The sequence below is a fragment of the Lindgomyces ingoldianus genome (genome assembly GCF_010093535.1).
Source record: "Lindgomyces ingoldianus strain ATCC 200398 unplaced genomic scaffold BDR25scaffold_18, whole genome shotgun sequence".
NCBI lineage: Eukaryota > Fungi > Ascomycota > Dothideomycetes > Pleosporales > Lindgomycetaceae > Lindgomyces > Lindgomyces ingoldianus.
The window spans coordinates 314,899-381,362 of record NW_022985179.1 but is presented as its reverse complement, the minus strand read 5'-3'; the positions used below and the strand labels follow the sequence as shown (position 1 = coordinate 381,362).

General features: G+C 41.4%; 20 protein-coding genes and 1 non-coding gene across 21 annotated transcripts; 8 read left to right on the top strand and 13 right to left on the bottom strand.

Annotated features, from left to right (window-relative positions):
* The first annotated feature begins 8,647 nt into the window (after positions 1-8,647).
* On the top strand, positions 8,648-10,129 carry BDR25DRAFT_343256 (uncharacterized protein). The gene has a single exon (XM_033693813.1). The coding sequence runs from the start codon at positions 8,691-8,693 to the stop codon at positions 9,942-9,944; it is 1,254 nt and encodes a 417-aa protein (XP_033546855.1). The 5' UTR covers positions 8,648-8,690; the 3' UTR covers positions 9,945-10,129.
* A 903-nt stretch (positions 10,130-11,032) lies between these two features.
* Positions 11,033-11,936, top strand: BDR25DRAFT_36011 (uncharacterized protein). The gene is made up of 2 exons (XM_033696196.1): positions 11,033-11,553; positions 11,609-11,936. Exons 1-2 carry the CDS (start codon positions 11,250-11,252, stop codon positions 11,764-11,766), a joined length of 462 nt encoding a protein of 153 aa, XP_033546854.1. The 5' UTR covers positions 11,033-11,249; the 3' UTR covers positions 11,767-11,936.
* Positions 11,937-12,841: 905 nt separating this feature from the next.
* On the top strand, positions 12,842-13,563 carry BDR25DRAFT_355740 (uncharacterized protein; the record flags this gene model as incomplete). The annotated part of the gene is made up of 5 exons (XM_033695512.1): positions 12,842-12,872; positions 12,926-12,995; positions 13,034-13,109; positions 13,157-13,311; positions 13,371-13,563. 5 exons carry the CDS (start codon positions 12,842-12,844, stop codon positions 13,561-13,563), a joined length of 525 nt encoding a protein of 174 aa, XP_033546853.1.
* A 19-nt stretch (positions 13,564-13,582) lies between these two features.
* BDR25DRAFT_36005 (uncharacterized protein) lies at positions 13,583-15,150 on the bottom strand. Its single transcript, XM_033696188.1, has 4 exons — positions 14,717-15,150; positions 14,635-14,667; positions 14,015-14,583; positions 13,583-13,963 (listed from the first exon to the last, which is right to left on the bottom strand). The coding sequence occupies exons 1-4, from the start codon at positions 15,115-15,117 to the stop codon at positions 13,698-13,700; spliced, it is 1,269 nt and encodes a 422-aa protein (XP_033546852.1). The 5' UTR covers positions 15,118-15,150; the 3' UTR covers positions 13,583-13,697.
* A 382-nt stretch (positions 15,151-15,532) lies between these two features.
* Positions 15,533-16,504, top strand: BDR25DRAFT_226673 (uncharacterized protein; the record flags this gene model as incomplete). Its single annotated transcript, XM_033685218.1, has 2 exons — positions 15,533-15,824; positions 15,954-16,504. 2 exons carry the CDS (start codon positions 15,533-15,535, stop codon positions 16,502-16,504), a joined length of 843 nt encoding a protein of 280 aa, XP_033546851.1.
* A 416-nt stretch (positions 16,505-16,920) lies between these two features.
* Positions 16,921-17,610, bottom strand: BDR25DRAFT_355737 (uncharacterized protein; the record flags this gene model as incomplete). Its single annotated transcript, XM_033695511.1, has 4 exons — positions 16,921-17,041; positions 17,073-17,221; positions 17,270-17,418; positions 17,508-17,610. 4 exons carry the CDS (start codon positions 17,608-17,610, stop codon positions 16,921-16,923), a joined length of 522 nt encoding a protein of 173 aa, XP_033546850.1.
* A 249-nt stretch (positions 17,611-17,859) lies between these two features.
* Positions 17,860-19,856, bottom strand: BDR25DRAFT_355736 (uncharacterized protein; the record flags this gene model as incomplete). Its single annotated transcript, XM_033695510.1, has 12 exons — positions 17,860-17,934; positions 17,999-18,179; positions 18,223-18,391; positions 18,458-18,505; positions 18,561-18,574; positions 18,610-18,808; positions 18,834-18,853; positions 18,894-18,988; positions 19,069-19,185; positions 19,223-19,250; positions 19,281-19,806; positions 19,841-19,856. 12 exons carry the CDS (start codon positions 19,854-19,856, stop codon positions 17,860-17,862), a joined length of 1,488 nt encoding a protein of 495 aa, XP_033546849.1.
* Positions 19,857-21,490: 1,634 nt separating this feature from the next.
* Positions 21,491-22,073, top strand: BDR25DRAFT_226505 (ankyrin; the record flags this gene model as incomplete). Its single annotated transcript, XM_033685209.1, has 2 exons — positions 21,491-21,721; positions 21,816-22,073. Coding segments are annotated over 2 exons (489 nt in total), but the record flags the coding sequence as incomplete, so codon positions are not given.
* A 531-nt stretch (positions 22,074-22,604) lies between these two features.
* On the bottom strand, positions 22,605-22,696 carry BDR25DRAFT_t28. Its single transcript has one exon. It is a non-coding gene; the product is annotated as a tRNA-Val (tRNA).
* A 940-nt stretch (positions 22,697-23,636) lies between these two features.
* BDR25DRAFT_35993 (uncharacterized protein) lies at positions 23,637-27,182 on the bottom strand. The gene is made up of 2 exons (XM_033696172.1): positions 26,543-27,182; positions 23,637-26,478 (listed from the first exon to the last, which is right to left on the bottom strand). Exons 1-2 carry the CDS (start codon positions 26,971-26,973, stop codon positions 23,886-23,888), a joined length of 3,024 nt encoding a protein of 1,007 aa, XP_033546847.1. The 5' UTR covers positions 26,974-27,182; the 3' UTR covers positions 23,637-23,885.
* Positions 27,183-38,884: 11,702 nt separating this feature from the next.
* On the top strand, positions 38,885-39,404 carry BDR25DRAFT_369934 (uncharacterized protein; the record flags this gene model as incomplete). Its single annotated transcript, XM_033697124.1, has 2 exons — positions 38,885-39,102; positions 39,153-39,404. Exons 1-2 carry the CDS (start codon positions 38,902-38,904, stop codon positions 39,402-39,404), a joined length of 453 nt encoding a protein of 150 aa, XP_033546846.1. The 5' UTR covers positions 38,885-38,901.
* Positions 39,405-39,479: 75 nt separating this feature from the next.
* BDR25DRAFT_355732 (uncharacterized protein) lies at positions 39,480-40,636 on the bottom strand (the record flags this gene model as incomplete). Its single annotated transcript, XM_033695509.1, has 7 exons — positions 39,480-39,537; positions 39,583-39,671; positions 39,738-39,930; positions 39,986-40,078; positions 40,120-40,256; positions 40,308-40,430; positions 40,490-40,636. 7 exons carry the CDS (start codon positions 40,634-40,636, stop codon positions 39,480-39,482), a joined length of 840 nt encoding a protein of 279 aa, XP_033546845.1.
* Positions 40,637-41,329: 693 nt separating this feature from the next.
* BDR25DRAFT_35981 (uncharacterized protein) lies at positions 41,330-42,177 on the top strand. The gene is made up of 2 exons (XM_033696152.1): positions 41,330-41,666; positions 41,745-42,177. Exons 1-2 carry the CDS (start codon positions 41,465-41,467, stop codon positions 42,119-42,121), a joined length of 579 nt encoding a protein of 192 aa, XP_033546844.1. The 5' UTR covers positions 41,330-41,464; the 3' UTR covers positions 42,122-42,177.
* Positions 42,178-43,129: 952 nt separating this feature from the next.
* On the bottom strand, positions 43,130-44,095 carry BDR25DRAFT_369933 (uncharacterized protein; the record flags this gene model as incomplete). Its single annotated transcript, XM_033697123.1, has 2 exons — positions 43,130-43,364; positions 43,410-44,095. The coding sequence occupies 2 exons, from the start codon at positions 44,093-44,095 to the stop codon at positions 43,130-43,132; spliced, it is 921 nt and encodes a 306-aa protein (XP_033546843.1).
* Positions 44,096-45,147: 1,052 nt separating this feature from the next.
* BDR25DRAFT_262552 (arad-like aldolase/epimerase) lies at positions 45,148-46,333 on the bottom strand (the record flags this gene model as incomplete). The annotated part of the gene is made up of 3 exons (XM_033686772.1): positions 45,946-46,333; positions 45,512-45,838; positions 45,148-45,422 (listed from the first exon to the last, which is right to left on the bottom strand). Coding segments are annotated over exons 1-3 (984 nt in total), but the record flags the coding sequence as incomplete, so codon positions are not given.
* Positions 46,334-46,902: 569 nt separating this feature from the next.
* BDR25DRAFT_262551 (uncharacterized protein) lies at positions 46,903-48,427 on the bottom strand. Its single transcript, XM_033686771.1, has 2 exons — positions 48,388-48,427; positions 46,903-48,312 (listed from the first exon to the last, which is right to left on the bottom strand). Exon 2 carries the CDS (start codon positions 48,240-48,242, stop codon positions 47,058-47,060), a length of 1,185 nt encoding a protein of 394 aa, XP_033546841.1. The 5' UTR covers positions 48,243-48,312; positions 48,388-48,427; the 3' UTR covers positions 46,903-47,057.
* A 493-nt stretch (positions 48,428-48,920) lies between these two features.
* Positions 48,921-50,620, bottom strand: BDR25DRAFT_287584 (MFS general substrate transporter; the record flags this gene model as incomplete). The annotated part of the gene is made up of 6 exons (XM_033688338.1): positions 50,437-50,620; positions 50,109-50,384; positions 49,965-50,065; positions 49,858-49,916; positions 49,625-49,805; positions 48,921-49,364 (listed from the first exon to the last, which is right to left on the bottom strand). The coding sequence occupies exons 1-6, from the start codon at positions 50,609-50,611 to the stop codon at positions 48,921-48,923; spliced, it is 1,236 nt and encodes a 411-aa protein (XP_033546840.1). The 5' UTR covers positions 50,612-50,620.
* Positions 50,621-51,474: 854 nt separating this feature from the next.
* BDR25DRAFT_262547 (uncharacterized protein) lies at positions 51,475-53,206 on the top strand. The gene is made up of 2 exons (XM_033686770.1): positions 51,475-52,263; positions 52,314-53,206. Exons 1-2 carry the CDS (start codon positions 51,782-51,784, stop codon positions 52,993-52,995), a joined length of 1,164 nt encoding a protein of 387 aa, XP_033546839.1. The 5' UTR covers positions 51,475-51,781; the 3' UTR covers positions 52,996-53,206.
* A 108-nt stretch (positions 53,207-53,314) lies between these two features.
* Positions 53,315-54,371, bottom strand: BDR25DRAFT_343246 (uncharacterized protein; the record flags this gene model as incomplete). Its single annotated transcript, XM_033693812.1, has 4 exons — positions 54,109-54,371; positions 54,008-54,077; positions 53,431-53,963; positions 53,315-53,350 (listed from the first exon to the last, which is right to left on the bottom strand). Exons 1-4 carry the CDS (start codon positions 54,331-54,333, stop codon positions 53,315-53,317), a joined length of 864 nt encoding a protein of 287 aa, XP_033546838.1. The 5' UTR covers positions 54,334-54,371.
* A 277-nt stretch (positions 54,372-54,648) lies between these two features.
* BDR25DRAFT_369920 (NAD(P)-binding protein) lies at positions 54,649-55,727 on the bottom strand (the record flags this gene model as incomplete). The annotated part of the gene is made up of 2 exons (XM_033697122.1): positions 55,458-55,727; positions 54,649-55,410 (listed from the first exon to the last, which is right to left on the bottom strand). Exons 1-2 carry the CDS (start codon positions 55,671-55,673, stop codon positions 54,649-54,651), a joined length of 978 nt encoding a protein of 325 aa, XP_033546837.1. The 5' UTR covers positions 55,674-55,727.
* An 822-nt stretch (positions 55,728-56,549) lies between these two features.
* On the bottom strand, positions 56,550-59,008 carry BDR25DRAFT_325741 (FAD-binding domain-containing protein; the record flags this gene model as incomplete). The annotated part of the gene is made up of 6 exons (XM_033692230.1): positions 56,550-57,427; positions 57,488-57,562; positions 57,614-58,034; positions 58,611-58,632; positions 58,786-58,813; positions 59,005-59,008. 6 exons carry the CDS (start codon positions 59,006-59,008, stop codon positions 56,550-56,552), a joined length of 1,428 nt encoding a protein of 475 aa, XP_033546836.1.
* Between the last annotated feature and the right edge of the window lie 7,456 nt (positions 59,009-66,464).

The window sequence follows — 66,464 nt, the reverse complement described above, 5'->3', positions numbered from 1 at the left end:
TTTTAACAGAATGCCACCTAGCAAAGCAAATAGATAACAGTATAATACCTACTAATAATAATATTTAGCCTTAACAAATGCAATAGATATAAAGCTAATAGCAGCTTAAGTTTGTTAGTAAATAGAAGGACTTTAGACAAATAAGTACAAAGTAACTTACAAACTCTAGCAGATTAACACTAATAAAGGATAAAATTAAGTAAAATAATAATTATACAAACTATCCCTACGCGTAACTATAAGATGCTAGATATTAGTCTAAGTTAAGCAGGTTATCTAATCTATAAATTAACATTTCTGCTGCTGTAAACATTATATCTCCTGTTTTTCCTCTCTTTTCTACTAAATAGTATTATTATTAACTTAGGTAATAACCTAATATTCTTCCTACGCTATCTAACAATTATTGTTAGTCTCTAAATTAAAATATTTACTTAGAGACATAGGGCACATGTTATTAAATTTAGAGTGTATCTTAGGTAAGATACTCTTATAGTCTAGATTATTATCTGTAGGCAAGAGGGAGAGTAAGCAAGCTAATAAACTAGAATACTAGTTAGCTACAGAAGGACAACATAGATTATAACTAGAGAGCGTACAGGCCTAGAATTTCTAGTAAGCAAACAGCTAAACTCTAGCAGATATAATCACTAACCTAATGTGCATAAGGCTAAGTCTAAACATTTAAAGGTTTAGAACTATAGAATTCCTCTAACTGCGCCTAATAATAATAGGGCACAACCTTGTCTATATAAACATGCTAAGGGAAATTAATACTATTAGCCTTAAATATTAGCCTTAGTAGACGCTAATTATAAACAAATTTAAACAGAGGAACGTTAGATCTAGTACTAGATAAAGTTAGAACGCAAAGCAGACCATCCCAGAGAGGCCACTCCTAGACTATGTTGTTCTGACCCTAGAAAGATGTCTACAAAGTAAGCAGATATTAGGGGTTAATATCCTAATAATAACTCTACTACATCTAATTTATAAAACTACTAGAAACATTAAATAGCTAATTAAGTAGACAACCCTAATGTTCTAGTATATACAGCAGGGGACAGGTGGATAACAGAGGGACGTTATATGCCTAACACTATTAGCTTAGTAACTAAAGGAGTAACAGTACATATGTTTATATAAAAATAGTCTGCTAACTGCACTCTCTTACTAGTAAGACTAAAGTAGAGCGCAACTAATTAATAAGTAGCCTACTAATACTAACCTTATAGATCCCTTCTAAGGTCAGACTATAGCTTGCTAGTAGCACAACACTTGCAGGCAGAAATATAGCAAAAAGTAGACGCATTAGACAGCTTATAAGTAATACTTATAGCAAAACAAACATTAAAAACAAAAGACAAAGGCTATAAAAAGAAAAAAGCAGAGGAAGTAAGACAAAAAAAAAAAAAAAAAAAGCAAAAAAAAGCCCTTTTTAAATTACGCCTAGCTAAATTAGCTAGATTACGCCTTAAGTGCAGCAGATTATAACCTAGGCATTACTAATACATGCACAAAACACAGCACATAACTAAGTAGATTACAACAACACCTCCTTATACATAACATTAACAACACGCCCTATTAAATCAGCCTAGTTTAAAATACATATGCTAGATACAGTTGTAACCCTAGAAAGCGCAACATAAAGCTGTCTATGTGTAAAGACTAGATGCCTTAAGTCCACACCTACAATCTCTATAGATTAGCCCTGTGATTTGTTAATAGACATTACAAAACACAACTAGATAGGTATCTAATAGCGTACAATAAGAAAGGGTAAGATGTTATAATCCTTTAATACTAATTTAATCTAAGCAATAGTTCTTGTCTGTCTGTTAAATTTACCCCCTAAGATCCTCCTAGTTACAAACGCGCCTTATTAACTTAGGGCAGTAACTAATAATTAAGTCTTATTACATAAACCTTCCCTAGGATCTAGATTTTAAAGTAAAATAACTAAAACCCTAACCTTTAAACAGAGTCTAGTAAGAGGTAAACTAGGCAGATTAAACATCTATAATAAATCCTCTAGAAGATAATTAACACTATCTAATTTTGTCTAATATACCTTATCTGCAGACATAAATTCCTAGACGTTACTCTTAAAATGCCTAAGAAAGATATTATTAATCTCTATAACTGCCTTGTTATAGACTGTAAGGATATAGCGCTGTTAAAAGAAGCGCGCAGCAATAGTAGGGTTTAGAAATACACGCAGCATATTTAATAGATACACATAGGAATAAAAGCAACTTATAGAGACAAACTTCTAGACACTAGAGAGCAGATTAACATGCGTTTACTTATTCTTAAATACAGAGAGTATCTAGTCTACATAAGCCTAATTTATAGCCCTAGCGTGCATTCTTATGTTCTTAGTTAAAGTTAGAACTGTAAAACAACACTAGAGGGGGGACTGTTAAAGGCATACCTACACTGTTTAACCCTGGCCACTCTTAGGTACAACTAGCAGAATCTGCAAAAAATTGCTGCTAAATACTAATAAAATGCCACTAAAAAGTAGTTTACTCTATAGTACGTTACAAAAACTTTAATTAACAGCCTTAAAACACAACTAGTGCTGCATAGGAACTTTATCCTAGATAATAAGGCTAGTTTTATAAAGTAGCTTAGAAGTAGGGGAGTTTACAGTAAACATGTAAAAGGAATCCTCTGTAATCTTAATAGGTATCTTAAACCTTAAGTGCGCAGTTCTGCCACCTAGAAGAAGTAGCGCTGCAATACTAGACAAAGCCACACAGAGAACAATCTTATGCTAAGACTAAAATTAAGAACATAACGTTTAATAAAAGAAGGTTTTACTAGTACTACTAGGGCCCTAAATAAAAAACTAAGTGTTGTTTAGATCTAAACACATAGCAGACTTAATAGTATTAAACGCTAATTTCTAACCACAATTTAATTAGTTATAGGACTTAGTAAAAGCAGTATACTTAGTAATATTATTATATAACATCTACTTATGTACTAAGAAAGGAATAGTAATAGGGATCTAATTATGTAAGGGCATTAGCATTCTAAATTAAGATAGCGTTTTACTATGTAACTCTAGGAGCATCTAGTTTAGGATTTATAAGCTGTAATCTTACAACAGCTTAGATTTAGTAAGAAGAGGATTAATAAAGGCTATTTGCAAAGGTAGATTATCTAAGAAGTTAGCATAAAACGTTGTCTAAATAGCTACTAGATTAAGTATGTTACTAAATACTAGCGCCTACATAAATATTTATTATAATAAGGAGCTAGTAGCTATAAGTTAAAGTTCTTAGAAGATATAATTCTAAGATTAGTTCTTCTGTAATAAACTATAAGCTAAACAGGCGTCTTTAAACATTAAATAAAGCTTACCCTGCACAGTACACAGGTTACTAAAGCTAGTTGCCCTAGGGATACAAGTTAACAACATTCGCAAATAAAAGCGCTCCCCTGCAGACAGACTATAAAAATACATACACCTAATAGACATTGCAGTTTTGCAATACTAAGTCTAAGCATGTGTGGCTAAATTCTACTAGTAATCTATAGGAAAGTCCTAGTATAGTAGATGCAGCCTGTTAGTGTGCTGGGAATTGTACTAAAACTACGCTATTAGAGTTGACTAAGCGCCTTCTATACAACTGCGTACTGCATCTGTGTTGTTATTATCTTGGAAGGATACCACATGTCCTCCTGGCAGATGAATTGCCAGACGAACTACTAGAGGCTACTCCCTGTGTACAGGAAAACCAAACAGTCGCCATGCTGCCTTAGTAGGGCTAATATACTAACGCTGTAGGTAGGATGTAACCTTGTCTTAATTCTAAATACAAACAGTAACCTAGTTAGTGCCCTTATATATATACTTATAAATATATTTAATAGCCTTAACAGATGCGCAGACTTCTACATTAACATGCGCATTATATTACCTAGATAGGAACAGACTGTAAGGAACAATCTACTAATTATTAACTATAACTTTATGTTGTCTACACTTAACTATCTAGACTTAGCTATTATTTTACTAATAATAAATTAGATAACTATCCTCCTTTACTATAGTTTTTATAGTAAAATCCTTTAGAAATCTTTTTTAGCAAGAAGGCTGCTCTAACCTAGGAAGCACCTGCATGCAGCTAGCAGATAGATTTAAGTTGCTGTAAGGACTGTGTACTATAGACCTTATAACAATATTAGTTAGAATACTATTAGGATCCTAGGACTGTGTTAGACGCTTAGCCTATATAACATAATTAATAAAATTAGGCAATAGGAGCTAATCTCTATTATCTAGGTGCATAAAGAGTAGGATGTAGGCATAGGGAAGTCCCTGCTTCTAATACTTAATTGTGTAAATAATGCTAGTAAAGTAACTAAACACTTGCTGTAACTTAATATCCTCTATTAAGAAATCTAGCTATAACTTAAATATTTAAGTAATTATATTAGGCTAATCTAAAGCACACTGTGGCTGTTTAAGTTCTACTATTATCTTAGGCTACTTAGGATTTGCAGTAAACATAATAAACAGAGAAAGGCGTCTAAGCTTTTAGATAATAGCTATAAAATCTTAGTAATACTAAGATATAAACTAACTGCTGCTAATGTAACTTAAAGGGAGTATAGTACAAATACTAATAGATTGCGCGTTAAAATTGTTCTAGTATAAGGCATTACTAATGCCTTAATAGAGATCTGCTTAGAGTTTTAACTAATTATTACAGACCTAATAAAGCTTTTTTTATTTAACCTATGCCTAGTAATCTATTATCTGCTGTTAGAATAATTAGCTATAGGCAAAAGGTACTATGTTGCAACCCCTTTAAAGAAATAGATAGAATTAATAAAACATAGTATTAGTAACATAGGGATTCTTCTAGACTTTATTAAAATTACGCAGCGTAAGCCTAAAGAAGAATCTAGGCTAACTAGCAGAAAACATAAGGACATAATAGAGAGGCTAATAGGCAGGATAAGAAGAATAGACTTAAGAGTAGAATTAGGTAAAGTTGTTACTATTATAATAATGCAAAATTAGACTACAACCTATACTCTTATTAAAATCCTTTGTAATTAAGCTAGCAACTTTATTTAAAACTAGCAGATTTTTTTATTGTTAGTTAGCACTAGCCTTAATAATAAGCTTTAATTAAGGGTTTATAATAATCTAAATATCTTAACTATTACGCCTAGCCCTCTTTAGTCTTTTGTAAGCAGTTTTATAAATAGAAATCTATAGATTACAGGCATCTGCCTTTAACATATGCATAAGCTTCTGTAATAGGGTTAGGTCTAGGTTTAAATTCTAGTTGCGCTGCAGCTAAGTACTTAAAGTAAACTCTAAGTTATAGAAGTATAACTGCGCGTAGCTAGCAGCAACCCCCTAAGCAGGCTCTAATAGACCCTATAAGTAGTAAAGTTCCCCTATAATCTAAAATATCCTAACGCTATTCCTACGCACGTTGCGATCTGTAGCGGTGTAGTTAGCAGAAGTAAAAGCTAGAGAAGCGTTATACATATAAATATTATTACAGAAATGTGCACTTTTTGTATAGAAACTATCTAATAAACTTTAGATAATAACTAGCAGGTTCTAATAAGACTCTAAATAGATATCCTTTTAAAGGCAGCAGAACCTATATTTTAGCTAGCTAGTAGTAGACCTAGCTAAACATTTATTAATCTAATAATAAGCACTACATTTTATACACATAGCAGTAGGATTACGCATTAGGCTAAAATTAATAGGCAAATAGTAGAGTACACCTGTAATATATGCAGCTAGGCATAGTTCTTTAGTATTAATTAGATTAAGCTTAAAAAATATAAAAAGCTAGAAAGCAGATGTAATTAGAGTATATTAAGACACAGTAAACAGCAGAGAAGTTAACTAAAGTTAGGGGTTTAAATAGATAAAAGGAAATAGAGGCGTAGAAGTTAGAGTAAACTAATTAATGTTTAAGTAGATAGAAGAAAAAGCAGATGTAGATGTTAAAAAAATACAACTAATTAAGACAGAATTAAACACATTTAGATGTAAAGGAGTAGAAGATACAGTTTGTATCTATTAGTAATAAAAAGATTGTTCTTTGTAAGCGTTGTACTGTACCCTTTATGTTAGTAGGTTAGAATTAATTTCCTAAAAAGCGTGTTGTTTCCTCTAGGATAATTTAGCAATAACAAAGGAAAAATAGAGATATAGACAAACAAATCTTCTATGCTGCTAATAATGTTTATATAGAGCACTGCGTTAGTTAGTTGCAAAGTTAGATAATAGGCAATAGGTTTAACATTTCTTGCAGTAAGGCTAGAAAGACATACTAAGCCTAAGTAACAGTGTTAGCAGATATCTACAAATATCTAGCTAGAATTAGACAGATATAACTAAGAAAAGGGGACAGTACTAGAATACAGACGCTGACACACTAATTCTAGCTTAGCAACACCTTAAAACTATAAACAGTAACAAAGGGGTAAACTTTAGCCTACTAATAACAGAACATAGCATTATAATATTGCATTAAAACACCTAGAATATAGTAATAGACCTAGTAAAATATATTTATTTGCCTTAAAAATCTAGAATATTTGCAAAAGTAGTAGAAAGTTTTATAGGCTAATTAGACATTAATCTGGCCCTTTTTTAAACTAATAAGAGAAAAGGCTTGGCAAGATGTACAGTGAATAATAGAGATGCGATTCTGCTGACTCAGCTCTACAGCATAGCTAACGTAAGCCACTACTCACCTGGCCACACCACTCATCCGGCAGCCCCACCAAAGTCAAAGCGACTCTTTGACAGATAGCTGAACAACGACTGAATTAAACCTATATAAATATATATATAAAAAATTCCTAATTACTTCTACATTAAGTCCTGTTATGGCCTTGCACGTGGCACTTCGAGCAGGTTGGTGGTGCTCGCTGATAGACCTGCGATGCCTGAGCCTGCGCATGCACCTCAACTGCCCTATCTGCCTCTGCAGCCAGCCTCTGACCTTCCTGGCCTGTGAGCGTCCCTCCTGTAGCAATATACTGCTGTCGCTGTTGCCTCTTCTGCTCTTAGCGCTGATTAGCTTAACGCAGCTTAGTAACTTCCTCTGCAAGGATAGCAGTTTTCTGCATTGCAATTTCACATAATTTAACAACTTAAGTAATTGCAAGGCTAGTAGGGCTCTGTGATTAACGCCTAAGGCGGTCACAAATTATTTAGGCCTGCTGCTGAAGCTAGACAACTGTACGCGGCGTATCTGCAGCCAGAGGTCTCTCTCTGTTAGCTTCTTGTGGCGGCGGAGACGGCGTTCTGACTGGAGGAAGCGATTGCAGGACGTGATTAGGACAGTAGGGGACTAGACCTGTTGCCTGAAACCCGCTTTTAATGCTCTGCTCAGAGAATAGAGTAGGCCTGATACGCTTGTAGATAGCGAGAAAGTCTTGCTTGTCAATGTGGAAGATGTGATTGCGCGCGAGCTCTGACACCTGCTGTCTGTACGCTTGCTTGAGTGGCGCGAAGCAGCTAACATCTAGAGGCTGTAGAAGATGGCTGCTATGAGCTGGCATACAGAGACTGATAATCTTGTTCTCTGCGCAGTATAGATCAAACTCCGGCGTCGCATGACTACTGTGGCCGTCAAGTATAAGCAGTTGATAGACTCCGACCATACGCGATCTGGTGTGATCGTTGAAGTGCTCTAGCCAGGACAGGCCTAGCTGATCAGTCGTCCAGCCGTTGTCGCTCACTGCGATCGTCCAGTCGCCAGGGATATCGCAATACTAGCTAGCTTAATGGCGCTTAGCACTAAGGATAATGAGTGGTGGGATTGACCACCTAGACGCGTTAACGCATTCAATTGTCGTGACCCACTCGCGATTGCCAGGTTGGATAGCAGCTGCTTGTCCAACTTAATCAGAGCTAGTAACAACCTTTGATATATGACTAGCAACCCCCATTATGAATCCTGTCTTATTGAAATTGTAGATATCATCGTCTAGTATCCTGTACGCGCGGCGCGTGTTCTCTACTAGCTTGAACTAGGCGTTGAACTTGACTGGATCTTGACAGAGAGCGCGCTGGGAGTGCAGCTTCCTGTCCCACTTGATCTGGAGCTCTGCCTGGGTGTTAACAAAGCGTGATACCCAGTTCTTGCTAATTAGAGGAGGAGGAGGATCCTGGCCGCGAGCTTGGAGCAGAACGTCTGCCATTTGGCGCACGTTGATAATATAGGGCGGAAATTCTTGCTAATTAAGGTCTAGGATCTAGCTAACAAGAGACTGCTCTTTAACAGGTGATAGCTTTTGTTTCTTTGCGTTGGCGACAGCCTTTGGTTAGGCGCCTGCAAGACGCGTTTGGAGCGACGATCAAGGCGTGTTATATAGAGCTGCAACGCGATTAATAGACAGATCTGGGTGGCGTTAAAGGACAGAGACAGCTAGAAGTAATCTGCCTTCTTTTTACGCTGATTGGAGCTGTTGCTGTGGTGGTAGAGGCATTTTAGTTGAGAGAGTCGCGTTGATTTTGGTGGGGCTGCCGGATGAGTGGTGTGGCCAGGTGAGTAGTGGCTTACGTTAACCCTCGCTACGATTCCTGCACCGCACTTCTTCCTAGTCTCGAATCTTCGCGCACTTTGTCTCCCCTTCTTCCCTGACATATTATTTCAAGCTTCCGCAGAGCACCATCTTATGGCATGGCTAGACGTCAGATCCTCGATTTACCGGTTTCTATCCGCGATCAAATCTACACCGAACTTCTAGTCCCTCCCGTAGTCCAAGTTGACAAGGAAACCATCACGCAAGAGTGTCCCTCCATCAATGTACTCTACACCAACAGGCAAATATATGCCGAGAGTAGCAATATTCTATACGCTAGCAATCTTTTCACAATCATCACTACCAATTCTCCAGACCTCTTCAACAAACTTCCACGAGCACGGACCCCATTAATCGAGATCAAGCATCCTTCTAGGATTGCACAAACCCATCGATTTGCGATGATGGCGGAGTTTCTAGACTTAGACACTCAGATACCTTCGAAAAGTACCCCGATTTTCGTCGCCTCATCTCAAGCTCTACCTTACCTTGCCAGGGGGCTGCGGGAATCTGTAGTTGTCCGATTTGAGGTTAGAAATACATTTCGGTACACAGTTTCCCGAGCATCTAAACTACTGTTTGGTCGATTTCTGGCAGCAGAGCGGGTCCCTAAATTCCAAGCTGTGCAGATCGATGGCCCGGTGGATGACGAGTATCGCATGGCAATGAACCGTGATTGCGTTACCACTTTCAACATCGCATGCCGTTTGTTTCATCTGGGGTTGATAGCATACAAAGACCGTGTTCAATTCAGAATGCGCGTGGAGCATGAAGGCGAGGACGGTCACGGTGTCGAGGAAGACATACCAGAGGCTCAGGTCACCGAAATCCCTAAATTGTTGTTGCGATTCATTGACATCTTCTGGGTGTGTCATGACTACAGGTTTCTGGAACTCGGCCATAGCTGCAACATTACCGGGAGGGCCTGGTTCTTGATGGCTTCTGAATTGTACTGCACCCTGGCCCAGGGCTACGTTATGGCCGCCAAGCGTTCTCCTTCTATTGCTTCGATTTGCTACCGCAAGGCTCGATGTGCCGCAGAAGAAGGGATTGTGTACTTGAGTCAAAAAGTTCGGTCCTTGGATTCTCCTCCTACTGAAACAGATCCTGAGGAGTGGAGAGAAGCCTTCAAAAAAGCCCAAGTCGCTCTGTCGATTAAAGCAGCTAACGTATCCCTTGCATTAGGCGACGACGATTCTGCAAGAGCGTACGTACTTGACGCTCTTCTCCTTGATCCGGGGAAGAATTACCAGGCCCACGCCCAGTTACCAGACCAAGGCTGGCTAGAAGATCTAAGTCTTGAGGGGCACTGCTCGACTGCTGCGGTACTATGGAGGAAGCCGGCTGCATGAGGATTTAAGCAAGAAGATGGGTGGGTGATTTCAGGAAGACCCATACTTGACGGAGGAGGAATAGCTTGCCTCAATGCCACCTTCGGATGTCGTCAAATCTTAGAACGAAGTTCAATAAAATAAATGACAAAATATCACAAATGGCTAGCAGGTTTGGCAACCATCTGGTACACAGCACAAATAAGAAGAAGAACATTCAAAGTACTCACAGCTAATTTTGCTCACTATTTATCCGAAGAAAAGGGCCGCCAATCTCGCTACCAGGATGGCAGGTCTGACCCAGCGTCCCAGTTTTCCCTTGAATTTTCGAACAGGCTCCCCAGGGTGTTTTCTTATGCGTTTGAATAAACTTTGCAACACTGTTGTTTTCTTACTAAGCCCCAAGGGCGGCATTTCTAGTCTCTAGATTGGTGGAAGGTATTCGAGGTTCGAGGTGGTCCTCCTTCATGAGATGCCTCAGGCCTTGCGTGATCGGCGACAGGGATATGACAGGTCACAACGAAAACCTTAGTGAACCTGAACGTGAACTCCTCACCGAAAGTCTTCTTAGAAATTCCTTTGGTTGTGCCTCTTACCAGAATATCTTTCGCAAATCTGCATCGCATAGTTGTCTCCTTTCTTGCAACCCAAACAATCTCTGCATTTACAAACAGGCCCGACTGAGCGCTTCGCTTCGAAGTTGACGAAATTCTCGGATGCTGACCCGAAACGTCAATGCATCCTCAGATCTCTGCATCGCGCAAGTCCCAAACCCACTCTCAGACAACACCAGGGACTAGCCGCCTTCACTCTCCTCTGTATCCTCTTTATCATTCGTCCGGTTAGTAACATTTGAGCCAAGCTTCCCAGCCATCAAAGCTTGACTCAGTTCTACCCACCATTCCTGGCCCGTCAGCACAACGTTCCTAGGATATTACTAGGAGTTAAGGAGCCTCCGGAGGCGGCTGTGGCGACTGTCAATGGTCTCACCACGAGCTTCGCACGAAGCTGGCACAGAAAAGGGGTGCGTCGTTCGATGCTCGCGAACGCCTTCCTCGGCATCAGATACAAGGCTGTAGACCTGGAGCCGTTGCATAAATATCGGGTCAGCCGCCGCGATGGAACAGTTTCTTTTCTCCTCAACTGATCAAGTGACCAACTTTCCTACCCAGTTTCCTACCGTCTTTCGTTCTCAACTTCGCCTCGGCGATTTACATTCTTTTGAGTCTGGAAACTCGTTTTTGCGATCTGGAATCCATTCTTTAGCAAACTACCCAGCCAAGTATTCTTAAATCCAACACTACCATTACCACCACCACCGCCAAAATGAAGACCACCCTGATCGTCGCCGCCATTATCTCTCTCTCTTTCGCGGCGCCTGCCCGTCGCCCCGCCGTCGTCCCCCGCGCCGCAAACCTCCAAACCTTTACCGGCGCACTAAACGGCATTGCCGCAACCCCTGTGGTCGACTCTGGAAACCCAGACCGCCCGTTCCAAGTTAAGGGTGACACCTTCGTGAATATTGGGGCTGCATTGCAGCGCAGCTGTGATCAGCAGTTTAACGCGTGCGCGAATGCTGCGAATGGGGGTGCGGCGGGGTTGAGTGTCAATGATTGCCAGGGTCAGAAAGGTATGTCATGATGGAATGGAGGGAGTTTAAAGTGCTGTGCTAATGGGTGTAATAGATCAGTGTGATGCTGCAAGCTCTGGTGCCGCTGCCAATGCTGGTAACGCGAATGCTGGCAATGGCAATGGCAATGCCGGGAACGCCAACACTGGTAATGCAAATGCCGGCAACGCAGCCCCTGCCACTGGGAAGTCGTGCAAGGCGAAGAAGCACTAAGCAGGAGGATTGTGAGAGGTCTTCGTGTTTGGTGCGTGGACTTGGTGGACGTTAAGATGTTTGGAAAATGCGTTTGGAGTGGAGTGAGATAAAGGCTGATGGCTAGATTTGGTGTTAACCTTCTCCGATGTTTAAATTTAACCGTGTATTAAAGAAATGAGAAATGTTTTCTGTATCCCAGATTGGCAGGAGAAGATGTGAAGTCGAAATGTTACTTCAAGTTTTTGAGTATGCATTCAACACACCCGTACCGTTGTCTTGCAATCATCGTAGAGCTGATCCTCCAGTCGCGAGGAAAATCGGTTTCTGTTCGAGCACAGCTGCAACAAAGTTTGAATCTGCCTGTGAGCGAATGTCTTACATATCTAGTAAGGCGCCATTTCACAGAGATGTGATTTACCACTGGACAAATTTCACAGTGCGAGTCGGTCAAACTCTCGGTTAGCGCCCTCGCTTGCTGCGCTGTGAACTCTAAATGGATTACTGTGCACAAACTAACAGCTATAACTCTCTTGGCTGTTAAGATGTTGCTCTGTGCATAATAGTGCTTTGCTCAAGGTTTGCCTTAACCAAGGAGATGCTTTTCTTCCGTTCTGATTCAACAACATGCAACGCATTTAGTATAATACAGGTTAGCATAGAAGTTATAGCTTTAGCTACGCGACAATTAGGCAGCGATTAAGAACCGCTCCGAGTCTTAGCTATTTCCTCATCTATATAGCCTGCATGTTGCACCCTTTAACTCTCCCCTCGCCCGCTCGCTTTGCTGATCCAAGACGGAACTAGTCTCCTTTCATAGCTTTTCATTTCATGGAAGCTACCTAGATTTGAACATCTTTTTCGTACAGAATCTTGTGCATAAAGTGATAGGTGGGCGCTGACTACAGATACGCCTTGCAAAAGTCTTAGCCCACGCTATGGTACTAAAAAAGCCACACTTTGAATTAGGCTAATAGGTTCTCTAGGTATGATCTTTTCCCTTTTTATACTTGTTACCACCTTTAAGCCTAATAACTTCCCGTACATGTCTAGGCATACGCTTAATCTAAGCCTGTATACGTGTTACGGGGCGGTGATGCCTAGGGCTAAGATGCTGCCGTACGCTTGTGCTATGTTGAGCTTAGAGTGTTGAACTAAAGGGCGAAGGGAGGAGTCTTAGATCCAGGCAATTTTACACAAAATGACAAACTGGAAGGCGAATCGAGTTCAAAAGCGGAAGGGAGGCTTTGGTAGTAATACTAAGACGTCTATTCTTCACAACAAGAAGCCATTCACCAACACCACAAACCCATGAGTTCATGGGCTACCGAAACATAGCTAGCGACCCAAACAGTGTGTCGCTTGTATGCCTAAAACTTCTTTGAAACCCGCACGTCCATCGCGTAGCTAGGGGAACCTGGTTCTTACGAACGGGTCACGAGCCTCTCAAGCCTCGACAATATGCAGCGAGGCCCCGATATCAGTATTCGCACCATTATCTGCCTCGCCCTCCTTTGACGATGAACCCACGAAACTGGTTGTCCATGCCTCGGGCCAACAATATTGGTTCCCGCAAGCTCCAGGAGATCCCGCTTGGGAGCTTAGCACTGTTGCGGAGCCGGCAGGGAGGGCGTGCTGTATGAATCGTATGAACGGTATGAGAATATTGGGTCTTGGGCGGGGATTTTGATGTTAAGAAATTGGAAGGGGACCTGGAGGTGGAGTTATGGAAAGGGCATTGGGATAGATAATTGTTTAGAATGGTGGACTTTGATAACAAAAAAGGAATCCATTAATGAAGCGAAACCGAATTCCTAATTATCTTAAATATAACGCTGTGAATTCTCCAGTTCTCTATTAAGCACATGCAAGCCCCCCGTGACTTCCCGAAAGCGCTACAAGTAGGTTCCTGATTATGTGTCATTTCGCTAAGCAGTCTGCGTCTAGATGGATCATGCTGTCGTCGGTGAATTTGGTGATGTATGCGTTTGTGTGTTGTTTTGTGCGTTGTTCGGAGCACTTGAAGGTGTGCTTGGTAGGGCACTCAGTTGTGTGATGCTTTGTGTGTTGCCTTGCGAGGCGTTCAAGGCGGCTGCCCTTTCGCGTTCTTCGATTATCCTCCGCCTCTCTTTGCGCAGTTTCTCTTCTTTCACCTTCCTTGCGGATTCGGCGGCTACATTGTTGTGTTCCTCTTTTTCGAGCTCCTGTTTTTTGTGCGCTGCGGCATTCACTTAGCTTTGCCCGGTGCGTGAAAGGATTCGTTGCTTACCCTTTTTCTTCGGTCGAAGTTGCAATATTAATGCGTTCCGGCCCTCTTTCCCAATCGTCGTAGATCTTACACCTATGCTTAATGTATATGGTACAAGAATATCGAAAATTTCCTCCTCTGTGACATAAAAGGTGTCTCTGCGAGAATTCATATTACGTCTGATATGCCATGTTAGATCTATACTGAAAGCTGGAGAGAAGCTTGCGCTGCCAATGCCGTGGTAGGTATGCGTTTCTTCGAGGCGAGTCATGTCCTCTTCTCCGATGTTTGCTCGATCCAGAATCGTTTTGGAGATGAAAAAGGCGTCGCTTCCGGTATCCCATAGTCCGCGAACGGGGATATAGCTTATTTGGCTCCCCTTCACCAAGCTTATTCTGGCGTCGAAAGTGTAGTTGGAAGCAGCCAGAGTTTTTAATAATGGCCGATCGCTATCCAAATTAGGATTCGACAATGTTAGGTCGTCTAGATTCAGCCCAGTTCTTTCCTGATATTCCCCTGGATCCCACTTCTGAATTGAGTCGGAGTCTTCGTCGATTTCTGATTCAACCCGTACATCGGAGAGATCGGCCCTACTAACTAGTGAGGGTAGTTCAAGTCGGATAGGTCTCGAGCCTACTTACATCATCGAGCTCAGTTGGCGACCGGTATTGCAACTGAGCTCGTCCATTAGCTCTGAATCAATTCAGCCACGCTCGAACGCACCTGTCTCCTAGCTCTCGGAGTAGTAAGACCGCGTCTCGAAATGCTTCGTAAGCATATCTCCGTTCATTTGTGCGAGTCATCGCTTTTCCCAAACCCCTCAACCGTCTCCAGCCTCGTTGGTCAAGGCATCCTTCGACATGTTGCAACTCCGAGTCCAGTCTCTTGGAAAGCTTAGCGCACAAAAGCATGGTCCTGTCCATTGCATCTGTTGGTGCTCCGTAAAGAGATGAGCCACGGATGGCCTCCTGAAGAACAAGCCGGATGACGTCTGCTTCAGACTGTTGTCTCATCAACTGCTCCCTCATCTTTTTGGCGACATGATTCCCTCGAAACCCCAACTCAGCAAACCCCGCAACGGTGCCAATAAATCCAATTATGGACAAGACGCCGAGAGGCTCCATAATTGTTTCCCGGTAGCGTATTGTGGGGCAGAATTTTGGACCGTTTGATCCACAACAGTCGAACGTCAGCGAGGCTTTATACACTTCCGCCCGATTCTCACCCGCCACTCGTTTTCAACGGGTGCGCCTCAGGCAAAAGTGGCTTGACCTTCTGACAAACCAACAGAAAGTATTCGCGACTGCATGCGATGGTTGCCTACAGACTGTTTTCTGCATATGCAGCCACCCAATGATCGTCAAACGCCCAGGAAACTGGTGAATATTTGAGGCGGCCTCATTTTCAGCTCAGCTATTTTTGGAACAGATTCTTGCAAAGGAAAGCACGCACACACGCATGCACGCAGTCAGAATAACGATCTTCGGTTCATCCCCCAGTGACCTGCCTGGTTTTATTATTCCGAGGTTGCAAAGCATCATGAGTTCCGACTACCACCGGGAAGGCTACCATAAGCTAGCAGAGATGATGGGACAGAGTAATGACTTGGCTATCTTCCGGAAATTTGGCGATCTCAATGTACTCAGCCTGATGAGTTATCAAGCTGAATTGATTGAGCTTCGCGATGAATTCTACTCCATCTGCAAAGATGACTTCAAGAGTGGAAAGGATTTCGCGCTCGACTTCCAAAGCTTATTCAGCTCTAGAGCCTCCACGAATGATTTTCAGTACACTAAACTGATGGAGATTCGAGCAAAGATACACGAGTACAGTAAGATTTGATCACCTGCTTTGGGGAAATGGCGCTCAGTTTTAGCTAAACAACATTACAGACATAAGACTACTTGAAGGCGAGAGAGTCGGTGCACAAACGCAACTGCACACACTGACTTGTCAATAGTTGCCAACATATCGAAGCTTGAATCCCCACCCACCGCTAATCTCAAATGCCTCCAAGAATGGCTCCGAGACTCCCAAGGTGGGAAGAACTTCCTCAAAGGTAGTGAGGCGTTCACATGGCATTCACAACACAAGCGAGATTTGGTCGGCTTCGGCATCCCCCTACCCGACCAAGACATGTTCACAGAATGGATTGCATCGGGTCCAGTTTCCTTATATCATCGCATTTTGGGACACAAGCGGAAAAGAGCAAGCGAGCGAGTCGTCGACGAGGAAACTGGACTGATCGATTACGGCAAAAGACGACTCAATAAAGCTACAAAGGTGATCTCAACGACGATCGCGTCGACCATACCCATGCTCATTATCTTGGGGTTGTATTTTGAAAAGGATCTTTTGAAGAGAATTTATATCTCGATTGGCATTTCCGCCGTATTTGCGGCGGTACTCTCAATGTTTACTGACGCCCGCCGAATCGAGGTATTTGCAGCTACCATTGCCCTCGCCGCTGTGGAGGCCGTTTTCATTGGTAGTGCGGATAGCAAGGATTGAAACCTTCTCGATCGTGATAAAATACGGTCTTGGATAAAGTTGTTACCAGTTTCTCTGTGCGAAGATTCCATCATAATAAGTGAAAGTTTATTCACAAGAGTATCGAGCCCGAAGTAGCCCGGTTACAAGGGGTTGTAACAAGTAGATGTACACATTTGCGGATTTATTACTTGAGATACCAGAGCTTCACCTCGTCGATTGACTGTTGATTTTACTATCGAAAGAGAAAAATGAGAGAGGGGCCGCCCGTTACACCGAAGCTCCATTCCCCGCGGGGGCGAGTCCCTTTCAACATGCAGTCCCACCTTGAAGTCTTGTATCGGCTATACTTAGATTCCTATACACATTAGTCTGTGAGCAGTCGGACTATGTATTAGCTCCGAGTCTCTGTGACTTACATTAATTAGATCCCCCCCCTAAAGATCGAGGTGTGTTATATCTTCCTTGAGAGCTCTCGTGGCAAGTTCAGCTCCGAAATGCTGGGATGCTTCCGTGATCTTGGCTAGCTCACCCCGTTGGGCTTGGATACCGGGTTTGCTTTCCCTCCCAGGTGGCGACGAAAGCCAACAGTAAAACTTCCCTGACCCTGTCAATTGAAGGGTTGACTTTCAGCTGGCAAGAACTAGCATCGCAAACAGTGTTCAACTTGGATAACCATGTACTGTGAGGCTGGCTCTGAGCCTTATCATTTTGACCGGGGTCGTCAAACTGCTTGGACTGTTCGAGCGGTTCGAGAGTAAATTCTTTCTTCCTCTTAAAGAGGACCTTAATCGCAAAGTCAAAGACAACGAAGTCGCACATCACTATGCGTTCATATATCAAACGACGTATCTCTCCTAGCACATGAAACCAAGTTATCTGCCATATTCTGAAGCTTGATGGGACGCAGAGATCATGTGGAACTGGGTTTATTGCTAAAAGAGTGTATCTAGGTGTTTTATAAAGATTATAGAGTGAGCTTAGGCAGCAAATAGATATGGTCGGCTGCAGTAACACTGCAAACACATATACTTGTCTGCACCCATATCGACACGAAGGTGTTTTAGGAACATTGACCTACGACAGCCAGTCACATTGTATTCTAGCCGGTGGAAGAATTCGATCATGGAAGCGATTGCATCAGGGTGGTCTTTATCGCAGGGCTAGAGCTGATAGATGATAGAGGGCATATAAGATGCGAGTTGTTAATCAGGTGGTAAGAACCAAACTAGTTAATTAAGCAAAAGCGTAGTTAAGGTCTATTCTTAGAAGCTTAAGGGGGCTCTAAGATGACTATATAGTAAAGAACTAAAAAAACACTAGTACTAAAAGAGCAATTACTGCATCGTTAACTTATATTAAGGAGAAACACTACGTCATGTGGCGTAGTTTCGCCTGCTCCAATTTTCACGTGCGGTAGTCTTCTTGGAGGTGAGCATCGTGGGTTTTAGCTTCCCAGTTCAAGTTTAGCAACTCTTCTAAGGTTCAATTGAGGCAAAACTTGACTATACTCACTTTCCAATAATGCTCGAACGCTCTGTACAACCATTTGGAAGAACTTGCTAATGCCAGACGATAAACAGCGTGTTTGCGTTGCCCTTTCTCCCCGTACTTGATGACGAGATCTGGCAGGTGAGGGCTTTGGTACCGTTGACGGTATTCGACTCTGTTGGGCGATACCAGCCCAGGATCTTCCCTGTCCGAGGACTTCGAGAGCGTAAACATGTTTGGACCTTCACTGGGAGTAGAAGCTTGTAAAGAAGAATGTAAGATTGGGTTTAATTCTAGCTTGATCAAGATCACTGAGGCGAAAATGTCCCAGGAGGTTTGCGACAGGAAGCGTACTTAATATATCAGCCGAGAGTACTTGGTTTTGCACGACTAATACTCGAAGTGATGGCATGTCACCTATTCCACGTTAGTATACGTCAAGGGGATGTACTTCTCTTTATTATACTAAAGGCTGAAATAGACTGAGTTGAAATAAATGAGCTAGGATCACTTCTTTTTGTAGGACTAATGCTCAAAGTAATGGCATGCGACCCATTACACAGAAGTGTATGTCAAGGGGGTGTACTTCTCTTGTTAGTACTGATAGCCGAAATACACCGCAATATAGTACTGACAATGGAAACATACCGGATTGTAGTACTACATCTCGGTTTATGTCAAATGGAATTACTTGGATCCAGTATACTCCGGTTTGAAGGATAAATACCCAGTACATTGGAAATCGGAGCACGCCACACTTTGACACTAAAATCCAGACCATATTAAAATGCAATGCCGCACACACACCTACTAGGAGACAAATTATTGGACCGACTCAACGTATATCAATCAAGGGTACTTTGTTTTGTACGACTAGAACTCGAAGTGGTGGCATGCGAAATACTGCTTAGTAGTGTACTGCAATTCAATATACTTCCAGTACCCCGATCCTGAAGAAATGGAGCGAGCGGAATGATGAACATCCGTGTAATCGAATGTATAAGGCATCGATTTCTAGCATTAGATTACAAACTCTGCCAAAATGTAATAATATGCACTCTAGTATTTCAGAGGAATTTATAATTACAGAACACTCCTCTGTAAATGGAACTACAAACAATCATTTCATTGGTCAGGGAGGTACAACTTCGCTCACGCCATGGGACGAACGGAGACTGAAAACATTGGTAAGATCCTGTCCGACATCGGAGCTTTATCGACCGTCGCCACTATTACTGCGCTTCCGACTGCGTAGTGTGATGAGGTCATCGGGAAACTCAATTGGGTTATTTAGGCCATTTCAGACAATGCTCGCTTGTGGAAGTAGGCGTTCGAGTGCTCGAGTTCTTCGGCATAAGCTCGACTGACACTGGATATGGCTATTAAAATCTTAATATTCCCCGGCAGCTTCGATCTCAACATGTCTAGCATTTCCAGAGCCAAACTTCGTTCATGTGCTGGTTCGTGTGCTAGGAGGTCAGCATCCAGTGCGATGAATGCGTGGCTGATACTAGAAAGTAAGTACATTAGGATGAAAACGCATTCACCAAGGCTTGCTGCTTCCCGGAGCTGCTCTACGGTCACTAGGAATGAACTTTCAAGCAAGCGATCGGCGCTTACTTGCATTGTTTGCAGTACCGATGCGCGAATGACATCCGTGGTGCAAATGCGCTGGTCCCAGTAGTCTGCATAGCGCAGTGCCCAGACGATGGGCAGGCCATTCTCAAGAATGAGATCGATCAGGTCAACCATGAACGTCTTAGCAACTATGGGTATATAGGTGTCAATAAGGAGTACGGCATTCTCTTTGCGAAGCCCACGTCTCCAGTTTCCTGACGTCGGGGAGTGGCAGCTTCGTGCACTCACGGCGTCTATTACGCATAGACCGGCAGAATTATAGGACTCCCCTGAAGTTGGGAAGGTGTTCCCGAGTGGCAGTGACAGCACTAATTATATTTTATTATTACTTACTATTAATTAAACGCTGGTACCTTTTAGTAAAACACTTTACATAGTTACCTAGCTTTAGCAGTAGGCTTACTTTATATATAACTACTTTTATTCCTAGTTCTAAAGCTTTAAAAGCTATATAATAGCTTAGCTTATTAAAAGCTACTAAATAGTAATAAATTTCATAAATTTTATAAAAAAAACACTAAGCTTTATTAAGTAAACTAGTGCTAAAAGTAAAAAAAAGTAGTAGTAATAATAGTATATTACTTTAAAAGAGACTTTAATCGGCTAGAAAAGTTAAAAGTTTCCTATAAAAGCTAATAAGTTGCTTAAAGTTAAAGTGTAGGCTAAGGCATCTTAGGTCTTCTAGCAAGCACTACTAACCTGCTGTCACGGTTATGTTACAGCTATCCAACCCCTGAGTACCCTAAGGGCTTGGCACGGGGTATATAGGCTCCTCGGCCTCCGTACCTCTGCCTCCGACCCTAAGGTTTACTCTCGTTACCCCCTATCCTGCATTCCCTCTCTGTGACCTGTGTTTCCTGCTCGATACCTCTCACACCTACTTAAAGTGCTATAAGTAAGGCTATAAAAGAAATTAATACAAAAGTAATTATAAATATTTTATATATATATTTATATAAGTTTAATTTAGTTGTTGTTTAGTTATCTAATAAAAAGGCGCTCTGCTTTTAGTAGTGTACGCAAGTTACTAGTAAAACACGTTAGAAGATTCTATATTACTAAGCAAAGAAATATAAAGAAAATAAATCCCTGCTCTAGATAGTTTCTCTTCTTACCTAGAAACTCTTATTTTTGTAACGGCGCAGGCAAGACAATAGGTCCGAATGCGGTGTGAATCCACTCAGAGGTATATGGGAGTGCGTGGGGACTTAGAAACCTGGGAATTCTATTAACACCTATAGGCCTTGTACAAAAGGATATCAGAAAACTACTGAGATAGCTAAGGGGAGAGGTGCAGCTAAATACTTGGAGATAGGGGTAGCACAGGGGGCAGGGCTGGGTCGGGGCAGATACGTGGAACCTTCGGATATAGGTTTGTCAGGTAACTTTGAATGGAATGATTTATGCGAATTGTTACAATTTTAAAAGATACTATTAAGTATTACTTTACTCTTTACTCTATCCCTCTAAGCTATTACTTAGTCTTCTGCTTCTTCTACTAAAATCTAACACTATACTAGTTATCTAGATCCTATATAGTGTTAGTAAGAAGAAGAAGAAGAAGAAGCAAGAGTAATATATTATTATATACTCTATTATACGTTGCCCTTCTTCTTTTCTTTACAGGAGGTTTTAGCCAGCTTAGTGATGGAATACGTTACTATATATATATTTTCTAAGCTATAATAGCTCTTACTACCTTTACTATAGCATCTATTGCCTTTACTATACTCTTGATGTCTCTGCTGTTATAAATGTAAATAAATACTCTGCAGCAGAGCGCTTAGACTACAACATAATTTACTTCACTTTATTAGCTTCTTACATAGTTGCGTGCTCACGCAACCTCTAATTGCAACACTAGACCCCTCATTGCGTGCCGCCGAGAAAGGCCATGAAGGTATCGTCAAGCTGCTGCTTGACACAGGCAAGGCTGAGTTTGACTCGAAGGGTTGGAACGGACAGACGCTGCTATCGTGGGCGGCATCGAGTGGGAACAAGGAAGTGGTCAAGCTACTGCTCGAGACAAGCAAGGTCCACGTTGGTTCAAAGGATATAACCAACGGACGGACGCAGCTATTGTGGGCAGCAGAGAAGGGGCATGAGGTAGTGATCTAGCTGTTACTTAAGACAGGCAACGTGGAAGCCGACTGAAAGGATAAAGACGGACGGACGGCGCTATCCCGGGAGGCGGTATCGAGAGGGAGCAAGGCGGCGGTTAAGCTGCTGGGGGGAGGCAGGCAAGTTAGATGCTGATTCGAAGGATGAGTACGGACGGGTGCCGCTATCGCAGGTGGCAGCCAACCGGCAACAGGCAGTAGTCAAGCCGCTATTTGACACAGGCAAGGTGGAAGTCAACTTTAAGGACAAGGCCGGACGGACGCCGCTGTCGTGGGTGGCACCGAGAGGGCACGAGGTAGTCGTCAATCTGCTGCAGTCGCACATTAATCTCTCTGGCTAAGCTACATCTTATCCTAATTTCCTCCCTACCCCCCTCTGATACCATCTTCTCTTTAGGGTAGCACGCTAAATTCTAAAGAGGGAATATGCTATTGCAAGTGGCATAGGGGCAGGTACACTAGCAGGGAGGGTGACCGAACTGCTCTAGCCAAAAGGATGTGAGCTAAAACTGTGCTTTTGAGAGGTAACTATTTGTGGTAAATCACGTGCCTTGATTGATATATTGTGGGGCCAAGAGTCTCGCTCGCAGGCAGTCTAGAGCTTTTTTTTGCAGCTGCACTCTAAATGAAAGCCAGTATCGCTAGCTACTGTACCAAGGCAAGAGTAATTCGGATTCGGGTTTTTGGATGAACACAAAGCAAACGTCCAGTCTTTCTTTAAGCTTTTTAATTTGTTCGCCACGCCAACCAATCGAAGCGACCGCCCAAAATTTTCCACCACAAGCCGTGCAAAAAAAAGGACCGCATGAGCAGAGACTAATGACGTATATGCCGTAAAGACAAGGTAAAGGGGCAGACGAAAAGACAAAAATTGACTCGACCCAGACTTGAACTGGAGACCTTCAGTGAACAACACTCGTTGCGAATGTTAGACTGACGTGATAACCAACTACACCATCGAGCCATTTCTGGTGATTGAATGATGATCTTGTAACTTTTATGATACATATACAATATAATACCTCAAAACGTCACACAAGTTTTAACCAAAGCAAGTGGCCGAAGTAGAGCGTGTAAGTAAGTGTTTAAGGTGGGGCCGTTTGTAGCGTGTCCTAGGGTGGAGAAGGAGCGGGGGTGATATGCGCCACATGGCATCATTGTGCACCAAAAAAGGGGGGGCAAGACCGCAACCTTATGGCTAGACCAATGCGTTCGCTACCTGAAGGACACTAGCACACCTCAGAGCTTGAGAATGTATATAGAGTGCTTTGTGACAGGAAACGGCCAGGAAAATTGTCACGAGAGCAAAAGGTTCAAAAAGCAGGGGTCCTTGCCACATTTCGTCACAGGCTGCACACTGCCGCGTCCGAGGACTCTAATACGCCATTCCATGTGCTAGATATATAGGACATGGAGGCAACATGGCAAACAAATTATCCCTTGATCTGTACTTTACAATCTAAAAAGGACAAGTTCGTTTACCTCGTGTTTCCGACTCGGCAAAAACGTGGCTTATGTCCCTTCTTGGCAGCCTACAACAATACGATGAATCTTCTATTCTGTTGGAGGAACGCTTCACGCTTCAGGGGTCGGACGCAAGGGCTAAGGCCATCGGGATCAGAATGTGACGGTTATGCGGAAGCCAGGTATAACTAATCGAGAAAGTCTATTCATACAATCAATAAAGCTGCTAACGTCAATACCTTAACATTTCGCGATCAATGATTGCGGGCTTTCAGGGGCAAAATTGACTGGAGTTCCTGTCGACGACGAAAGACCCTCAAAGCTGAAGAGATAAGGATGACTTGGGGCGTTCCAATCTGATCAGACAACCTTGTCCGATGCGTTTCAGATGAAGTCTCGTGCGAAAGATGAGCCGTGTATTTGGGTCGTGGTAAAAGTCGCGATGTCGTGTGAATTGCAAGTGGGCCGGAAGCTCTGGTGGTGGGGGAAGGCTTCCGTGTCTTGTTCTAATCTCCGAGCTGAGCACTCCCAAAACTTTACCGCTAACGTGACCAACTCCACTCTCTATTTACTCTTTTTCCCTCTGGATCTCCTTCTCGCGGGCCATGCCTCGCATCCTGGAGGCCAACGTAACCTTGATTGCTGTCCTGACCACTGTTGCGATCCAGGAAAGGTCATCTCATAAGTCGCTACTTAGTTGGGGACGAGAAAACATCTTTCATCCATTTGTAAAGCCGTGATCTCCTTCTAGTGGAGACTTGGAATGCCGTATCTTGGCTTTTTACTTGTTGGTACATCCGACGCTGACATTCGAGACAGATGAATTCTTTGGGTACGTCTAAGGCTGATCGTCCTGGGCTAGATCGTCGTTTATCCTCAAGTAATTTGAGAAGATGGTTTGTCCACTCATTACTCCACTGAGAGAAAATTTGCCGAACCAACTGGTCTGCATTGAATGGCTGCGCTCTTGAGGTGACTTGCAGACAATGGTCACATTCCCTGAACTTAGCCGGGAGTGTAATCCAAGGATCGGCGCCATTCAAGAGAAGGAGCTCGACAATCCGTGCTATTTTGTCTAGCGCGGCTTCGCGCGCTGGTCCAACAGCCTCACTTGGCAATAGCCAGGAATCGCTTCTCCAGCACCGGTCCCACTCTGGCATCATTATTGCGCAGTACCACGGCGATAGATTAGGAGCTGTTGGCTCTGGTCGGTTTGGGTCCGCTTTATGCTTCAGCAGCAACTCGACTAGGGGAAGATCTCTCCCCTCGATCGCGCCGGAAAGGAAGGATCGTCCGCATAAATCATAAGTAACCGGGATATCGTGGCTCAATCTCCAGTCCACGTAAAGATAGAGTTTAAAACCAAGAGCGTACTCCAAGATAGATCTCGAAGATTGTCCAAGTTGGACATCGCCCACGAGTACCGGCGCAAGTTCTGTCCAGTGCGTTGAATCTTTCACTGGCGACATAACGAGCGTGTTCCCTTGGGGTACGTGTATTTCTTCTGGCCCGTCTAAAAACCAAGATGCCAACCTGTCAAGTTCATGAAGGAAAAGTACCTGTGGTTCGCCCGAACTCTCCTCTAACGCCTTCGCATATTTCATGCACAAAGGCATAATTCTCCATATGCGCCTGATCATATCTTCACCAGGCGCCATGGTCTTCAGGCGGAAGACACATGCACCACAAAGTGAACGATTCGGATCAAAAGAACTGCCAGTCCCAGCCACAATGTAGTCCCATATCTCTTGACTTTGGAGGAAATCCTTGACTGTTCTATGCAAATATGACACCTCACCCCCTTCTTTGTCATTCTCCTGTGACTGTATACTGGATTCCGATCGAATATAGCGTGGTTCAAGGAGACCTTTACAACGACTGAGAATCCGTCGTCTCATGATTTCAACCTTAGAACTGATTTCATCAGTAGTTAGAGGCCTTACTTCTGAGGTGAGAGACATGTCGAAGCCTTCTTCTGCAAAATACAGAGATAAAAGTGACAATGGCGCCAAAGCCGCTTCGACAATCTGTAGAAGTTGGGAGGCTTGGTCGAAGTGCCTTGGCTCAAGGTTACTCAGGATCTTTTTGAATAATTCCTCTAGGTCAGAGGGGAGCTCTTCCACCCGTTTTCTCAAGTCGCTTGGCCTATCGCCATCCCGTAACCCCTCTAAGAGCGATGACACGACAAGATAGACCCATAAGAAGACCCCTGCAGCCTTGCATTTGATCGTTTGGAAAATCATAAAGGCTTCCCCATGGTTTTGCGTTTGCCAGGCCGCGAACATGGAATTGTTGAGAAGTTTTTGCGATGCATATAATTCGATGTCTCCAGTAGTCAGATATTGTAGTTGTAGCATTGGCTGACCTTTAAGAGCTTCCTCAAAAATCAGCCACGGGCGACTAGCTACGCAGACCTTAACGTTAGGAGACGCGGCTATTTTCATCAACAACTCTAGAAGCTCGGAAGTGTCGCCATCAAATTCATCAAGACCGTCGATGACGAAGAAATATCGGAACTGAGTTTGAAGAATAATTTTTTTGAGTCCATCGACGAGTTCTAGCCACGTCAAGGGGCGAAGGTCTGTACCAAAAAGCTCATGAGATTTCCATCGACGTGGAAATATTTGCGCTATTAATTCTGGATGTTTCTCAAGTAATTGGTAAAGAAGGGCTTGCAGAAGCCCCATTCGAGACATCTGGATTGCAGTGCCAGAGTTCCAGAAAAACCATCCGGCTTGGATTAGTTCATATCCAGATATCCAGCCCTGGAGATGCGCCACGGTTCTCGAATCATTCTGGATGAATTTCATCAAAGTTGATTTACCAGAGCCAGGTTTTCCAGTGATCCAGTATATGCTTCCATCACTTTCTAACCAGTCAGCGAAGCTATGCCAGTATGTCTTTTGGCTCGGTAGTGTAGATATCTGCCCGAGAGCAGGTTGTTCAGCCTCTTGAAGTACGCTTCCTCTCCGGAAGATCCACTCGAACGTTTTGGTATGAGCCTCTTTGATCCTCTCGAATCTGTCCGGTCTTTCGTAGAAGTCAAGCAGGTGCATAATGTTAGAAGTAGCTCTGTCTTCTAGTTGAGCTTTTGCAGCACTGGACAGCTCTGTTGAAAACGCCTCAATGTCTCTAGGATTCTCTGGTTGCCAATTTTCGCGGTGTAATGTTTCAACCAGGTCTTTTTGCCACTGCTTCGTAGATAACCCTATATTGATGAGGGTGTCATTGATGCTTTCTAACTTTTGAGCTTGGTCACGGTTTGCTCGGGCGCTCTGCTCTCTACGTGTAGAATTAGCATACATTCTTGTCAAATCATTGGATCAAGAAGAAAAGATTACCTCACCTAAGGACTACAAGAAGTGTAGTGTCAACTTGTCGTCTAAAAGCCTCCAACCTTGCAGACAGGAAGTTGATCCGGTCGGAACTCCAAACGCTATTGAGGGCCTGACGAAAACTCCTCCACTTTTTACTTTTCCCGTTAACTTTGAGTTTTGTCACTGCTCGAAGCAGTTCCTCTGCTCTGTCCCTACATTGACGACATAAGTCCTGAAGTTGCTTTTCGCTCTCAGTCTCCGCTGGGGGCCCTGTTCTCATCGCCATAGCCGTGACCAATCTATCTAGATGGGTTGTTATGGCTTCGAGCTCCAAATGCTCCACCAGTGCCCCATTAGTTGATTTGTAGATTTCTTCACTCTTGGACATCAAGGTACCCCAAAAGCTAATGAATTGAACTATGTTCCCGGCAAGGCCTACTGCTATGAGAGCTTCAGCCATATCGTGAGCGACGAAAACTTATGGGTGACGATCTAAAGGGTCGATAGACCGCAAGGCTGCCTACTGCTAACAGGCGGAATTCATGCTCGACTATGGCGAGAGGGTAGGTGGAAGTAAGGCTCATGGAAGCAATCGGACATGATAAAAATATGCTGAAACACAACACTCTTTCCACGATACCGTTAACCTGCTCTTATGCAAGAAAAGAGTATCATGATCGGGTTTCAACTCCACGAGGCGATGGAGGATTGCGGAGATACGTTCGGCCGAGACCCCTGCTAAACCCTCACGCGTTAGTTGCCTGAGGCAACATGCAATAACCCTGACGCACTAGGGTTCCCTAGAGTTTGTGACTTGGTTCGGCGCCCTTGTGAAGACCTCTTCGGCCCAGGCGAGCCGACTTTAGAACCAGCCGTCTATGGCGCAAGGTTATGGCGTTGAAGGACGGCACCCTCCCTCCAAAGTTCTTTCTACGAGCAGATTAGCCTTCCTTTCCAGGAAGAAGGGGGCTAGTCCTAATTAGGAATGATTACGTAACAGCTCGCTTACGCGCACGGCCGCCACAATAAACAATCTAACTAACCCAGCTTCACATCTCCTCCTGCCACGCCCACTAACCCACCTAACTAGGGCAGTGTGACCTTACTAGCTAATCCTAAACTGCTAAAGACACTACAAGTACACATTTTACTTTATCTGCATGTTTTAGGTTAAAATCTAATTAGAATAGCTTCTAACACTCTTTACTTACTTCTAACGCAGTAAATTATGTCTAATAATGCTATAACAACACTAAATAATAACTAGTTGTAACTTAATAATAAGCCTTTATTACTAAAGATTAATACTAAGGTTATTATTAATTTTTAAAGTAAAGGCCTAACTAGAAGCTAGGACCTCTTAGCTAAAAAAGCTAGTGCTAATAGTAATAGTAAGTTTTACCTTACATATATTATAATCTAAGGCTAATTAGAAAAAATAAAGGCACTAAATAATAATAAACCTACTCTATTAAATAACATATTATTAGGACCTACCTCTTTGCTTTTTGTGCCTAATATGTCCTAACTAGAAGACACGCAGTCTTGCCTAAGTCTAATAGCATCACAGGCAGGACTAAACTAGACAGTGCCTGCCTACGCCTTTAGCTAGACTAGACTAGACAGCTTACAGGGCAGCTAAGATTAGAGCTAGTAATAGTATAGTAAAAGCATAAGTAAATCTAAATTAATCTAAATTAATATAACTTAGAAAAAAATTAGACTAATAATATTTTTTTATAGCCTACCTCTACTTATATCTAACCTATATCTAGCTATAGAGAACATTAGCAGTAATTTACCTGTTAGCTAAGTTATAGACTATATTTGCCACTATAAGGTCTATATCTGCAGGCCTAGGGTTAATATCTGCAGGCTTAGGGTCTGTACTAGAACACCTAGTAGCTTTAACATAAAGCACCTCTATTTGCTCTAGGCAGACTGTACCCTTTCTAGCAGCAGTTCATGCCACTATATTCCTAGTATAGACATTACAGATATAGCATGGGTCAGGCCCTGCCTGCTCTAACTCTAATTATTTTGCTTTATTAAATAAATCTAGCTAAAGCTAGGTTAAAGCTAACTAAAAGTAAAAAGAAAAAAAAAATTATACTTTAGCTTAAACTTTTAAGTAGTAAATCTAAGCAGTTTAACTTTTTTATAAAAAACACTAATTTATATAAAATTATTAATCTAAAGCTGCTATATAAAAGGGTCTAGACTACTATAAAGATAATAGGACTCTCTAGGCGCCTAATAAACCTTAAGTTTATAAAAGATCTAAACATAAAAGTTACAACAGCTTATTTAAAGTTAGTTAAGATGCAAATAAATTAAATTATTATAGTGTGTATATAAGTTAATCTTTTTTAGAACAGCTTTAACCTAGTTCTAATTAAAGTTACACGCCCTAAAGCAGCTAAGGCACTAGTAGCCTTTATAGTAGGTTAGATCTTATAAGATCCTTACTAGAAATGCTTAAAAAAAAATAGCAAGTTTGTCTACTATGTATATGTCCTTAACTATTTTAGCTATAGTTATGCAAATTATTACTATAGTGTAAAAGGCAAAGGTTATAATCTCTAAAGTAAGTTATTTTTTTTCTAAATAAAATATACCTAGATACTAATATATATTAGTAGATTAAACTAAATTTATTAAATAAAATAAAGTCTATTAGCTAAAGAAAAAAAAGGTAATGCCTAAAGATATTACTACCTCCCTAAAGAGCATCCCTACTCTATAGAAGGGTCTAGCTGTGCTAACATCCACCCTAACACTAAAAGGGCCTAGATTAGCTTTAACTAAGGTAGATCTAAGCCTCTAAAAAGCTACTTTAGTTCTAATCTATAATAAACCTACTATTCTTTATAATCTAGTTATAGCCTTTATAATTAACTTGTTTAGTTACTAAGTTCTAAGGACTAAAGCCTAGCCTATATAGCAAAATATGTACATAGCTTTACTAATTATAATTAAGTTATTCTAAAAAGTAATCTTTATAAATAATAAATTACTATAGTCCTAGTTTAGTTAGGTCTAAGACTAGATTAAAGATATAATAGAACTTATAATAGATAAGTGCATAGAACTTAGTAAGGTAATGCAGTCCTTATTATTCTAGTTTAACATAGTAGTAGATGTTAGCATAGCTTTTAATGCTAAAAAGGGCCTAGCTAATAGTAATAAAGAAAAGGCAAAAGGGCTTATAGACAACACTAACATAGCTAAGAGTTAATCTAAAAAAGATAAGAACTTAAAAGATACTAATAATAAAAAGTTTATAGCTACTAATAATATAAAAGTTTTTACTAACACTTTTTTAAGTTCTAACCCTTTATTTATTAAAAAAGTTAAGACTTAATTAGCTATAAAATAATTTTATAATAAACACTTAATCTAGTTAGAGTTAGGCAATATTAGGAAAAAAAAAGTTAAGACTGCAGTAAATAATCTAAGCTACACTAATATAACTGTCCTTATAAAAGGCACACTAAAGAAAAGAAAATTCTTTAAAAAGTGTAAGCATAGGCTTAATAATTATTAGTATTTTTTCTAGACTAATTAGAGTAGACTTTAAAAGCATTAGGCAGAGTTAGTAGAGTTGCTTTTAGTTTACTAGGTTTAGATAGTTAGTTTATTTTCTAGATAAATGTAAGTTAGTGTGGCAGCAGTTTGCTCTAGCACTACACCTACTAACGCTTTTCTTACTAGAGTTAACAGATTAACCTTGTAATAATATACCTACTACATAAAGGACAGCGTTTATAATCTTATAATAGGTAGCTAATATAATTAGATTATAGGCTGCACATAACTATTTCTGTAATAAATATAAAGTAAATTAGTAGCTATACATTATTAAGACTTTTAAAGAAATAATGCTAAAGCTTAAAACTTTAAACACCTACAAACTTTCTTAACTTCTTAGAGTAAGTAGTATCTTTATTAATCTAATTAGTAAAATGTTTTTTCTACTTTTAATATTAATTATCTGCCTTTCTTTTCTAACTAGACTAGTGCTAATAAGCCTAATCTATGCGCCTAATTGCCTAATAACAGATCTACACTAATTAGAGATCCTGTAACATGCTACTATTGTAGTAGCTTGTAAAAGAAAGAGAAGCAGAACTAGATATTAACTCTATTAAAGGTAAAAAAGTATCTCTATACTCTAGCTTATAATCTTCTAGTAATAACTAAAGACATTATGCTAATAAATAACATATAGAGCATTTAAGATTATAATAAATCTAGAGTATAATTAGAAAAGATTAAAGACTAGTTAAGATAACATACCTAATAAGCATTAAGCTAAACCTAATAGAGAGAGTTCTCTAATGTGTACTATTCTTCTAACCTTGCACGCCTATGCCTTAGCTAAAGAGTATGCTAGAAATAAAAGTTAAGCTTAGAATATAGGTCTTTTAGTTTAACTACTTTAGTATTATAAAACATAAGCCTTAGAAGCTTTATGTTATAGTTTCACATATAAAGTAGATAGAATTAGGTAGCATCTAGTAGATTACCTACTACCTAACTATAAACTAGTCTATTCTAGAGCGGCCACTTCTAGACAACAGTAGAGGGGAACCACATCTAGGACTAAAGCCGCCCTAGATAGGGCAGGTAAAGGCTGCAGTAATAGCCCTACTAACGCTAATTTATTGCACCTCTATTATTAATAAAAGGCTAGTCTAGGTTGTAGTTAAAGTTAAAAGAGAGAATATTATACTTAGGCAGGATAGTAAAAAAATAATAAAAGTTTTAGTCTTATAAGAAAATTAGCTTATATAATAAAGTAGCATAAAAGTAGCTTATGTTAAGGTAGGTGTAGCTAATACTCCTCTTCTTTTGTCTAGTTAGACTATAATTAATGCAGGCAAGGTAAGTAGTTGCAACATAATGCTAATTAAGCATTTTTTAAATAAATGTTTACTACTTAATACTTAGCATAACAGCTACAGGCCTAATAAGCTCTTTATGTACAAAAGAGTTAGAAGGCAAAATAGCCCTAGTAGATGTGTACATAAAGAGTAACATAGTAAGCAGATAGAAAGCAAAATAATAGGAAGTATAATATAGTAAGTAAAAAGTAAGAAGAAAGTATTATAGTAAATTAAAAAAAATTAAACCTAATTTAAGAGAGCTAAGGCTAGATCTGTTATTACACAAAGCTAAAACTAGATTTCTAGAGGCACTGCCTAAAATAGGATAGCGCAGGACTAATACAATTGTAATAAAAGCAGACGTTACTAATAGAGCAAATATAGTAGCAGAGCAGAAATGTACATGCACTGTATAAAGCAGTCTATAAAATAACCTTAAAATACATAATATTAACTACTTTGCCTATTAAACTAGGCAGAATTAGAATAGAGATGCTAGATATAGTAGTAACACATAAAAGGGCTACATATAACTAGCTATAGGTAAAGATAGGATGTTATAGGTTAACACTAATAATCTTAAGCAACTAACCTTACAACTTGTTAATAGACATAGTAAAACAGAGTTAAACTAGAATCTAATACTAAATAATTAAAAAGAGTAAGGCATTATTATTCTTAGACACTAACTTTACACGTGTAATTATTTAGATCTAACTATTAAACTTACTGCTAAGTATCCTACTAATAAAGAAAGGCGCTGTCTAGCTAACAGCAGTAACTACAAGACGTGTGCTGTTACACAATCCTTACTCTAGATCTAAATTATGTAAGAGCATAATAAAAACACTAACCTTTAGTTATAGAGTAAATAGAGGGAGGCTAGGTAGATTAAAGCTCTAAAGTAGGTCCTCTAGTAGTTAATTAATTCTGTTTAAAAAAGATTAGTAGACCTTATTAGTAAAGTAGAATTCTGTTGTAACACCTTTAAAGCACTTAAATAAAAAGTTATTTAAAGAATTAATAGTGTTATTCTAGACTACTAATATACACCTTTACTTTAATAAAGAAGTATAGACTTCTAGGTTAGTAAGTTTCTAAAGTAGATTAAGTAGATAAATATAGAAATAGAATGCAGATATAGACTAAAACTGCTAGATTTTAGAAAGAAGCGCAATAGACTTTTTATTACGCCTAGCTAAGTCTAATATCTACTAAGCATATTCTTAGTTAGCAGGTCCCTACTTTATCCTTATATTCTCTGTTAGCTGTAGAATAGTAAAGTATAGCTATAAATAGAAGTTCTAAAGGTAGGCTTATACAGTCTGTAACCTCCTACTGCGCAAAATAATAGAAAGGATCTAGGCAAAGTCCCCTTCTAACAGCACTAGAATACCTCTAAATAAGGAGTTGTTCTTTATAATATTTTACAGTGTACAGTTAACTGCTTTAAAGTAGTACTAGTGCTGCATTAGGACTTTATCCTATATAATTAAATCTGTCTAACAAATAAGGTCTGCAGCAGGAGAGTCTACACGCATAAAGCAGGTAGATTTGTCTTTAATATTAATAAGTATCTTAAACTAATAATAAGCAGTGCAGCTGCTAGAAAGGAGGAGCGCAGCAATGCTAGATAATGCTACGCACAAAATAATCTTATGTTAGGTCTAAAGATAAGTGTAAATAGTCTTATATAAAAAGGTCTTTCTAGTTCTACTAGGGCCCTAAATAAAGTAGCAACTAAATTACAGCATAGTAAAGATAAACTAAGTAATAGTATAAAAAACTTTTAGTTAGGCCTTATTTAGCTTATTATATGCATTAGTATAATTAAGATTCTACTCTATAGTGTTATAATTAAGCTGCTTAGCAACTAATAAATTAACAGCCTCCTGCACCTAATATCTTTGTAGCATAGGCATGTTAAAATTAGAAAGGTTTTTTCTAAATAACTTAAGCATAGCCTAGTTAATTAGCTACAGGCATAGATCTTTTATAGAATTAGTAATACTAGGGGGCAACACTATTTGTTCTAAGCAGAGGGGCAGGTTATTAGATAAATGTTAGAAGAACTTATTCTATAACACTATAAAATTACCTACATTTCTAAAGACTAGGGCTTAGAGGAAGACACAACATAACTTAAAAGTAAGTGCTAAATGCTAAAGCTTAAAAAATATATACTACTATAATTTATTCTTAACTAAGAGATTAAAAGCTAAATAGGCGTTTTTAAAAGTAGGTTAGATCTAACTATTAACTATATAAAGATGTTTAAAACTAATTGCGCCTAGGATTTACGTAAAAAGCATCCTAAGATAGAAACGCTCTTTAAAGAAAAAACTATAAAAGTAGACACAACTAATAAAGTACTAATTATGTTAGAACTAAGTCTATTTACTACTATCTTTCCCTAGATTTTAATAATACTAGGTTAAAAAGTTCTAGTAAAGAAGATTACGCTTATCTATATAAAGGGCATTATACTCTAACTATCTTATTAATAATAATTTTTTCTATTTAACTGCAATCTCCACCTATTTAGCACTGTCCTTATTATAAAAGGTGACTATATGCTATTCTAGTAAATGCACTGCTAATTAAATAACAGAAGGCTTTTTTTTATAAACTTTAAACTTTATTAATTGCTAAACAGCCTTAGTTAGTCTAATATAGCGCATGTTTAGATACTAGGCAACCTTGTCCTTTTACTAGATACAGATAACAACCTAATTAGTGCCCTTATAGATATACTTATGTATATATTTAACTAACTTTATAAAGGCACAGACCTCTACGTTAACATGTGTGTTATACTTACATAAAAGGTATAAACTATAAGGCACTACTTAGCAATTATTAACTATAACATCTTAACTATAACACTTTATAACCTAAGTTAAACTAGGTTAATGCTAATATATAAGATAACTATTTCTACTAACTAGAGTCTTATTAGCGTATTCCTTTAGGAATTGCTTCTAACAGGTTGCTTAGAGAGAACGCTCTGTAGTCTGCATATAGGGCATGCTAGGATTTAAGGTTCTATATAGCCTATAAACTATAGTAGTTTTAATAATGTTACTTAAGACTTTATTTAGATCTTAAGCCTTTATAAAAAGCTTAGCTTATATAACCTAATTAATAAAGTTTAGATTAAGGAACTAATTATAGTAATTATAACATAAAAAAAGTAGAATGTAAGCATAAAGTAAACTCTACTTCTAGTACTTAATAGTATATATAATACTAGTATACTAGCTAAATACATAGTTAGTCTAGAGGTCTGCAAGGAGGGAGTTAAAACGCAGCTTAAAAACGCGCGCGACTAGATCTAGCTAATCTAATAGCTAAAAGAACGTACTAATCTCCTGCTCTAACTCTAGCTATTTAGGATTAGCAGTAAAAGTAATAAATAAAGTAAGTTAACTAAGCTTTTAAATAATAGCTATAAAGTTTTAATAACACTATGTAATAAAGTAACTACTGCTAATGTAACTTAAAAAAAAAACAGTCTAAATTCTAACTAAATTAGCCTAAAAGTTATTTTAATCTAATGCATTACGCACTCTTTAATATAGATTAGCACATAACTGTCTTTAATTTACTGCAATCTACTATAACTTCCTTTGTTTACACTAAGCCTAGCAGTTAACAACAAATTGCTAGAATAATAGACTATAATTAAAAGGCATAATAAGACTGCTACACTAGGAAAATAAGTAGAACTAGTAATACTTAGAATTAGTTAGAGTATCCTAGGTGTAAGACATGCGTAAAGTACGCAGCTGTAAACTATAGTAAAACCTAAGGGTACCCTATAGAAACATTAAAATGTAGTAGAGAGGCTAATATACTGCATGTATATGTTTAATTTTTTAGTATAGAGACTAGCAGTGTCTTAAATTAAAGCTAAGTTAGTAGTAAAAAATAAGATCTTAGTTATAATTTTTAACTAGCTTATTATAGACTAGAGTAGTAATTTTCTTAGCAATAGGCAAGTTTTTTTAACATTAATTAGCCCTAGCCTGCATAATTAACTATAGTTATAAATTAAGAGTAATCTATAATTTCTTATTTTACTTATAAGCTTACTGCAACTACTTATGTGCAGTTTTATATATCTTAATCTAAGAATTATTATAATCTGTCTTAACTATTTGTAGCAGCTGCGTAAGTATAGTTAGATTAAGACTACTATTAGCCTAATGCTCTATACGCGCACTGTTAGCCTAGGCAGGATTGTAAAAGTACAGCTGTGCGTAGAAGAGAACGTCCCCCTTAGCAGGCTCTAATAAGCTGTGCATATAGTACATCTTCTTTATAATTTAAAAAACTTTTATGCTTATACTACACGCACTTTAATTTATTTGTTTATAGTTAGCTAACATAAAAGCTAAGGCTATGTTATATAATTAAAGATGCTTTTAAAAGAATCTACTAAGTAGGTGCCTACCCTGCAAAAGATAATGCAAGAATAGAGGTAGATCTAGAAAAGTTAAAAAGTTAATATCACCTATTAGGCAATATATAGAGTACTAAGGAGAATCTGCCTAACTCTTATTAACCTGCTTCTTAAGCTAGTAAAAAGCACTATAGTTAGAATAGCTACTTATAGAATTCTGTATTAAACTAAAGTTAATAGGAGTAATATAGTTTATAGTAGTAATAATATATGCCTTTAGTAAATTATCTTATAAGAGACTAGCCCTTAGTTGCTCCTAATCTCTACACATAGATAGAGATAAAGTAGGCTAATCTAGAGTGTGTTAAGAGGGTAGAGATTAAACAAGTCTTTATAAAGTTAGCTATATATTATAATAATATATATATATAGACAGCGTAGAAGGAGTAGAAGTTAGTGTAAAAAACTTAGAAAAAGTTAATTATATATTATAATAGATCTAAATAGATAGTGTAGAAAAAGTAAAGAAAAGTGTAAAAGTTTTAAAAAGGTTTTAATATGTATAAAATAATTAATTAAGCACTAGCGTTCTGCTTAATGCAGTGTCACGCCTAGCATGTGCAGGTTAGCCCTAGCATAGACCTAATTAGACTGTAGTAGCGCGAGCTTAAACATGTTTTAAGAGTTATACATTAGAGTTAACATTAGCTAATAGCTAACACGCCTAAATAAAACTAGATATAAGCGCTAAAGAATATAATAATTATAATAAAGCAACATACTGCACAGCTATACCTGTTGCACTAGTAATAAAAAGCTCTAACTTTATTAGTAAAGAAGTTAGAGAAAGGTCTGTAGTTATTATAGACTAAGCAGAAAGTAGGCAATAAGTCTATATAGTAATAATATAAAGGGATAACACTGTATAATAAAAAAAAGAGGATAGGTTAAAAGAGAAAGGTACTAATTAAAAAAAGTTAAAGCAGATTAGAGATAGATTAACTTTAAGTAGATTAAAATCTTACTTATTAAAATAAAGCGCAGTAAGGCCTATGCTACACTAAATAAATTTATTTTTTTAGAGTCTTTAAAAGTATAACTTTTTCTAAAATAGTGTTCTTATTAAGTTTAAAAAAGAACTTAATTAGGCTAAAAACCTCTAAGAAAAAATTTTATATAAAAAAAAATTTAAGCTATCTAAACTTATTATTTTAAGTAATAGAACACTTTTAAGCCTTTACCTTCTATATAATAGTTTATAGTATGCAAATATGCTTTTAATTTTAATATAATTAGTATAGCTTTATAGCTTAAAGAAAAAAAAAATAGTTAAAAGTGTTTTATATTAGGCTAATATTATGTTAGGTGTAATTTTAAGGCCTTTACAATTCTTTATAGAGGTTAGTAGATAACATAGAATAACCTAATACACTTATATACATTATAGATAGCTATAATATAGTAGCTTACTATAACTTATTATTATTATAAAGTAAGGTTAACTAAGGCTGCAAAAGTATTAAAGTAGATAATGTCTAGTTAGGAAAGATTAGAATAAGTTAGAGTAGATGTAAAGCTAAAGCCTAAAGTTGCACTACTATTTTGCTTAACTAGGGGGAGATTCTCTAGAACCCCTTTTTTGCCTGTAGCAGGCTTTGCTTAGAAGGTCTTAGCAGAGCTAATTACATTTAGCAGGAAAAATTACACTGTAGAAGTGATTTTTACACCCCTAACTGTGCAGTAGTTAATTATGATAGGAAAAAAAGAAGACTAGATTAAGCATGTAGCATAGGAGAATAATTACTTAAAGCTTAAAAACAAACAGTAACGCGGCTTTTTAGTTACTAATTTTCTACTAATTAAATTAATAGCCGGCTTATATCTGGACCAATAGGAGAGAGGGCTTGGCGGTAGAGATAGTGTAATATTTGATGACACCGCGGTGCCCCGCCAGAGCTTGGCGGTCAGCGGCTACGCACAGACTTTTTGGGAGCGGCGGATGCATTCTGTATTTTTCTAATCTCAGAGCTCAGCACTTGCAAAGCTTAACGAGGGATTTGAACGCTATTTGTTTCTTCTCTGGTTAGAGTTCTTCCTAATGTATCACGCTTTACATCTCGGCAGTGCCACCAATCGACATGAGATTGGGTGTACTCGAATGTGCTCCGGGCCCAATGTCTGTCGTCATTCTATGGTTCGACATCTGTATGCTCCTCCAACGCATGCATGGTCATCACTCTAGATGAGTTAGATGAGCGGGGGAATTATTTGACTTCACTACCATGACCAAGGCACTAATCTGAATGGAATGCTCACCCCTCTGGTCCTAGGCTAAACGAGAGGAATTCGGCTTCATTATTGGCCCCGTATCCAACCTAGGGCTAAACCTAAGCTTTGAATATGGAACGGAACTGGAATGTTAATTCTCTAGAGCAAGTCAGCTCTATTCGTTGACTTCAAGTTGCTTTTTATTTGCGTCGCGACGACAGAACACTGAAGGTGGTCAGTTCCGGTTCCTTCATTAAAACTCTTGCGGGGAAAGTCTTAGACTGGTCTCCTCTCGCGTCTATACAAAATTTGTACTGCACGATAGCGGAGGCCTATCTCCGCATGTCTTCCTAGGATGAAGACAACAGCTACGCATAATTGTGCGATTTCAGCAGTCATAGAAACTGGCCTTTAAGCATTACATTATGGAGTACTATTATGTTCGTATTGTCTGGATTGCCTAAGTATCGAGATGTCGAATCCTTGGGTAGTATTTAAATGGCTGTGTCCTTCGAAGACGACTTAAGTTATTAGCCCTCACTCGGAGATTGAAAAGGCAGGTTATATACGTACCTGATGTCTATATCGACGCCATGAAGTTTCATACCATCTTCGCTCTCTCTACCTTCACCGGCCATTATTTTGGCAAGATCATTTTCCCTCCAAACGATACGACTATTATTCCTCGCTAGTTGCATGGCCCAGGCTGTCATATCGAGAGCTCCAATTGCCACACCTGGGTGGTCGATTATGTGTGGGCTGCGCGTGTGGATGATCCTGAACAAACAGATGCATCTTCCGGTACGCACTGAATCTGCCGTCCACCATGAGCGCCGCTGTCTTTTCAGAAAGAAGTCCAGCTGGTCGAACTCGGTGGTCTCATCATGAATGGAAGTTCGTGAATGCTACTGGATACCGCGTGAGCAATACTGACAAGAATGGGACCTCATTCACGGCTCGCTACCTGCTACCAGCAGGTACATTGGCCATATGGAAGACTACCTACTACCTTCCGGAAGGAAACGAGGTTGGCTCCTATCATTTTCCCGCCATTCGATTTCTTGCTTATAAGTCTAGTCCACGGACACGATTCGCGTTGATGGCCCACTCGATTCTCTAAACGCCACAAGTGGAACGACTGCCACATCTGCCATTCCGTCGAAGAAGTGGAAGACAGGTTGTGGAAATGATAAGGTTATCAAAATCAGGACAGAGGTGACCATCGAAAGTAAGGGAGCAGGAATACCCCAGATTCGAGGAGCAACCGGCTACGACTCCTACTATCGTTTTCAGCAAATTTTGACTTACGATTTGGAGAAATGTGACTAGACACTCACAGGAGAACGCATAGGAGTGTCGTCCGTCCGAATCGATAAATAATGACCAAACTTTTGCAAGATTGGGCTAGGAAGAATGAGTGCTATGGTAGGAATGCACATAGAGGGTATTGAATTGAATTGAACTGTGTGGTGTCTCCGCTAATTCTTAGCTTTTCCACTACCATCACCAAACACCGATGAATCGTGAGGAAGAGGGGTCTTCGGAGAAGTGGGCTGTGGGACTGACCTGATGTGCTCCATGTAGTGCCTTCTGGGTCTGAGACCACACGCCGAACCTAGAGCTTGCATTCGGTCAGTGGTTCAAATCATAGAGCAACATAACCTTGGTTCCTTTCGGCAAGCATTCATCGGGAGGTCCAGCTTCGGGAAGGAGCTTTAATCCAAGTAGGATTACTTTCCACCCAAGCAACACAGTGAGCACCTCCTCTTTTGCCAAGTGCACTTCTTCATTCTCCTGAAAATCCAGGAGAACCGCTCGGGTCGGAATTTCAATCCTGCGGAGAATGGGCTTTCGGCTTCCTGATATCTCTCACAGCTTCCCTTGCTCCCTCCGCCAATCACACATGCGACATACCATCGGGTATCGGTTCTATTGCATCTGCATACGCGCCCAGAGTCTTGTCCGATGTCCTCAAATAAATGTTATCTCTCCGCTGAGACACCCTCGAGCACGGTGGTATAGACCACGTAAGCTGTGTGCATACGCACGTTCGCTCTTCGAAAGTCTGAGCGCATTGTTGATACATGCGTTGAATCTTGATTCGGTAAACTCCCGCTCGATGGGCGCCGACGAGCGGAGGGCCAAGAAACATTTCGTCGCACCTTTGCCGGAACTGAGGACCTTTTGGGGCGGAGCCAAGACCTCTCTGCCTTAACAGGCGAGACCTCAAACTTCAAAACCCAAATACGCACTCTTCTTCGCCGCCGAAGCTTCTCGCCGATTCACTTGGCCAACACGCCCACCGTCTCGTGCGAAGCTTCTCCATGTGAAGCTCAAAGCGCCCAGCTCGGCGTCCTGGGGGTCCAGAACGACGAACGTTCCCCCCGGAGACATCCCGCCAAGAAATCCCCTACTCCGTTGTTCACGCGTCCTTGCCTAAGGTGGTCGCTAGATTTTGGCAATCCGGTCGCAAAATGCGCCTCTGCCCAGTGATTCTTCACGTAATTCTTTCCGTCTAATTGACGCACTTGGCATCTCAAGCCTCGTGGAAGGATCCGCATGCGGCTTTAAGCATTGCCTAGTATGACCTTGTATGCTTCGTGCCGCTGTCAGATGTACTGACACTTGCAGATATCTCCACAAACTAGACGTCGGAGATGCTCATGAAGAGGCTCCATACAAACCCATTTGGCGGCTCGACTAAGGCTTTAGCCGCTGCAATCAGAAACAAACATTCCAACCACCTCATCGCGGCCGCATCCAGTTCCCTCACCTTCGAGAATCAATGTGACAAGAGGTGCAGCCCGAAGTGCTGAAGTCTCTTGGCTGCAACAGGCAACCCCTTTGGACTCCAGGCCAAGACGTATCGATGCCACGTGCACGGGCCTCCCCCATGTCCATCCAAGGCAGGCCTCTCTCAAGACAGGCTTTACATTGCTTGGCTCGGCATCACAGAAGTTTCGACCTGGGCTCAAAAGCGGCGATACTCACTTGGCGGTGTGCACCACGGCAAAGATTTGGGATGTCTGCCATGCTAGTCTTGCCTCTTCTTGGCCCAGCATCACAGAAGTTTCAACCTCGCCTTAAAACAGCGGGACTGGCTTGGCGGGGGCTCTGAGTGAAGATTGATCCTCTCATGGCTTCAAGCCCCATAAAAGGCCAGTCGAATCCACTGCTTTGAACTTCTTCTTTGTAGGCCGGCCACTCACTTTCACTTCTACCGATTATATCATAATCATAGCTTTCTGTCGCCGGGCGATAGACTTTCTTGCCTTTTATTTTAGATCACGTATTCGCTCCGTTCGATTCTCTTTTTTTTCTACAACCTTCGCTCCAATCAACCGAATCGTATTTGAAAGTCTATAATTCAATCAAACCCCACCGACAAAATGCTTCCTCAGAACGTTATCATCCTGCTCGTGGCAGCCGTCTCCGCCGTCCCACTCAACATCAACCTTGGCGCATACTCACCCGCCCTGGTAGTCGGTGATGGTGAAATCTCACTGGGATCGACGGAAAGCGCATCGCGACTGATGGAGACACTCGCGTCTGGGGCCGCAGCAAACGGCGGTGAGCAGCAAGGTCAACAAGGTCAGCAACAACAAGAACAACAGCAAAATGGCGAACAGCAACAGCAAGAAGGTGAACAAGCTGCTGAACAACCCGCAGCTAAAGCCCGCGACATCGCCGCCCCCGCACCCAACGTCCGAACTATCGAACACTTCGGCAAGCGTGAAGCTGCCGTAGCCGACGCCAAAGAGACCCTCGCTCTCGCCCAAGAAGCTATGGCATGGATCAAGCGTGATATTGCCGGCTTCCGTGAAGCTCTGGGCTACGCCCGCGAAGCGATGAAGGATACACCCAAGATCGAACTCGGTACTCCTGCGTCTGGTGTCGGTATCACTGTTAATGCTGGTCTCAACGTCCCTGCCAACTCCGCTGCCAACGGTGCACCAGCAGGTGGTGCTAGGCAGAAGAGGGACAGCCTCGTTGAGGAGGAGTCGGAGGCGCCCAAGATGACTCTTGTCGCTATCACCGAGGTCTGAAGTGGAAAAGAGGGGACTTAATACAACTCTAGGGCACGTGTGGGGACTCAAGAATGGTGGTGGATGCTGTATCGTGACAAACTGGTCATGACTTTTTTTCTTCGTCGGATCTTATTGGGGTGTCAACAACAATATTACAGCATCTTCGTCATCAGTACACGGAATAACTAAACCACCTGGGACGGGCGGGCGCATTCGGGCGATTTGGAGCTTAGTTGGTATTGTAGAAAAGACTAGAATCTCGGAATGTAACGACTACGTGATCAAAATTCTCCTTTACTCTCTCCCCTCCCCTCCCTTGTCTTTGCAGCAAACGCCACCCAGCCCTCAGTCTGATCCACAATCTATTAAATCCGCTCTGCTTTGCGTTTGACGATTTGTCAATTCGCCAACTCGCTTGACCATTCACCGAAGTCTAGCTTACCGCGACGCCCAAGCTTTCTCTGCCAAGCTCCGCCAGGATCCACCACGCGTCTCAGCAGAGTCTTGAATCCGCCTCGCGCCAAGATTGCGCATTCACGTGCCAAGCCAAGCGGAGTATGAAACCGAAACTGCACACGCGGATGCCGCTATGCAGGAATTAGGTAAGTAGTTTCCGCAACGCTCGGAATTTGGGAATAAGTGCCGACAGACATAGAGAGGGAGGGAGAGTGAGATAAATCCCTCACCCAAGAACGCACAAGCCGGATGTTGGGGTTTTCCGATGGGATGGCATGTAATACGGAGTTGTGAAGAGTCGTAGCAGGGGAATGCGGGCAAAGTGTCACTTTGGCATCCAGCCGTTCTCTTTACTCTTATGTACTGCATGGCGCTTATCATGGAATAGAAGGTCCAGTTAGACAGAAGGCTGTTTTCTCGTGACGTTTTTCCTAGTCCCAGCAACAGTTTTCACGGATACAATATCCCTTTGTAATAATCGACATTCCTCACCATACGCTGTCAACCCCATTCCACAATTCTGCCACCACAGAACTAAAACCGACTCTGTATACACTGCACTAACTTTCTTCAAAGGCTAACACAGCCCCCAGAACTATCTTCAACGAACACACCTCCATACTTTTGCCCCTCAGTCCTATCGTTCAGCGGTTCTTGATACCCATCCCAAACCACAGTCTTAGTCTCCGTTGGCTTCTTCGCCATCCCCAACTGCAACTGTCCACCTCCAGAATTATCATTTGGAATTCGGTCCGTGACTGACTTTAATGGATCATTTCCAACCGAGTAGAAGACCTGGAGAGTACTACAATATGTTAGCAAATGCTGTACCTATGATCCCGTAACTCACCTCTTCTCATAATCCAGCTGCACCGCCCAATTCTCCCAACCGGCCCACTGGATAGGTGTCCGAAACACAACCGTATTATTCCTCCCCACAACCTTCCACATCTCCCTTTCAGCCTTCGTATCCACTCCATTCCCCCCATCCTGCACCAACACCACCCCCGCCAACAAACTAAACTGATTCCCAGCATAATCCGCCCGTTCGTGCCAAACATTCATATACTCGTGACTCAAATTCATCGCTCTCTTCTCATCCTGCGCTACACTCCAATGAAAAGTCACAACACCCTTATCCGCCGCATCCCCCCCTACTTCGTTCTTGTCATCCCTCAACAGCAATCCCGCGCGCCGGAAGCCGAGTTGAAGGCCCTGGCCGGAGCGGAATAGCGACGCATCGGATATTGTTACTTCGAAGGGTTTGTGGGCAGACGGGATGTCGAAGCGGGAGGGAGTGTAGCTGGTGGAGGAATTTGGGAGAAGGAGGATGGAGGACCAGGTTAGATTTTCACCTTTGACGTATGAAGGGCTGTAGGGGGAGGTTGTGGCAGAGTCAAAAGAGGAGAGAGTGAGGTTGACGGGAATTCGGCCATCAAAGATAAGTGGGCATTGAGTGGAGGATTGGGATTGGTCGGTGGTGAGTGGACTCGCCGCGGCAACGCTTAGGAGGAGGGTTAAAGGGGAGGGGCGCATGGTGGAGGGAAAGAAAGGAAGCAAGGCAATAACTTCAAATGGGTAAAATTCCACACGGAAGGCTTATATTCTGACGGGGGATAAAGATCTAGTAAAAACCTAGGAAGATAGGATGTTCTCTGAACTGCAGTCATGGGGGATTTCAACCCTATAAGTAGATCGTCGGCCTGCCGAAGAACATCCCGGATCTCGGGACCATAAAGTAGTTAGAGATCTCCAGTTCGTACCTGGAATGAAGGCACTCATTAACAGACACGACCATAAATGAAAGAATTGATAGAATAGAAATGAGGACGCCGTCATTTGCAATAAACAACTGAATATCAACCCTTGACATCAGCCGAGATGACGGGGCGGATGAAGTTAGCGGATGGCTCGCGGTTGTTTTAAGATGCGAAGTATCAACAATTTTGAATGATCTATTTCCTCTGGTATTTGAAAGGAGAAAGCCCTGGCTAAGAATGAAGAGTAAAGCAACAGCGAAAGTTGGCTTGAAAAAGATCATTTAGCGCTAACCCATTTTGGACAAGCGCTGCGCTTCAGAATTTCAGCCTCCAGGTGCCGATCCATCTCCATCCACAAATATAACAGCTACAACTTCATCGAGGAAAGCGAAGCCACGATTTACATGAATCCCCGGAGTACCGAAACCTTGAAACACGATCTTATCTTCGGCTAAACCCTTGTTGCGGCTCCCCCCTCTTTCCGATTTATACCTAGGGATGATCTATACCCCTTCGCTTTTTTTTGGTCCATTAGACATTCACGCATAAGAGAAAGCAATCTCAAAGAGATACATCACGGCCTTCCCCTCTTCCCGATACAATCCCATGGATCTATATATCCCCCTGCTCTAATTTTGTTAAATAAAACTTTGAGGATTTAAAATTCGATAAACAATCCCAGAGACACACACCACGGCTGTTGATGTGTCTTTAGCACTGGCCCGATCTTATGCAATGGCCGCATCGCTTTGGAATTTCAAAAGTCCTACTATGCAATAGCTCAGTCCCGTTCCCAAAACTTCCCTTTCCCTTCCCCACCCCCTACCCCAAAAATTCCCCCCCAGTCCTCTTCAGCACCTCATCATAATACCCCTGAAACGCCAACCACCCCTTCTCCGGCGTGCCCACCTGTTTATAACTTTCCTCGGCCTCCGCATCTGGAATAATTTTCTTCTCGTACCCACTACCTTTAGCCGCGGCATCGACGAGGAGTTGCGCATGGCATGTTTTATCAAGAGATAAGAACCAAAACGCGGCTTCGTCGACGGATTTTCCGCAAGTGAGGATCCCGTGGTTTTGGAGGATGGCGGCTTTGCCATTGCCTAGGTGGCGTGTTAGTAGTTCATCCTCACACTGTAGGGGGATTGAGGGGATGGTGCCGAAGCTAGGAATAAGAGAGGTTTATCCATACCCAAAGCCTTTGCAATCCGCTCCCCCTCCTCACTCGCCAACACGACACCCCCAAACTGTTTATACACGCCATGGCTCTTATAAAATCTCAAGCTATCCTGGGTAATCATATCCAGCTCTCTCCCAAAGGCCGAAAACGCCTTGCCGTACGTGGAATGCGCGTGGCAGGCTGCATGGACATCAGGACGTGCGCGGTGGATGGCCGAGTGGATGGCGAAGGCGGCGGCGTTGATGGGTTCGTTTCCTTCAACTACTTCGCCGGCTTCATTAACGAGGATGAGATCAGAGACGCGGATGAGGGCGAAGTGCGTTGAGAGGGGGTTGAGCCCTGAGTGCTGTTAATACTGGCCACTGAACGTTATTCAAGCTTCTTGTTGTAGACAGCCCTCATCCAGTGAACTGTCAGGTAAGCAACAATTGGAGAATCATCCATACAAAAATGATCCGTCAACACCGGATCCCGCACACTAATATGACCTGCAACACCCTCATCAAACCCCCTTTCCGCAAATATCCTATATGCAGCAGCTAAGTGCTGCTTCCGATATAACCGCTCATCTTCTAGCCTCTCGAATGTGGGATATTTCCGGATCTTGAGGGCTTTTCCGGATGTTGTGCGGCCCATGGCAGCAACAGTCTGGTTTTCAATGGCTTCGTCATGGTCGACGCGGATTGCTGAGGTAATTGAGGCGTGGTGTCGGCGCGAGGGTGTTGAGAATGGGCGGATGAGGGGGTGTTGATGAGAGCATTGTGGTGGAGCGTGACAGCGGGTGGTGCGGAGAATAGTACGGGGGATTTGAGTGCGTGCTGTATTCATTATGAGTTCCATGAGTTAGTTGATTGAGGACGTTTAGTAGAATATCTTGAAGAGTATTAAGTGCGGAGGAGAGCCGTTCCCCGCAGATCGGCGAGAGGTGTCCCGGATATCAAATCCGTGTGTGGAGGCATTTCCGTGGAGGAACGCTTTCCCACCCCTTGTAGGCGAGATATTTGATGCAATGTGAGCGCCTCGTAACCTACGAATCGGAACCAAACATTATCTCCGGGAAAGGGGCCAGCCTGGAAGAGAAACCCGGTCTTGAGGAGTCGGAAACATTTCCGGTCCAGCGTTCAGCATGGAATTGCCCGGGTCAAGCAGTTCTTGCCCAGTAAATATCGCCAGAGGCAAGATTCGGCTGATACTTGCCCCTTAAATGATATCCATAGAGTTTTGTATCACGAAAGTTAGTGGGAGAGGTGGTTGAGTGATGAAGGCTCGTGTATAGAGCCAGACATGCTAGTGCCTAACACAGCCTAGCGCAATAGATCGCTCATCTTCATACTGAGGGCGACATTGGGAGTACGTGCTGAAACGTCAAGGTGCGTATATTAAACCAAACTTTGTCAAATTCCGTCCGACATGCCAACCTAGGTTGAGAAGCCTCCCATGATTCCTCTCTGGGCCCGGAAACTCTCAAATGCAACCTTCCTTCTAAATAACCAACGCCTTTATCATGCCCGTATAAATGCACTCTATCCAACCCTATTAGCCAAATGTAACACTCTTTTTAAGGATTCCAAAACCCCCTCTGACGTCTGGATTTCCCCACACCAGAAAGCTGTCTCCACTCCTTTGTCGAATCCCCTGGTTTCTCCGGCTTAGCTCCAGGACGTCGACTCGATGAACGAGAACTCGAGCCATGACTTCGCTTAGAACTGCGACTCGAGGTAGAACGGCTGGACTCAGAGGGGGCAACGGTGCTCGCTGCGACCGTACTTGAAGTATCATCCGTTTCCTCAGTGGCAGTAGAACCGCCTGCCTCACTCTGTGAAACTTCATTCGCAGCCGCTCTTATCTCCTCTTCCTTTTCTGCCTCGGGATCCGGGGTTTCCTGACCAAGCATCCTAGGCCGCCCTCCGGGTGTCCACATACCCCAAAGATTCCACAAATTCGAGTCCTTCGGTGCCTCATTCCCAACGCGACTCAGGACAAACTGTCCGTCTTCTTTATTTGTAACATTCAAAGTAACAAACGGAGCGGAGTTATAAATATGGCCCTCAATCTCCAATGGACACAGCTCCTCCGGAAAAGTAAGCTTATCGCGAATATAAATCCTACGGTATGCTGGCATGAGTAGGTGCAACACAACTCTCTTTCTCCCACTATATCGCCCCATAAACTGCCGCACATGCTTCATCCAATGGCACAGGAGATCAAGCTGTTCCGACATGCCCATATACCGATCAATCTGGCCCTCTTTCCTTTGCAGCTTGTAGAGCGCGGGATACCAATTCGTATCGGGGTGGTAAACGAAGAAGAAATGCCGTTCACCGGGGACCTTGGCCGTCTCATGCACGCGCTGACTCACAAAATCCCACACCTGCTGCGCGAACTTCTCCGCCGCCATCAACCCCGTCTGCGCATCCAGCACATCGCCAACGCGTCCCAGCATCTCGGCGGCTTTTGCACCCTGCCAGACCTGCAGTGCCAGCACGCCGACGCCGACGGGGAGTGCAAAGGTGGAGACGAGAGACGAAGCTTGCGAGGCACCGAGCGCGGAGGTTAAAGACGGTATTAGCACTTCGATGCTGCCCATGTTTTGCCGGATCTTTTTGCCCACGGCGTATTCGTTGTAGACGCCGATCGCATCGCGGGCGACACCGGGGACGCTGAGCCAGGAGATGCCGCGTTTGAGGAGGGAGGGGAGTTCGAAGTCGGGGATGGGGAGGTCGAGAGCATCAGGTTTGCCCATGTTGGGCAGGTGGGCGAATGCTAAGTGGGTTGTGGGGGGTTGTGGAATGGGTATATGCTAGACCTTCGTGCTGGAGGAGGGGTTAGCGGTGCTACTCGAAGAGAATAATGTGGTATGGCGTTAATAGTAAGTGGGGTAGACTCACAATAGTTAATGAGTGAGGCTTCAAGACGCGTCGTTCTGAGCCTGATGATGTGTCGCGATCGCTGAAAATGGCGGTCTGAGGACCCGGCCTGGCAGCCTCATCCTACAGGTCCGCTCAGCCTCCTGCTGCAGGAGCCCCGCATCTAGCATCCAGGACCAAATCAGCACTCATAATACCCAACAATTTGCTAGTAAATAAGGCGGGAAACGCCATCGGCTCGGCGGGATAGCGAGAAGAGTGTTGTTGGCGGCTGGAGATCAGTACGAAATTTGGTTCCGACCTCGGAAAGGTCGCGCTACCAGCTAAACCAGCTAACCCATGTGATATCAGTGTGATGAAAGACCCCCGTTCCGCCTCCTAGCGACAACGGAACCTAAAGTGAGCCGCTGTTCTCCTCTAAATCGCCATTTTTTCTTCTTAAAAACTATTGTGGGGTGTCAGAAACTGTCACTAGGTATCTATGTCGTCGTCAATTGGTATGTATTTGCATGCTTCCCCAAACATCAATACCTCGCCCGCACACTATGCATCCCTCAGTACACATATCGATACTCTTTCTGGTCATCCTCTCCCCCAAACTCTCTTCTCTTCCTATCAACCTTCCTATTATGCCCCCACAGCACCCCCACATAACTCACGCAAACTACCGCTCCGAAAACCGTCAATCCCAGCCCCGTCCGAAACCCCGTTGGATAGAACGGCGCCTCTCGCTTAATAAAAACATTCGATGCCACGAAGTTTGCGCAATTCCCTAATCCCAGGATGACAGCCGTGCCAACACCGATAGATGCTCGACCTCGTAGGTTATTAGTCATCCAAGCGGTCAGCATAGCCATCTGGATGAAGGTTCCCCCGCTCATGGCGAACAGCGAGAAGTAACGGACGCCGGCTGTAACGCCCTTTTTCTCGGAGTATGCGACTTGAATGATCCATCCCACAAGCGCGAGGGTGATGCCCATGAGGACGAAGGGGAAGCGCTTGCCAATGCGGCCGGAGACCCAACAGCCGAAGACTTGGAAGACGATGCCGGTGAGCCAAATGGGGATCGACATCACCTGTGCGCGAGCAGCCTTCCAGCCGAGCTCGGTGAGGATCGTGGGAATGAAGGAGGACATGGAGGCGGCGGTCATGTCGCAGCAGAAAAACATTAAAGTGCTTGAAAGTGTTACTTTCGAGTGCCATGAACCCTCAAAGAAGAATAGACTTACGGGAACCAGATCCTGTAATCCCCCAGCACCTTCACCCAATTCACAGATTTTAGATCGAGTTTCTGGTCGCCCTTGTCGCGGTGCAGCTTATCTAGGAGATGCTCCTTTTCGGCAGCAGAGAGAAACTTGGTCTTCTCGGGGAAGTCGGGCACGATTGCAAACACAAAAAAGGAGATGAAGATGGTAAAGATCCCTTCAAGGATGAAGATCCTGAGCAAATCAGTAACTTCGAGGGAAGAAAAACAAGTCAGAGGTTACATACCATCTCCAGCCTTCTTTGCCTTGGGTGCCATTCATATTGCGGATGCCATACGCCAAGAGCTGAGCATATGTTGGTTGGTAATTCTAGTTGCTGGGAGAAAGACTTACACCGCTGATGCAGGGACCGAGAACGCCAAAGGTGAAGAAGCATGCAAAGCGCAGAGAAGCTTCCTTTCGGGTGTAATACTCTCCAATTAGAAAGGCAGCGCCTGCACAGATTAGCCTCATCCATCTATCACCAGACTCACTCACCAGCGGGGAGCGTAGCCTCAAAGATACCCATGAGAAATCGAAGAGCAAGGAGGCCGCCGTAGGAATGCGTTAGACCTTGACAAGTCGCGATGATTCCGAGAACAATCATGTTGCATCCAAGGAAGATATTCGGCTTGATACGAGGCAGACTCATAATTAGGTTGCTTGGAATTTCGATTAGAACGAATGGGATAAAGAAAATCCAGAGGCAAGTGTTGTAGCCATTTGCGGGCATTTTAAGACCCTTCTCCAGGCCCTCAATTCTGGCATTGGCGACTGCGCAATGTCAATAGACGGTCCTGCGGTGGGTTGGTAGGCGGGGACTCACTGTTTGTTCGATCCAGGAAGAGAATGGTGTACGTGCATCCCAGGACTGGAATTAGTCGCAAATCGAGCTTTGTAATGTATCTCTGCGCTTTTGTGGAGACAAGGTCCTCAACGGTATCCTGATCGCTGCTGCTCTTCGCCGTCGTCTTCTCCTCGGTGAAAACCTTCTCCGACATCTTCACTTTCGCGAAAGCTCTCAAATCACAGCTGGTGTCGTCGCAATGGAGTGCTAGAAAAATGGATCACACAGATGAGGACCACGAGAGCGGGTCTCGTCGACTCGCGCTTGCTGATGGAGGAGTGTGTCGCGTCTATAGGCGACGTTAGGTTGGCTAGGTGGTGCCGAGTCGCGATGTATCGCTGCTCCTGATTGTATAATATACCTTGCCCCAGCTGGTGCATGAGAGGAAGTGGCTTCGACAGTGGCAAGGGTGCCTACAGCCGACACGTGTATCCTAGTAACTGGGACAGGACAGACAACTGCTTAGCCTGGTTTGAGCGCAAGCTTCTGGGGGGATCGACTTTAAAGTTTTTTGGTAGGTTTTGAGGTTGATACTACATGCCCTGAGGGCAATTTCTGGCGATATGATGGAACTAACTGGCTTAAATCGCGACTCACCGCCCCTTCTAAAGCGGTCGAGGCTTTTACCAGTTTCCGCCTCCCAAGAAGCGAAGTCTGAAAGGGTGCTAAACTCGACGCAAAGGGGTGGAGATCGAACCATAGCAATACCATCAGATGTTCATTGTGCGAGTGGGATAAAGTTCTGACATGGTCGTACAAATGCAGGTGAAGCGCAGACTGCGCGTCTGTTTAGCCCGCGGACGCCAAATGGTGTAAAATTCATGGCGAAAGTGCATGGTAGTCATGCGGAGAGGTCTGCAATTGGGCAACTGTCCGCTTGTTGCGGCTATTTCCGGCGAACCAGTGATCCCGTGGGCCAGTCTCCCGGTAATTGAATCCCACTCGCCGAGATAAGAGCGCCAGCCATGCGGGACTCCGGGACGACGCACACGAGAACGAGCTTGCTCCTCCGAACCGCCACTTCAGCCATCTTGCCTTTCAATCGGCGATCGAGTAGTCGTTCGTGCTGAGTGTTTATCATTTCAATCTGTCGGTTGTCTGGAGGAGATTGCAAGTGTCCGACCTCACATCGGCTCCAGAGATGCGATGTCTCCCACATCCTTCTTGAACAGAAATACCCAGTTAAGCTTTTCGTGACACATCCGGATTCTTTCTTCCACCTTGACCTTTCCACTCTCCATCCGCATTCTGCCTTCCCCGCCCTACGATCTTGGCCACGAACTTCATTCGCTAGTTTATCTGCATATGCAAGCGAACGGCAAAGATGGCAAACCTGAACGTTCCAGACTCAGTCAGTACGGTTCGCTTGCGGGCTATCGATGCGAAGACTCAGGTGTGCGTCTCCGCAAAAGGCTTCGTGCAGCCTATCCTCCCTGGTCACGAGAACTTGAATCTTACTAGCGTCACCTTCTTGGTCGAACAAACGGGTCTCGGGAAAAAGGTTCTATTCGACTGCGGTGCGAGAAAGGATTTCGAAAACTTCTCCCCAGTCATCAAAAATCGACTAAATTTGAATGTGAGAGGACTGAAGATCGAAAAGGACATCCATGAGATTGTCATCGAGGCAGGCGTGCAGTTGGAAGAGCTGGATTCCATGATCTGGAGCCATTGGCATTGGGATCATCATGGTGCACCTGAGAAATATCCTCCATCGGTGGAGGTGGTCGTAGGACCTGGTTTCAAGGACAACTTCATGCCAGGCTATCCAACAAATCCAAGCTCCATTTTTTTGGACGTCAATTTTGCGTAAGTATGAAATGTGTCGTGATAGTAGACCTTGTCTAAATAATGTCAAGTGACCGCAAATATCGTGAGATATCCTTCGACGATTCCTTTAAGATTGGAAACTTTAGAGCATTCGACTTCTTCGGCGATGGCTCCTTCTACCTTATCGACACTCCGGGCCATGCCATCGGACATATGTGCGGCCTTGCCCGAACAACGCCGACAACGTTCGTCTTCCTGGGTGGAGATATTTGTCACTTCGGCGGGAGCTTCAGACCTTCTCCTACTGTTCCTCTTCCTGACCCCGTTCCATCTTTACACCTCGACTCACACTTCCCAATCCCGTGTCCATGCTCGATATTCACTGCTATTCATCCCGCAGGCCCTCAGTCAGATGAGTGCAAGACATCGCCGTTCTTTGAAGTAACCTCGTTTCCTCAGTCAGCATATCTCGATCGCACCCAAGCTGCAAAGAGCATCAAAGAGCTACAAAGGTTCGACGAGGACCCAAACATCTTCGTATGCATCGCTCATGATCCGGTTCTTCTCGAAGTATTACCTTTCTTGAACGACCAGCCGGACAAGGATTTGAATGACTGGAAAGATGCTGGTCTTAAGGAGAAAGCGCAATGGGGATGGCTGAATGAGCTTCCGCGAGATGGAAAACCCGGAAGACCGATGCTGGTGGAAGGTGTCTGGAAAGATGGCCAATTAGTAACGGACTTTACGAAACTGAAGGCGTCTTTGTATTGAGCTTGGGGGTGTCTAGCAGTTTGAGATAGCTAGATGATGATCATTCTCGGAGATTCGGTTGTGTTCATTCAACCAATAGTCTGAGCGCTACAATAGCTTTCCTTGGAAGGTCGTTCTTCCGTCGGTCCATAAACGTCAACAAGCACACCAGCCAAATCAAGAGAACAAGAAATGCACATCATTCAACTCCAGCTCCATATCTCGGTCTAGTCCACCCTCTATGCGCAAACTACACCAGCATCCTATAGCCCTCGCTTCGATGCACCTGCCTAATCCCGACCTGCGCTCCTTAGCTTGTTCAATATCGCTAATAGGCGGATCATCGAAATTCGGAGTTTGGAGGGAGTTCTGAGAACTGCCGAGTATTATAAGGCTAGAGTTTCTCCAGTTTAGTGAAGCCCTCTTCACCTAAGCAAAAGAAAAACGCAGACTCACCATTTCATGGATCTCGGGTAGTTGGTGTGTCAGCGCCATGCCTCCATCTTGAGTGTTTGCCTTATATGTTACTGCTGCTTCCGGGAGTGGAGGCTGGGCTGGTGCATTGCGGTGCTGACGAAGTAGCCAAAGGAAGACGAAAATCACCAGTGCTACGCTGAAGAAGCCACCGAACGCGATGCCAACTATGGCTCCTGTAGACAACCCGTTTGATGGCTTCATGGACGGTGGGTTGACTGAAGTTGGTTCAGATATTGAGCCGGTGCTACCTTTCGTGGTTACTGAAGAGGAATATGAATCCTTAGCACCCTGAACCGTTGTACTTAACGTCGCGGTGGGTGAGCCTCCCATGCGAACCTGAATTGGATATGCGACAGCCCAATTTTGGAAATCAGTTTTCGTTGAGTAGTATGATCTCCATGAGATGCTGGATTGATGATCGAGATCGTCTAGAACCAGCAAAGTGGTTGTGGGCGTAGCCAGCGGACTCCCGCATGCGCCATAGAATGGCGATTGCATTGGACATCCGTACCCTACTAATATCAGTTCTCAATTTTCCTCAATGGAGATAACCGACGTGCCTCTAGGGCAGCAAAAGACCACTGTCTCCCCGGGTATGGTGCTAAGAAGTATTGGCGATACTGGACCTGGACAGCCCGTGTAATCCTGGGGACAGACCCCAGGGGAGAAGTAACTTGTGTACCAGGCCCAGTCCTCGGTATAATATTTGCTACTAGGGCAGCATTCTTTCAGCGCACATCCTGCGGTAGGGACAAACTCATCTAGGCCAAAGTATGTATGCTTTAGATCATACAATGTGTTTGTGCACGAGGCTGGGAACAATATCGCAGTCGAAAGAGGGCCAAGGTTGACGTATTTGGTCAAAGGAGGTATAACAGCCATGGTTTGAAATCGGCAATCGATGAGTTAGGGAGTGCAGGGGTTTCCTTGAGCAGATGCTTTGATTCAGAGGTCTGTTGAGGATCATCACATCACATCGCGTGAGTTAGAATGTGGGCGCCGAGTAGATTCTTGCAGACGCCACAGAAAGTTGCGCTAAGAAAATCCGGTCTCCTTGAATACTAGATTGGCTGGGCACCAGAGCCTATTTCCTGTGGGAGCAATTCTAGGCTCCTTTCAAAACTATGAAGATATTATCAACAATGATTCGTAGATCCCTCCTAAAGAATGTTATCTACCTACGAATTTTTCACAAACTCAGCCTCCTGCCGAGATTTTAAAGATATTCATGCACCAATCCTTTATACTATTTGGTGGCTGCACATTCAAGCCACTTTTCTTTAAAACCTCATTTAATATTGGTGCCACAATTCCTTCCCCAATCACGTCTCTCGCACACATCATCTCGAGCTCCTTCCAGAACTTCTTGTACGGATCCGTCTCCTCATTTTTCTCTCGTACCACCTGTTCGAATGGCTTAAAGGTCACCGTCATCTTTCCCCCGCTCACGGTTTCGATAACTCTCACAACTTCATCCATTCGAGCAGTCTCACCTTCCATCCCAAAATCCTCTTGCCACTCCCCTTTCGACAGCAAACACGCTGCTGCAGTCATTCGCCCAACATCGCCAATCTCCGTAAACGTCATTCGGGGAATGTCCCCATCCTTCGTCAAAGGAATCTCCGCCCTCATGTCTTTGATATGCCAGATGAACTCAACCCTATCATTCAATCCATTCAACGCTTCTAGTTCATTCGGGCCTCCGTACGCAAGGTAATTCATAAACAGGCCAACATGGAACCCTGCGTACTCGAATTCCGGATGCAGACGTTTTGCCTCACGACAAGCGTCTATAACGGCGATTTGGGGGCTCAGCAAGGCCACTTTTGGGGCGGCAAGTGCGCCGCACCCGAACTCTGCCGGTGCGAATCGGGATACGCCAGCCTTTAGACTAGCATTTAAGAGATTGATCTGGGTGCTGGCCCATGTCCCATCCTTTGCGAGGAGTGTGCAGATTACCTGGGCGTATTGGTTATCTGTGTATGACAGATCCGGGATAGGCCTACTGTATGAACGTCCCGCAATGCAGAAATTAGCGAGTCCTCTGAAGAATAATCCACCTTGCGCACTTCGATTCCCATATCTAGCAACCATTTTGGAGTTTCGGAAGTAACTCTTCCTAGAACAACCGGTTTGAGCTGCTCTGGATATTGCTTTAAGCCAACGAGGATTGCGCGGCCAACTGCTGGTGAAGTCCCGCCTGCAACAGCTACCGTGATCATATTGGACACAAACTTGAATGAAATATATGATCCAGAGAAGAGATTGTGAGATAGGAACGGTCCTCAATTGTTCAAACACTTTCAAGGTTTGCAAGCAGATTGCTTTTTATAAATGCCCCGCAGACGCGACCCCGCGCGTTGAGCCACAAAATTTCAGATTGCCGACGTTGGCTAAGACAGATCAGCAGCACGGTGGACTCACGAAGTCAGATGAATGGAAAATGCTGCCTGGACAGCTCGGCGCTTCATATGTTAATGATGAGTCCAGCTATTCTCTTCTACTAACCACATTCCAGGTATGGATCTAACACGTGATCTACATCTACACGAGGATATGCAGCATTGAATGATCAATTCACTGTCACAAAATACTTCATCGTACTCTATCTGGCTGCTCACTAGCATAGAGATATTGGGGGCTGGTAGGTAAATGCCGAGAAACTTTTGTCTATGAAAATACTTCAAATTTCTTGTTACTCTGCTTGCTGTCAGATATTTTCTATCTGATCAAGATCGATCGGTCGAACACTTCATTCCAACCACTAGAAAAGACCTCGGTTTTTGTTTATTACGAATATGAAGCAGATATAGATACGAACAGATTTATAGGACATGTATTAGCGAGCACAGGTACGAAAGTAAGTTAGCATCCAACTCACTCACCCAGTTCCTTCACTCTAAACCTTCATCATATCTCACATCTCATCCTCCTGCTATCTCTGTCCCTCTTCACTCTCCTCCTTACCGCTCCCCCTAATTCTCACCTCTCTCGTCTCCCACGTAATCTCCATATTCGCCTCCGGAAGATGATTCTTTCTGTTGATTTTTCTTTCCTTACTAGTGTTAGGTTCGCATATTTGCCGTAAGATGCCCTCTCTAATCCTCTTTCCAAACCCCGGGCCCGCTGATTCTAGGTGCACCGCATAGTTTAAAATACCCGGGCATCAAAGTCTGAAAGATGGCCTGTGGATCATATTTCTTCGCAACGACCTTCAATTTCGCCACATTTTCCTCTCCGTAGCCTCCCAATACGTCCTGATACTCGCTCGCATAATTCATATACACATACTCGACCCACAATCCCCTCTTTTTCCCCTCTTTAACCGCTGTTCCCATAAGCCTCGCGATCATTCCAATGATGTAATCGTCATCTTCCTCATTCTGCCACGAACATGAGTATATCAGGTTCATGTACGGCGCTTCCGATTCCATAAGTGGGAGACAATTTCCCCCATTCCCCTTCATCCGCGCCACACACTCGGGCGTGATAATCTGGAACACTGGGACTGGGGTATGGCGTTCATATTTCCCTTTCGTTCCCTCTAATTCTTTGAAGAAAGTAGCTGCAAACCAGCGGATGAAGTCGCCTGAGAATTTGAATGTATGCGTCCAATACATTTCCCTTAGATTCTTGGGATTCGTCGCACGAACCTGAAGTGTCATGTCTTCCAGGCTGCGGACTTTGGTCGTATCCATGAGATTCGGCATCGATTTGTACTCGCCGAACACCTCGGCGTGAGGATTGGGGTCTTTGTACATGGTTAAAGTGGAGATGGTATCGTGGCCTATGCGATTGACTAGCACGAGCCACGTCGAAGCCTTCAGATCTGGGTTGTATGCAATATTGGAGAATGCAGAGATAGCGGCGGTAGCTTGTGTAGGGTAGTGGTATGCAATACTGCCAGCGAATATATTGCCTTGGGGGAAGGTTTCAAGATCGAAGCGAGTTACGATGCCAAAGTTAGGACCGCCGCCTCGGAGAGCTCAGTAGAGGTCTGGGTAGGATTGTTGGTTAACTTGGAGGATGTCGCCACTGGCGGTGACGACTTCGAAATTGGCGACATTGTCGCAGCCCCAGCCGTAGAGGGAGGCGAAGAAGGATATGCCCCCTGAGGAAATTTCGTCAGAGTTCTTTAGTGGGAAGTCAATCAATTACACACCGCCTAGAGTGAACCCTCCAACTCCGATATCAGAAGCTCGCCCTCCAACTACTGCCAATCCATCTTTTGCTAGTTTCTCATACACATTCATCCACGTGTTCCCTGTCCCGAGTCTCGCGATCCTCTTATCCTCGCTCAGTTCGATGCTGTCAAGATCCACCAGATCGATGGTAATACCCCCGTCACTATTCCAAGCACCCTTCATGGCAGCATGACCGCCGCTTTTGACTGCAAACGCGCATCTTGACCAGCGACAAATGAGGACTGCGATGGCGACTTCTTTGGGGGATTTCGGCCTGAATATGCAAGCCGGCTGCACCGCTTCTTGGTGTTTTGACCAGAATTCTGATCGCCAAGCTAAGTGCTCGGCAGTGTTTAGAAGGGTAACTTGCGATGGGAAGGTTGAGGCGAGTTTAGATACCTGCCTTAATTAGAGGCTGTAGAGGGGACTTGGAAGTTAATTTACTGCTGTGGAAACGTGCTCAAGAGAAGCGGCTATATATCCAGAGGCTGTACGAACAGGTATTAGTTATCTCAGCAAGCTCAGACGGTCAAGGGCTTTAATTAGCGCCACACTATACTCCTTAAAGTAAAGCTGTTTTTTTATAGTCTACTAAGTTTTTTCTAAACTAATTAAAAGCTATAATTTTCTTAAAGCTCCTTCTGTCTAAGAGACTTTAGTGCGCCTATGTAAGCATAACACTTCTAATTCTTTTAACTATAGCTAAAAAAATTAACTTCTTAATAACTTTTAGCTTTTTTTAAGTAGCTATAACTTTTTTACTTTTTTTATACTATTATTAGTACTATACTTATAATTAATTTTACTTTAATAAGAAAATTTTAGCTTTTATATGTAAAAATATGTTAGTTATTTATTATTATTTTTTACTTAACACTTACTACTTACCTACTTTACTAGCTTTATTATATTTTTTATTTTAATAATATTATTTTAAGGCTTTTTTACTTTCTAGCATTTTAATCTATAGTATACTATAAAGTTATTCTTAACGTACCTAACAGGTTAGCTAGCTACACAGGTTAGCCGGCTACTTTTGCTAAGCCCTTACTATACTCTACCTATCTACATAATGCCTTAACAACAACACTAGATTAAATCTTCTAAAGAACATTAGATACAGCTTACTTTTTAGGCTTTTAAATAAGACTTAAAACTTTTTTTATAACACACTGTAGCTATTTATAATATTTTTTATATAACACTAAGTAATTAACGCGCTAGACAGCCTTTAAAAGCAGAATACTAGCTTAAATTAAAGAATCTAACTAAGCTTAAAAAAAAGTAGTTATTAAGTATATACTTAAGCTTATTATACATAGATTTCCTTTTAGGCTTATAGCTATAGCTAATATAGCTAATTCCTTACGCATAGAGTGTAATTTAGGCTAGGTTAGCTTAAACTAGCCTAGTATGTAGGTTAAGCACTGCTCTAAGTTTATAATAAAGTTTAATTATAAGTATAATTATAAAAAAGTGCTTTATAAAAATTTAGAAGTTATCTAAAGCTAGTTTTACCTAGTAGCTAATATAAAAGCTAAGTATAGTATCTAGAATAAAGACATGTATAACTTTAATAAGTTAAGCTTTATAATAAGCTAAATATTAACTAAAGTAGTTATTATAGCTTTAAAGAAATAAAAATAGCTAAAAGTAATATAGTAAAGTAATAAAAAGTAAATAATAGTTATTTAAAGTATTAACATAATAAAGTAAGCTATTCTACTTTTTATTATTTTTAAAGGCTGCTATTACCTCTTTGCCTAGTATAAAAAAAAATCTACCTTAAAACTAGGTTATTACAGTCTCTAAAAATAGCTAGATAATAAATAAGCTTAGGCTATAGTAGTTAAAGCACTTTAATAAGCATATAAAAAAAAGTTATAGGCACTTATTAGCTTTTTATTATTAATAGCTATAAGAGCTATAACTTACTTAATTTCTAGTAGTACTATAAAAAAAATTATTACTATTTATATACTTTTACACTTATTACACCTTTTATAGCCTCTTAATATAGGTTGTTTTGCCTTTTTAAAAAAGGTGTATAAGTGCTAAGCTAAAGATCTTATATGTAACTAAATTACTTATATTATAAAACTTAAGTTTTTACTATACTTTATACGCGCTTATAATGCAGTAATTACTTTTAGTAATATCTAAAAAGAGTTTTAAAGCGCTAGTTTAGTTTTATTTAACCTAAAATAAGTTAAAATAGCTCTTAATATCTAGTTATATACTTTATTACTACTACTACTTATTAATAATAAGCTCTAGTAGTTATAAACTTTAAGTAATACCTTTAAATTTAAGTTATAATTAATACTTATAAAAGTAAAAAATTAAAGGCATATAAATAGCTTACTAATGTCTATAGTAAAGGCTTTTAAAAAAGTTTTAAAAAGAGTAGTAATTATTACGCATAAGCTAGTATTAGCATAAAAGAAGATTATAAAGCTTTAAGCAGTAAATAAGGCTACTACATAACATAAATTATATAAAAGAAAGTAAATTTAGGCAGAAAAAACTTTAATAGTTAAGAATAAGGCTTGTTTAACTGCTTTAAAGAAGTTTAAAGCGTGTAGTAATAAGAAAAAGCTAAAGACATAAGTGCGCACTAAAGAAGGTAAGCTAAGTTAAAAGTAATATAGGCAGTGCAATTAGACTAGGCATAACTTGCGTATGTATAAAAAAGTAGTAAAAGTAGACTTTAAATAATATCTTATGTTGTATTGCTTTATATAGGGCTAAAGTAGGCTGTTTTGCGCTAGAATAGGGTAGTTTTAGTGGGGGCTTGGCAAAAGTGGCCGGCTAACCTGTTAGGTACGTTACTACTTTTTATGCTTTTATTATTTTTTTTACTACTTAACTTTTTTAATTTTTTGTTTAACACGCACCTACTAACTACTTACTAGCCTTTTATATTTTAGGTAGATAAACTTATAAAAGTACTTTAGCTTTTAAAATAGCTTAATTTTAGTATTAGTAACTTTTTATACACCTTTTATGTTAATTTAGTTTTATATACTTATCTATCTACTGCCTGCATATTGCATATTTATGTAGCTTTAAAACAACTATATAGTTTAAAAATACTCTTAAAAGATTAATATATATTTTAGAATATAGTTAATATTAAAAAGCTATTATATAAACTTAACTTATTAGTAGTGCACTTTTTTTTTATAAAGTATAATATTAAAACTAAAGTAAAGATAAGTAGCTTTAATATTAGTAATTTTAATAGCTAAATTATAGTTACTATACTAAAGTAGTTTTTATTACTTTAAAATCTAATGCAAAACTATTAAAGTACTTAGTTTAGTTATAAAGTAAAAAAAGTGTTAACTAATTCTACTTTTTACTTAATTACTTTTATTACTATATAAAAGTGTGCTAAAAAGTAATTAAATTATCTTTTAAAAATACTTAAACTATTAAATAGGCTCTTTTAGCTAGCTGCTTATAGTGTAGCGCTTAAGTAGCAAGAGTAAGAGTGGTGTACAGTGTGCACAGCGTACAAGGTAGGTGTTACAGTCTATAGTTAGACTAACATAACTCCACCTAAAGTACTCTATAATCTAGCTAGGTTAGAGCAGGACTTGTTTACAAACTAATTAGAAGGTGCGGAGACAACGCAGCTGCCTGTAATTACAGAAGAATGTGTTATCTAATAAGAAGGCAGGCTGCAAGTTAAACAAGTTTAATAAGTTAAGCAAGTTTGCTGTACTGTAAACTTAACAAGCTTACACAACTTATTCTTAGCACTATTAGACATGTATATAGTTCTAACTTTAAATAACTTTTAAAAAGTGTGTTTAATGTTTAGTTTATTTTTTATATAGACTAAGTAGCATTTAGCTTTTTAAAAAGCTATAATACTATTTATATATCTTACAATATATATACCTCTAATTCTGTCTAACAGGATTGTTTAACCTAGCTACTATACTGCTGCTATAGGGACAAACTACAATCTAGTTGCTCTTCCCCTACTCTATTAGCCTATTAGCTATTATGTAGGACTGTACACCCTGCTGTTAGCCTCTATTCCTCTGTTCTATTATAAGAAACAACTTTAACCTAAGTGCTTTCTAAAGTAAAGATTATAACATTAAATACTACACCTTTTTAAAAAGTATAACTACTTAATATTGTCAGATTAAAGCACTGTTTCTAGGCTTCCTGAGATGAATGATGGGTTTTTGATATGATGTATGGGATGATGATTTATTGTGTTGATTTATCGATCCTTTTTCTGCTCTACTTGTGTTGCTCGGCTTTTGTTTTTCCGATCTATTAGTTGCATTAATTGGCGGAATTCCTTAGCGATTTTGCTTCTGTCTCTGTCCCTACACAAACCTTATAGAAATTAAGACACATTAGTAATACGCCCTAAACTATGCTAATATTATTATAATATTATAAGATTTAACTACCTAATTAGGAATAAAGTTAAAGCTAACTCTTTAGTGTTAAGAAGGCCTTACTAGCATCTTACTATAGCCTGCAGAGGCACCTAACTAGGGGTAGCAGAAGCGCCTCTAGCTAAGTTAACGTGTTTAAGTACTAGTACTGTCTAACAGCCTACTGCTAAAGTAGCTGCTTAGTTGTTAAGAAAGCCTAATAAGTAGGCTAGTAGTAGCAGGAGAAGGGGAGAAGCTGTAGCAGCGTGTAACTAGAAATTAGTTACCTAGGTTAATATAAAAGAGCCTCTTACACTATTACTGTTGCCTGCTATTGTACCTGCCCTAATTAAAATTCTTAAGTCGCCACGCATTATGCTAGATCTACTGTTGTTGCCGCCGCTACCCTAGCAGCCCTAATATAATATAGATATAACATATATTCTCTGCATAAATAGGGTTAAAGTAGTAGAAGATTATAATAACTGTAAGCATATGTTCTTTTTAATGTTATTTATAGAGGACAAAGTAACATTACTAATTAATAACCTAGCGTTAACAATTAACAGCTGTGGGCACTGCGTACAGAGCCGCAGCGTTAGCTTCTGTCTAGATAAAAGAGGTGCTGCTTAGCAGTGTGTACTGCTGTTAAATTTTAGTACTATTAAAAAAGTTTAGCTATTTAAAATAGTTAATTATTATATTACCTACTTTAAAGATATATTGCGCGTGGAGTTTAAAGTAGAGATCTGCGTTTAGGTTAAGGCGCTGTAAAAAGTCTTCTTATATAATTAGTTATTTAACAAGGCTTTATCTAAGCTAGGTAATAACATCTCTATAAGCGCCTACTGCAGTAAGCAACTGCTAAGGAAGATAAAGGCTATAAAGCATGTAAAAGACATTAAGATAGCTATAAATTACTAATTAATAATTTACTAAATGTAAAAGTGCTATGTTAATCTTTATAATAATAGTAGTTAATAATGTTATATCTACCTAAGTAGTGCTTACTATAAGATTAAACTAATTAATGTAAAAGCTTAAGTAAGGTCTATTATTATAAGCAAATTATTAGCCTTATATCTAGCTTATAAGATAGTTAAGGCCTTAAAGCTATAAAGTAATAAGCTGTAAGTAAAGCCTTATAGTTAAAAAAGTAAGAAAAAAAGGCATAATTTGTTATCTAATTTAGATAAGCTAACGCTAAAAAAGCTGCAGAAACAGGCAGAGAAGTAGTAATTAATAAATTAGATAGCAAAGATAAAGAAGGATAAAGTAGCTTAAGCAAAGCAGTAAGAGTTTTAGTAATTCTAAATGCAGCAGATAAGGCTTTAGCAGATGCTAGCAGCTCTGCTAGCAGCTCTGCCAGGCGCCTTCTTAGGTGGGCAGCTGCTGCTACTGTACCTATTGTCTTTTATTATAGCAGCGCCTTTTTAACTAGTAACCCTATTAATGCTACGTACAGCAAGTCTCCTAGTTCTGTTGTTAAGCCTAGTAGCTAAAGCTAGCAAAGTAGATACCTATGTAACTATAAAAGAGTTCTTTTCCTAGCTTATAGAGCAACAGGAGGAAGAGAAAGATAATATTAACTATGTTACTGCTAGTAAAGTAGTAATTAAGTAAAAGTAGATAATTAATAACCTTTGCCTTATATTAAATCTAGGTAATAAGCTCTATACTATTACTATTAGTAGGTTTAAACTTAAGGATAGAGTAGTTTAGCACCTCTGCAAGAATCTCTGTTGCTTTAAGTAGCTATATTAAAGAGTAAATAGCTTTGTAGAGCTTAGAGGGGTAGCAGGAGCAGCAGGAGCAGCAGGAGCAGCAGGAGCAGCAGGAGCAGCAGGAGCAGGTAGTAAAGTGGGTAGGAATAGAAGTTAGATAGCGCATAGAGTTAACTAAAGTAAATTTAAGTAAGTTTACTGTTTATATAGGCTTTTTAAGCTCTAGCTGTACACAATCTAACTCCTCCTGCTTAATATATAACCCTCTAGCAGTGTACTAAAAGTGTTTTCTAGCAAATCTATTACACCTACTCTTACAAACAGTAGCTGCTAGGAAGGCCCTAAAATTACTATTAAAATAATGCTGCATAAACACATAGTTCCTTTAAATCTATGCCTTAAGTACAGTAAATGTTAGCTTAATTAGGTTATAGTTAGGCAAGTATAGTAGCAGGTAGTGTACTAAGTAGCCTGCGTCTTAGATAACCTAGGTAACCTTATTATTTATATAGATAGCAACATTATTAAGTATAATAACTATGTGCTTAGGGCTATACGTTGCCTAGAGGCAGAGGATAAGACAGTTCTAAATCTAGTTAAGAAAATTCTTGTAATTATAGTAGCCCTTCTTAATAGCTGTACAAGGCAGGTAACTGTAGATTATATATGCTAGTAATATTATGTACGTACTGCCTCTAGAGATGCTCTGCGCGTACCAGGCAGCGTAACTAACAGAAGCGTACGCGTAGTGCCTTTAGCTAGTCTTTTTATTAAATATTAACTTATCTAAAAACACTATATTATTAGTAGTAAACCTTCTTATTAATTAACAGTAACACTTATAAAGCTCTTTACTGTAATTAATAAAGAAAGGCTTTAAAGTTTAGCAGCTTTAACTATACTTTTTTAAGAACTTAAAGATAGTTAACTTATTTACTTTTACGCCCCTTTTTACTAGTAACTAGTGTTAAATCTTATCTAGATACATCTACTCTAAGTAAACTAGCTCTTTAAATAGCGCCTCTATGTTGTCTTTACTAATCTTAGGTGGCTGCCCTAGCCTCTTGCTAGCAGGTTTTTGTATGCTGCTGTATTTCCTTAGATTATCTAGCATGTTATACATAGCAGTCTTGCTATAGTTCTTGTAATTAGCAATTAACTAAGGCTCCTATCTAAGCTAAAGAAAGTAATAAATATTTAGTTAAGTTTAATCTAAAAGGCCTTAACTACTATAACAACACTGCGCTGACAGCGCTTGACAGGGAAGGTGAGGTGGTGGGCGAGATGAGACCCTATAAGCTTAAAACATGGCAACAGTGGGCGTAATAACCTAAGAGAGACTTTTACAACACTAAAAGTTAGCTTTATATTTGTCCCTAATTAGGTAATTAAAATCTTATAATATAACAACAATTTTAGCTTAATTTAAGGCGCAATATAGGCCTTTAGGTGATTTGTTTGGGGTATGTTGTTGGGAGAAGAAAACATGTGGATGTGCCAAGAAATTCCGCCGATTAATGCAACTAATAGATCCAAGTCCCTCGCGCACTAGCCCTATGCGCGACCAGCTGCAAAATGCTGCAAAATGCTGCAACATGCAGCAATTTGCAGCAACATACTGTTCGAGCTTATTGCTCGTACTATGTAGCAGCTTTCGTCAAACGTTCCTCCTGTCTTGACAGTAGGTGCGCATATCTGACAAATATAACCTTAATTCTAACATAGCTTACTTAGCCTTATTAAGATTAACAGGAGTTTTAATAGTTAGTAAAGGTGTTCTAGTAGAGTAAATTAATATAATCTAGAACAACATTAAAAAACTTTAGTAGATTAGTAATAAAGTTAGTAAACTAACTAACCTCTATAAAAAAGTAAAGTAACTATAATAGTAAATAGTATATAATAGTAATCTATCTCTTTTAATAAATTCTCTAATAACTTTAAATACTGCTGCCTAGATACACGCGCTGCAGGTTAAACTAGCTAAGCTTTAGAATATTTTAACTAAGAAAGTAAGCATTATAGCTAAAAAGACTTTAAGACTAGCCCTTTTAAAGCTTTTTAAAGAATTACTTAAGGACCTTTGCCCCTTTTTTACTAGATGCTACCTTTATATGTAATACAACAAAGGAGCATTCTAGACTAATATAGAAATAATATCCTAGATAGAACTATATTTAGAAAGACCTCTTATAATCTAGTTCTAACTACACATAGACAACTAGATAGACTTTAGAGCTAATAGTTTTATACTAAATTCTAAGACTAAAAAAATATTTAGTAGTGTAGAAACTTTTAAAGAGGCTCTAACAGCTATTTATAAAACTATAAATAAATAAAAAATTACAGCTAATAAATTAAATGCTCTAAAATAAAGAAAAGAAATAGCCTAATACTACGCAGCATGTTTTAGAGAGCAGCTAGCTATCTATAGATAGACAGACTAAAAAGCCTTTTACTAAATGTTCTACAACAGCTTAAAAGACATAATAAAAGATAAATTTACTTATAATAAAAAGCTAACTACTTTTAAAAATTTTATTAACGTACCTAACAGGTTGGCCGGCCACACAGGTCGGCCGGCCACTTTTGCCAAGCCCCTACTAAACTCTACCTATCTATATAATGCCTTAACAACAACACTAGATTAAATCTTCTAAAGAACGTTAGATACAGCTTGCTCTTTAGGCTTTTAAATA

Coding starts and splice junctions, on each gene's coding strand:
- BDR25DRAFT_343256 (XM_033693813.1), top strand. CDS start 8,691: ATGGCTAGACGTCAGATCCTCGATTTACCGGTTTCTATCCGCGATCAA.
- BDR25DRAFT_36011 (XM_033696196.1), top strand. CDS start 11,250: ATGAAGACCACCCTGATCGTCGCCGCCATTATCTCTCTCTCTTTCGCG. Junction 11,554..11,608: donor TGATTGCCAGGGTCAGAAAG/GTATGTCATGAT, acceptor TGGGTGTAATAG/ATCAGTGTGATGCTGCAAGC.
- BDR25DRAFT_36005 (XM_033696188.1), bottom strand. CDS start 15,117: ATGGAGCCTCTCGGCGTCTTGTCCATAATTGGATTTATTGGCACCGTT. Junction 14,668..14,716: donor CTCCGAGAGCTAGGAGACAG/GTGCGTTCGAGC, acceptor GGACGAGCTCAG/TTGCAATACCGGTCGCCAAC. Junction 14,584..14,634: donor CGCCAACTGAGCTCGATGAT/GTAAGTAGGCTC, acceptor ACTAGTTAGTAG/GGCCGATCTCTCCGATGTAC.
- BDR25DRAFT_35993 (XM_033696172.1), bottom strand. CDS start 26,973: ATGGCTGAAGCTCTCATAGCAGTAGGCCTTGCCGGGAACATAGTTCAA. Junction 26,479..26,542: donor ACACTTCTTGTAGTCCTTAG/GTGAGGTAATCT, acceptor TTCTACACGTAG/AGAGCAGAGCGCCCGAGCAA.
- BDR25DRAFT_35981 (XM_033696152.1), top strand. CDS start 41,465: ATGCTTCCTCAGAACGTTATCATCCTGCTCGTGGCAGCCGTCTCCGCC. Junction 41,667..41,744: donor TGAGCAGCAAGGTCAACAAG/GTCAGCAACAAC, acceptor AACAACCCGCAG/CTAAAGCCCGCGACATCGCC.
- BDR25DRAFT_262551 (XM_033686771.1), bottom strand. CDS start 48,242: ATGGGCAAACCTGATGCTCTCGACCTCCCCATCCCCGACTTCGAACTC.
- BDR25DRAFT_262547 (XM_033686770.1), top strand. CDS start 51,782: ATGGCAAACCTGAACGTTCCAGACTCAGTCAGTACGGTTCGCTTGCGG. Junction 52,264..52,313: donor TTTTTGGACGTCAATTTTGC/GTAAGTATGAAA, acceptor AATAATGTCAAG/TGACCGCAAATATCGTGAGA.